Source organism: Pristiophorus japonicus, chromosome 2 (assembly GCF_044704955.1).
Source record: "Pristiophorus japonicus isolate sPriJap1 chromosome 2, sPriJap1.hap1, whole genome shotgun sequence".
Classification (NCBI taxonomy): domain Eukaryota; kingdom Metazoa; phylum Chordata; class Chondrichthyes; family Pristiophoridae; genus Pristiophorus; species Pristiophorus japonicus.
The window spans coordinates 216,927,040-216,999,128 of NC_091978.1; positions in this window are offsets into that span (position 1 = coordinate 216,927,040).

Genomic DNA, 72,089 nt, shown 5'->3' on the forward strand with positions numbered 1-72,089 from the left:
AACCACGAAAAAGTCCCGCAGCATTTCCCCCAACGCAGCTCCAAAATTGCAAGGTCCCGCGAGGCGTCTCAGGTCGGCGACATAATCCGCCACGTCCTAGCCCCCGGAGCGATGGTGCGTGTAAAACTGATACCTGGCCATGAGGATTCTCTCCTTTGGCTTGAGGTGGTCCCAAAGAAGTATGCACAACTCTGTATATTCCTTCTCCGTTGGTTTTGTCGGTGTGACCAGATTCTTGATGAGGCTGTATATTTTAGGCCCACAGACAGTGACGAGAACCGCCTGCACTTGACCACGTAAGTGTCTCCTTCCAGCTCACTGTCCACGAAGTACTGGTTGAGACGCTCAACGAAGATGTTAGATCTCTTAATTTCCAATGAAAACTACTCCGATTGTAGTTTTAATGTCACTTTATTTCTTGGCAGACAGCAACAAGCTCTTGGCTTTAAGCCAGGTCTTTGTCCTTCTGAGACCACATGGTCAAAATGGCTGTACTTATACCTGGATCAATTTACAGAAAAGAACTCGCCTTCTTTGACCTTATTGGCTCAATCAATCGTCTTTTAACCTTTTAATTGGCTCGCTACCCAAAGTCCTAAAATGTCAAGTTGATTGATGACTTAATGCAACATGCTGAACTGCACATAGCAGCCTTGAATTGGGGGGTCTGTGAATTTTTACAGTCTGTCTAAATGCAGCCTGTTTGAATTCTCTATCAATCCCCCCTTTGATTCTTTCACAAACTGAATCATAAAACATCAGGTATCACTGGTTAAACATTCTACAAAATAATTTCATACATGTTAATAGAGTTTCCTTCTAAAATTTGTTGATGTGTTTCGCCACATGTCTGGACTAGTAGATTCCACACAAATTTACACCAACCCGAGTTCCATCGTGGCCACAATGTAAGTCTGGTTTTAGTAGGTTAATTAACCTTATTCCAATTTAATCCAAATCAATATCTTAATTCAACCAGTAAACAACTTTCCCTTAAGCATAACATACCCCTGTGCCACGTACAGATGGTCTGCTGGGACCTGCAAGGTGTCTCACCTGCAGGACAGCAGCTACAGCCGCAACAACATTTAATTAACATAAAAAAACAATATAAAAGTAAAATAATTACAACAAATAGAATTAAACCTTCCACCAATGAAGTTCCTATTGAACCTAGCCATTCAGTGGCTCCACTCCACAAAGTGAATGATGGGGGTTGCTTAAGTTTTTCTACCTCCTTTTTGGATATGCTCCGCTAAGTGGGTAATTTCTTCAGAGCTTTCTGGGATATACGAGCAACACTCAGTTCCGAGTAGGGCGCAAGTACCTCCCTTTTCAGCCAGGATGTAATCAAGGGCCAGTCTATTCTGTCGGGCTACTGTGCGGATTGCTACCATTTCTGCATTGATTTTAACTAGGGCCTCTGAGGTATCATTGGCTACCCGTTCCACAACAGATGCCATGTTAATGGATTCCCTTACCAGTCTGGCGGTCCCATACCTGGGAATCAGAATGGCAAAGAACCTCTCTGTTCCTGTGATAGCTCTCTTAGGACGGTGTAAATGTTCCGACAGTGACTTTATATGATACATATAAGGCACAATGTAGGCTAACTAGCAGGATCCTGTCCAATTCTGGGGCAGCCAATGGTAGGCCTTGTGGCCACACACCCAATAGGTGCCATTATAGGCAATGAAGGTTAGTTGTTTCTTTGTCAGCAACACTCCGGGGCCTGTCCAGGCTTTTCATCTGTTTTATTCAGAATCCCCGTTACGTTAAAAATTCCCACATCGGCCCAGTTTGTACGGTTCCGTGGCTTGATTATATTATAATTCCGGGAGCAGTTACTATACCCCATATTTTGGCCTCCTTTGATGTTTCTAATCAGACAGACCGATTCCCCCGGTCTTCCTATTCCTGTTGTATTAGTGATAACAAAAAATGGGGGCCATTTGGAATTATTGTAGCACGGTTGGTATCCCCCTTCAAAGGTAGTCAGATTGTAACCTGCTGACTTACATTTACGTGCCCAGTTTTCCGTATCCTGAAACTCATTGCCTGCTTTGTTTTGATGAATTATCCACTCAGCCATTTCCGAGATATTCAAGGGAACTGGCCTCAAGGGAATCCCTCCCTTTGAGTGAATAGGAATATGCGCACACACCCAACACCTAGAAATGTTACCTTGTTTGGCATAAATGTATGACATATATAAAAAGGTATTTACATGTAATTCCCTTGCTACCTACTATTTCCCTTTGGTGCAGAGGGTCGGCTAGTAAGAAGTAGGCATATGACTAGAATAGCTACAATCAATAATACAGTAAATTTATACATTTTGGCAAAAAGTAATTGTCCTTATTAGATTTCAGCTTCAGTTACGAGTGCTTGTTTAATGTGTGAAGCGTGGATCCAGGCTTTCTTTCCTTGGACTTTAACAGCTGCCTTGGTGGTCAATAACACTAGGTAAGGCCCCTCCCACTTGGCACCCAAAGGTTCTTTATGCAACTTTTTCACATACACCCAGACTCCTGGGATGATGTCATGTCCTCCTTCGAGTGGATTACCCCAAGCTGCCGATACCTGTTGGGAAACAGAACTAATAGCATTGGTTAGGTTCTGACAGTATGATAACAAAGTGTCACTCATTAAGTGAACATCAGCTTTCCGTAAACCGATAGTTCCTGGCAGCGACATGGGTCTTCCTGTTACAATTTCAAATGGGCTTAGACCTGTAGTTCTGTTCGGGGTTGCCCTAATGCTACATAGCACTATTGGTAGTGCCTGGGGCCATGGTGTTCCTTCTTGGTGATATTTGGCAAGCCGTTGTTTCAGAGTTCGATTCATTCGTTCTACTTGTCCTAATGATTGTGGATGATAAGGACAGTGTAAATCCCACGTAATGTTCAGTAACCTTTGGGTGCCAAATGGGAGGGACCTTACCAAGTGTTATTGACCACCCAGGTAGCTGTTAAAGTCCAAGGAAAGAAATCCTGGATCCACGCTTCACACATTAAACGAGCACCCGTAACTGAAGCTGAAATCTAATAAGGACAATTACTTTTTGCCAAAATGTATAAATGTACTGTATTATTGACTTCTTGTTAGACAGCACCTGCATCGGGGAATGTAATCCTTACACAAGACCTTTGCAGTGTGATTGGCTGTGGCTCTTTTAGTTGGGACAGCTTCTACCCATCTAGAGAATCTGTCGACCATGACAAGAATGTTAGTGTATCCTTGGCATGAAGAAAGAGATAGAAAATCAACCTGCAGATGCTGGAATGGTCTGACAGGGGCAGGGGGCCTCAGTTGTGGCATTACCGTGATGGGTCCAGAATTATTTTTCTGGCAGACCACACAGCGGTCTGTTACCAGCTGGGCATGTTTTTTAAATCCCCGACCCCACCAGCTTTTCTGGAACCGTTCCATCATCTGTTGTGAGGCCAAGTGTCCCCACGAATGGATCTGTTGGGCTAAAAAAGGCATAAGCGCTTGTGGCGCGACTGGCTTGTCGGTAACTCTTTGTCTCCAGACACCATCTTCACATAGCTTAATTCCTGCCTCAATCCATGTCCATTTTTCCTCTCGGGAGCATTCGCCTTGCATTGTTTGAAGGTCTCGTGTCAGAGTCCTGAGTGCTTTCAATCTGCACATCTGTGTTGGTTCTTCTGGAGGAACGCCCTGTGAGGCGGCATCTTTAGCTGCCTGGTCGGCTAGGGCATTTCCCTGTGCTTCTGTGGTATTTTCCTTGGTATGGGCCTTACACTTCAGGATGGACACTTCCTGAGGTAATTGTATGGCCTCTAGTAAGTCTCGGACTTCTTTTCCATTTTGGATAGGTGTACCAGCAGCAGTGAGGAATCCTCTTTTCCGCCATAACAGACCAAAGTTGTGAACGACTCCAAAAGCATAACGCAAATCTGTGTAGACATTAGCTGTCTGTCCTTCTGCTATTCGACATGCTTCTGACAGGACCCGTAACTCAGCCCGTTGTGCTGACGTTCCTGAGGGTAAACATCCTTTTGCCACTACCTCATATAAGGTTGTAACTGCCCATCCTGCTTTTCTGGTACCATTGTCAACAAAGGAGGAACCATCTGTAAACAGGATGAGGTCTGGGTTGTGCAGAGGCTCCTCTGCTGCTAAGGCTGCTTCTTCTGTTTCTTTTAAATCTCCAAACAGTCATGCTCTTCACATTCTCCCCCCTCTTGCTCCCTCGATTCTGACATCGGGAGCATAGTTGCGGGATTAACCGGGCTGGCCCGGACGACATGGAGATTAGGAGCTTCCAAAACTGCTGTCCAGCGGGTCCATCTAGCTGCCGTCACCTGAGACATTCTATTCATAGACAGCAAAGCATGTACGGTGTGGGGACACTTGACAATCAGTTTTTGGTCGAGGATTAGACCCGCAGTGATCATTACCACTCGACATGTAGCTTCCATGGCCCTTCGGCAACTTCCCCATCCGAGGGCTACCGCATCCAGTTTTGCCGAATAATAGCCAATAGGTCTTTGCCAATCCCCATGTTCTTGTGTCAGTATAGCTGTCATATATACTTCTTTCTCATGGACAAACAGGGTAAATGGCTTCCCACTGTCGGGGATTCCCAGAGCCGGTGCCGAACACAAAGCCTTTTTCAAACTCAGGAAGGCCTCTTGCTGTTCCTTAGTGAGGGTGATGGCTTCTTTAGAGGCACGTTTTCCCTTTAAAATATCATTCAATGGCTGAGCAAGCTGTGTGAAGGAGTCAATCCAATTTCTGTTAAAGTTACACAATCCCAAAAAAGATCTTAGTTCCTGAATAGTGGTGGGGTTTTTAGCAGCCCGAATGGCTGCAGTTCTATCCTGGGTAAGTTCTCTCTTTCCTTGTGAAATCTTTTGTCCCAGGTATACAATCTCTTCTTGGGATATTTGTGCTTTGTCGATGCTGGCTTTATGTCCTTTCAACCAAAGGTGGTCCAGCAAAGCTCGTAAATCTTGTTCATGCTGTTCCTCCGTGTTTGAAGCTAGCAAGATATCGACTACATATTGGATGACTGTGGATGACAGGGGAGGTAATTCTTGCAAATGGCTTTGTAAAGCCATGTGGAATACCGTAGGGCTGTTGTGGAAACCCTGCAGTAACCGGGTCCAAGTATACTGTTGTCCTTGGACCGTGAAAGCAAACCACTGTCGAACCTCCGGTGCCAGAGGCACCGACCAAAATCTGTTGGCCATATCTATAACCGAGAAATATTTATGTTCTGGTTTGAGGGCATTAAAAATGGTGGAGGGATCTGCGACCAAAGGAGCTTTTTGATCAATACACTGGTTAGCTTTCCTATAATCGACAGTCAAACGCCAAGTCTCATTAGATTTCTGTACCAGCCACACGGGGCTATTGGAGGAGTTATGTGTTTTAATAAGCACTCCTTGTTTCTCCAATTGCTGAATAACCGGTAAGATTCCCGTGATGGCAGTTGGACTGATGGGATACTGTTTAGTGCATGGAGGCTTGGTCCCGGTAAATGACGCAGGCTCCATCTGGAGTAGGCCACAATCGTTCTTATCTTTAGTCCATATCGGGTGTTCCTTCAATTCTTCTTTCTTCAAAGTTCTAATTGACCATGTCACCCGACCATCCTTGAAATGCAACGATGAATCTATTTGGATTAGAACGTCCATTCCTAAAAGGGGTTGATCTACTGGACCTATCCAGACCGGCGTGGTTAGTTCATGTGGACCCAGCCCTATAACTACCGGTGTTGTCATTTTAATTTCCATTTTATGGCCCTCAACTCTATAGGCTGTACGTGCTCTACCATCCAATGGCAAAAAGTCTCCATATTGTAGGGGTAAGCATGTTAATTCCGCCTCTGTGTCTAAAAGACAGTCCACATCCTTATCGCCCACCCTCACAGTTATATATAACCTATCTCCCCTTTGTTGTATTAGTGGGAGGAGGGGGGCCAGGGGGGGCTCTAATCGTTTTTTGCTATCCCGAGTAACTCCTTCTGTTGTTGTATTGTCAGTCGCTTAAATGCTTCTATGAGGTCGTTATCTTGTGACAAGCCTGGTTTGTTGGCTGAATTGTATCCCTGGCTGCGTCCTCTTCCCCAGCCATGACCTTTCTGTTTTGCCCTGCACGTCTTGGCCCAGTGACCTTTTTTCCCACAATAATGACATTTTCCGGGTAATTTTCCTAATGACTGTTTATCGGAATTCTGGGATTTCCATCCCATAGCCTGTACAGCTTGGACTTTAGCTCCCATATCCCGATCTAGTTGGTTACATCGATCCACCAATGCTGCAAATGTAGTTCCTCTAACTTCCCAGTCCGGTAACACTACCTTAAGCATTTTGGACAGTTCTGGCTTTAGACCTGCCACGAAAGCTGCTTTCAGGGGTCCAAACACTTGTTCATCCATTTCCTCATCCGTATTATTCATACCCGAATGTTCTAGCCACGTGCATCTAAAGCGCTCGTCATACTCCAGGACCTCCTCTGTTTCTTTCTGTTGGCAGGCTGCAATTTTTCCCCAGTCTGTCTTAGCTGGACCGAAGGCTTGCAGCCAGTGTTTAATGGCCTCCCATCCTGCGTCTAATTCTTGCTCATCCTGCCCCAAAGCTTCTTCTACCTTGTCGTGCAATTTTCTTCCCTGTGTTTTTGGCACCATTATGGTCAAAATTTGCACCCCGTCCCAGGGATGAAGTTGATATATATTTCTTAAGCGGTCCAATTGGTCCCACGTTTTCACTCCCCCTTTCTTTGGATCGGGCAATTCCTTGGACCATTTATCAATTTTCTCTGGGTCTGCCGGATCATGAACTAAGTATTTTTCTACATCCTTTTCCTCGTTTTTTTGGTTCCGCCCTCATCCGCAGTCTCTTCTGATTTGACTACAACTCGTCTTTTTTTAAAGGGGCAAAGCGCACCCCTAATTCTTCATCCTCCGACCTTGTATCGTTGGAGGATTCAGAATCCGTATCTATTCCTCGGTTGTGTCTTCGGGTTTGCGCTTTTAATTTATCCAAACATGGGTACCCTGGGAATTGACCAATACATTTTCCTTTTCCTATTACTGTCTCTTGACCTAATGATTTTTTCCATTCTTTAATTTCACCTTTAAGATCTTTAACTTCCGCTTCCAGCTTTTCAAGTTCAAGTTTTTTCTGTCGCAGCTGTGCACAAACAGCTTGAAATTGATCCTTTGTACTGGTCAGTTCTCGATCATGTTGGGAACGCATTATAATTTCATTACGCTTTCGGATCTGTCCCATAACAGCTAGGGACCATCTAGTTTGCTCTTTATTTTTCATACGGGTCGTTTTTCCCCAGACCCTTTTAATCTCGTCCAAGGACCATTGTCCTTTGAAGGTTCCATACTTTTGTTCGATCTTTATACAGGTTTTAGATAAGTTGAATTGTTGCTCTATGTATTCTTTCAACTGTTGGAGGATTTCATCTATCGAAACCTCAGGTGGTGCCTGCCCACCTTTAACAGTTGTAGGCAATTCTTTGCTCTTATCTCCTGCTGCCATAATTTCTTTACTGGGGTCTCGAGTCGTAGGCTTTCCAGCTGATCAATAGGTCGGTGATTAATTAACTAACACACCGCTGAAGTTTAGACGTCTATGGGACCTCGAGCCGACTACCAACCGGAGGGTTCGCAAACCGGAGGCTTTCGGAATCGCGTAGAAGGAGAGGTGAATTTAGACTTTTGACTGAGGACTTTTAAAAAGAGGTGTCCTTACCTCAGTATGTAGATCCGATGTCCAAATTCAGTTTCTTTCCTCAGCGATCGTGTTTGTGACACCAAAATTGTTAGATCTCTTAATTTCCAATGAAATACGAACTCCGATTGTAGTTTTAATGTCACTTTATTTCTTGGCAGACAGCAACAAGCTCCACTCAAGAAGGCTCCAGCTTTCTTTGGCATGATTACACGATTACCCCACAGTAAACAGTCTGACTGAATGGGCAGCTCATCCTTGCGACGGTTGTAAGGTTTGGTCTCCTCACCCATCTTCATAGGTATGACAGACCAATCACCACTGAGTACACACCATTTCACAACTGATAAAATAGGATCATGGCTGATCCAGATCCTACTTGTTGAGCAGTGACAGGGGTTGCTTCACTCTCAAAAACATCCCTTACTAATAGTAGATCTGCAGGTTGAGGCGTCTCCATCTCAGTTGTGGGTAAAGGCAGATGACTCAGTGCATTGGCACAATTCTCAGTACCAGGTCTATGATGGATGACGTAATCATAGGCAGACAATGTCAGCGCCCACCTTTGAATGTGGGACGATGCGTATTAATATCTTTGTTTTTCGCAAACAATGAAATGACTGGTTTGTGATCCGTTTCTAGTTCAAAACGAAAATCAAACAGGTACTAGTGCATTTTTTTTACCCCATACACACAGGCCAAAGCTTCTTTCTCTACCATACTGTAAGCTCTTTCCGCTTTAGACAGACTTCTCGAAGCATACGCAACAGGTTGTAGCTTGCTCGATTCATTTGCTTGTTGGTGTAACATAGAAACATAGAAAATAGGTGCAGGAATAGGCCAATCGGCCATTCGAACCTGCACCACCATTCAATATGATATGAGTATGCAGCCAACCCCTTATGAGGAAGCATCACAGGCCAATACAAGACGCTTACATGGATCATAATGAACAAGCAACTTGTTTGAACATAGCAGATTCTTGGCTTTCTCTAAGGCTCTATCTTGAGACGCACCCCAGACCCAGTTGTCGCCTTTTCTTAGTAACACATGCAGTGGCTCAAGTAAAGTGCTCAATCTGGGTAAGAAATTACCAAAGTAGTTGAGTAGCCCAAGAAACGAATGCAGCTCCATCACATTCTGAGGCCTGGGTGTATATTTGATGGCTTCGGTTTTCGAATCAGTGAGCCTGATACCATCAGTAGCAATCTTCCTCCCGAGGAATTCGACCAGGTGCCATGAGCACACACTTCGAGCATTTCAGCCTGAGTCCAGATGCTGTAGGACTTCTTCAAGATTGTTCAGATGTTCAGCAGTGTTGCGACCTATAACCAGAATGTCATCTTGAAGCACAACAGTTCTAGGAATGGACTTCAGTAGACTCTCCATATTCCTCTGAAAAATGGCTGCAGCCGAACGAATCCCAAAAGGACACCTGTTGTAGACGAACAGTCCTTTATGGGTGTTGAGGCAGGTGAGTTGCTTCGAAGTGTCGACAAGCTCCTGGGTCATATAGGCCGACGTCAGATCCAGTTTCGTGAACAATTTTCCACCAGTTAGCATGGCGAACAGGTCATCAGCCATCGGTAACGGATATTGATCCTGTTTCAAAAATCAGTTAATCGTAATCTTGTAGTCTCCACAAATCCTGACAGTGCCATCACTCTTCAACACAGGAACAATGGGACTAGCCCACTCTTTAAACTCAGCCGGTGATATGATTCTTTCACGCTGGAGTCTGTCAAGCTCAATTTCAACCTTCTTCCTCACCATGTATGGAACAGACCGAGCTTTGGGATAGACAGGCCTTGCATTGGAGTCCAGGTGAATCTGCACCTTGGCTCCCGTAAAATTACCAATGCCCAGTTCAAACAAAGAAGGAAACTTTTTCAATACTTGAGCACACTAAGTATCATCCACCGAGGACAACATCCTGACATCATTCCAGTTCAGCTTGATTTTCTCAAGCCAATTCCTGCTGAACAGCATTGGACCATTACCTGGGACAATCCATAATGGTAGCTCATGAATCACACCGTCAAATGACACCTCTATTGCTGCACTGCCGAACACCGGTATGAGTTCCTTAGTGTAAGTACGCAACCCGGCATTGACTGGACTCAGCTTCGGTTTCGCAGCCTTAGTGACCCACAGCTTGTCCAATGTCCTTTGGCTCATTATCGACTGACTCACACCCGTGTCCAGCTCCATTGATACAGGCACGCCATTCAGCTTCACATTAGCGACTATCGGCTGGCTCTTGCTCAGGAACAAATACAGTCCATTCACTTCCTCCTCGGGTTGCGTATCGGGCCATCACTTAACTGGTCCTCATCAACCACATGGTGAGCCGCGCCATGTTTGCTCCATTGTGGACAAATCCTGTGAAGATGCCCCACTTTCGAACATCCATTGCCTAAGTATTGTCTAAACCGATACTGATAAGGCCGATGATTGCGCCCACAACGTCAGCAGGGTGAAATCTGGTTCGAACCAGTCAGCGGTTTCTGAGCAGCGGCAGGTTTCGCGTAAACAGCTCTGCCCGAAAACGACGCCATCTTGTTTACAGTACTTGCTGTGGAACTCTGACTCGTCGATGATATCTGCCTCAAGTTATCATCCGTCGTCATGCATGCCTGGGCAGTCACGATGGCCTTTTTCAAATCCAGCGTCTCTGCAGCCAACAGCTTCCTGAGGATTGCATCATGGCTGATGCCTATCATGAAGACACCATGCAGCATGTCTTCCAGCATGTTCCCGAACTTACACGGCTCAGCAAGACGTCGCAGGTTGGCGACAAATCCCGACACGACCGGGCCCTCAGCACGAACATGCGTGTAAAAACAGTAGTGTGATATGATAATCCCCTTTTTTGGCTTCAGATAGTTACCCACCAACGTACACAATTCCTCATAACCTTTTTCTGCCGGATGTACAGGCAAGAGAAGATTCTTCATGAGGCCATAAATTTTCGGACCACAAACAATGAGGAGAACTGCCCTGCGCTTAACTGCATAGGTCTCTGCCTCCATGCCATTGGCCACAAAATACTGATCTAAGCGGTCGACAAAATCCGCTAATCCTCGGCCTCCGCAAATCTCTCCAGGATTCCAACCGTGCCCATTGTGCATGTAAAGGTTCTTAAATTACCTCGTCGCCAATTGTAATGACTCAAGAGTCTGGTTACTGTAAACTCACTCAGGTGCAACCTGATCCATCTTTATTCCAGCCCGAGAGTGCCTGCGTGACAAAGACACCCAGCTTATATGTAAGTGACCAAGCACACATACCACATGCATACAGCCAATGACCGCCGACCGTGGCGCCCTCTGGTGTCTGGTGACCCCCAAGCATTAATACATAACAATAACATCCAATTTAAACATCATCATCAGCAAGAAAGTAATGCAACATTGACCTAACTTCTTTCCACTGATATGGTGCAGAATCCGACTGGCTGCAGTGATGTGATGGCCACCAGCACTTCCTCCCAGCCAATGTGCCAGAGCTTCCCCAATGCACTTCACCTCTCCCTCCCTCCCTCCCAGCCGATGCGTGATTGCTGCCCGCTCATACTGCTGCCTTGCCCCCTCTCGATTGACGCCGCTCACACTGCTCCTGCCCTCCCTCCTTCCTGCCCTCCCGATTCAAGCCGCTAATAGTGCTGCCTCCCACCCGATGTGCGATTGCTGGCCGACTGCCGCCCAGCTCAGACCTGCTTTTCCAGAGCGGTCCTTCTGGCGGGCGGCAGGTCAGCAGATGTGCAGCAAAAGTGCGCAAAATGGTGATTATCTGAATTCCGGCATGGGCGGGCGGGACACTGCGACGTGGACGGATCCCTTCCCCACCAATCTTCCGCCAGGTGGATCCTCGATGGGAGACAGACGGTTCCAGAGGAATCGCCCAGAAAACGGCCATTTCGGGCGGAACCTCGACGGCTGCAGGTGGGACATCGGTGAAAGTCAGGCCCACGGACTATGTACAGCAGACACCTCAAAGCACTGGACAAGTACCACCAATGCTGTCTCCACAAGATCCTGCAAATCCATTGGCAGGATAGGTGCACCATTGTCAGTGTTCTCGCTCAGGCCAACATTCCCAGCATCGAAGATTTGACCACACTCGGTTAGCTCTGATGAATGGGCCACATTGTTTGCATGCCCGATACAAGACTCCCAAAACAAGCACTCTACTCAGAGCTCCGACGTGGCAAGCAAGCCCCAGGTGGGCAGAGGAAATGCTTCAAGAACACCCTCAAAGCCTCCTTGAAAAAGTGCAACATTCCCACCGACACCTGGGAGACCCTGGCCCAAGAACCGCTCAAAGTGGAGGAGATGCATCCGGGAAGATGGTGAACACCTCGAGTCTCTTTGCCGGGAGCACACGCAAGCCAAGTGCAAATAGCGGAAAGAGCGCACGAAAACCAAGCATATGTGTGTGTGTGTGTGTGTGTGGTGTGTGCATTGTGTGTGTGGTTTGTGTGCGTGTGGTGTATGTTTGAGGTGTGTGTCTGGTTTGTGTGTGTGTGTGTGTGTATGTAAGATGTGTGTGAGGTATGTGTCTGTGTGTGTGTGATGTGTGTGTGGTTTGTGTGTGTGTACGTGGTGTGTGTTTAAGGTGTATGTCTGGTTTGTGTGTGTGTGTGTGTATGTATAGAAGATATGTGTGAGGTGTGCAGTGTATGTGTGTGTGTATGTAAGGTGAGTATGAGGTGTGTGTCTATGTGTGGGGGTGTGTTTGAGGTGTGTGTGTGTGTGTGTGAGGTATGTGAGGTAATAGTGTTCATGTGTGTGTGTATGAAATGTGTGTGTGAGTAAGTGTGCATTGTATGTGTATGTGTATATGTTAGATGTGTGACATGTGTGCGTGGTTTGTGTGTGTGTTTGAGGTGTGTGTGTGGTGTGTGTGTGGTGTGTATGTGTATTTGGTGTGTGTGTCTGGTGTGTGTGTGAGGTATGTGTGTGTGTGTGTGTGTGTGTGTGTGTGTGTGTGTGTGTAAGGTGTTTGTGTGTGAGGTGTTTGTGTGAATGTGTGTATATGATGTGGAGTATGACAAAGACACTCAACACAGGCCTGTTGTGGAGAAAATAATTATTTAATTGCTTGATCAAGGGAGACACAGTCTACACCAGTTCCTTAACTGGATACTTTCCCAACCATTCTCGTCTAATACTTCAGGAGCTGCTTCTTTTATACAGAATTCTTTGCAAGGTCATCATTTACATTATCATTGGTCAGTCTTTCTACCAAGTGACAATTGTTTTCGTTTTGTTACAGATTCTTCAATTTTAACTTTGCTAATTGTTTCACATCCTCCTTGGGTTTGAACATATGTGTCCTGTATCCTGCCTCCTGCCAATAACAGGAAGTTCTGAATAACAACAGGAAGCCACTTTGTAGGCCTACGACATTAGCTCTGAATAATAGGAATTGCACTATTGTCCTACAGTTGCACCTGCCAATTTTGCCTCAACAGCAAATTGTGTTTTTGCCTTCCTAATCTAAAACATGTTTAACTCTTTAATTCCCATTTCAATCCCCACTTTGGTCACATGGTTATTCTATTAACCCACCATGACCAATTCTTTTACCTTACTAGACTCGTGTGTCTCCCATCCTAATTTCGTTGATCAGGCGATAGGATTGGGACACTCACGACTCATATCAGGTATTCATGTTGGTTTGATTCATCTCCCCTGTTACTTACTTTCAGCAAAGGCTTTGTTTCGTATTTCTGAGCGGCTTTTACCAGCGCTTTCATCCTTCTCCTCCTACATCTAAAGCACCATTCAAACAGTAACATAAGTATAACCAACATCTGCACTATCACTAATACATGTGACATAATTCTTATCCAAGGGTGTACATGAATATTAAGTACAAAATCCCATAGTCGTGTATACCAGGGTTAATTGGCCAGCACTTTCTGTGTGTCCTTTTGCAGCTCAACAATCTCTTTCATCAGGATGATGTATTTTTGTCATTGCTCACGGACACTCTTCTCCAACGCTGTCTGTTCCTCACTTAGTTTGGGAATAGGTTTGCCCTGAGGCTCTTCGAAGTCCTCGTACCCTGCCTTTATAGTGTCTACCATCATTCCACTGATAGTTTCTTCTTTTAATTCTGGGTACATAATATATCCCTGAATATTAACCTTTTCTCTGGTCATAAAGCAAAAGTCGGTGGTAGTGATGGGGCAGTGGGCAGTGCGTTACTCCTCTCACAATCATGTTTGTGGCTGTGGTGCTGACACACCATTGCCCATTACTTCGTGCTGCTGCTGTTGTCTTGAAATCCAGCATCAGCACGGTTATGCTCAGGATGTATGCTTCTGTACGGCTGTATCCACAGTCATCTTGATCAAATTTGGGATGTTCTCGGCACAAAGCAACTTGATTATTCTTATAACAATCTTTAATGCACACACCCTTGGCATCATCTCCCTTGTTAATAACGTATTGGTGCAGTTTGTGGTGTCTGACCGTGTTTGATTTCTTATTTCTCCTATATTGTCAACTTTATACAGGAGGTTTCCCTTGGTCACATCATATTGTGGTATTGACAGTACAAATCCGATTATATTCTGATGACCAGTTACACATTTAGTTTTAGGAACCCATGCATGGCTGTTTCGTCTAATTTCACAGGCGTCTGTTTCCCTTTTTCTCAAGGTCCATTCCCTGAATACATCAATGGTTATCCAATCTGGGACCTCCCCATTTTGTAGCTGTTCTAAGTTATGTCCTACTGTACTTATCATCCATGCTCCATACCCGGCGCATACCGCGGCATTTCGTCCACTTTCACTATTTTACTTTTGGTTCGCGTTTATTAAGTTAATTGTCTTGGCATGATCCCTTAGTGTGTGGGCCACTTGTAACAATTCTCGTTCGGCCCCATCTCCCAATTGGGCCTGCATTTTCTCATTATCATTTCCTCTTTCCAGCAACCCTCTTAGGGTTTGGGTGTATGTGTTAACCTGCTCTTCTACCATCTGGAGATCTATAGTGTTTACCGTGGCTACGCCCGCCGCATATCCCGCGCCCATCATTTCTAATATCTCCCTTTTTCATCTAACCTTCCCTTTTAATGTGATAAACCTCAGGGTCTTGGACTCGGGTCCATCTAAGGCCCGCAGTGTCAGATTTTTATACATGCTTATTGTATATCGTTTTTCCCGGATTATGTTGGCCGCACGTAACACAGTGCTGACAATGTTCAGCAACGTCGCGCTCAATTCCCGGCCACCACCAATCCCGTGAGATATTGGATATCATGGTGTTACGTCCAGCATGTTTAATGCCATGTTGTAACTCCATGATCATTTACCGAATGCAGGAAGAGGCCAACACCTTTCCGTCCTTTCTCCACACGGAGCCTATACCAGGTGCTCCTCCCTTCATCTCCCATTCTGCTCTTTCTTCCTCGTTCATATCTGCATGCAGTTTAACTATGTTTATGTCCTCCTCTGTGGTAATGCTACAGACTGACTCTATCTTTATGTCTGCGGATGTGTCCACTTCTCGGGCGGCATTATCCGCAGCCTCATTTCCACGCTGTATTTCATCCACTACTCGTTGATGGGCCTTTACTTTTATCACTGCTGCTTTAACTGGTTTTGCTGGCTGCTTCTAATAGTAATTTTATATGTTCATCATGTTTGATGGCCTCGCCGCCAGAAATAACAAACTCTCTCCTTCCCCATGCTACCATGTACTACCCCAAAGGCTTACCTGCTATCTGGATATATATTCACTGTCTTTCCCTCTGCCAGTAATAAGGCTTCCATTAGTGCATTTAATTCTTGGGCCGAAAGGCCTCTGTCCAGCGCTCCCTGCATCACTACCTCAAGATGCTGGTTTAATACCGTCCATCCCATACACGGGTGGCCGTCGACGTACTGTCGGGATCCGTCCACATACAATGTGAGGTCTGGGTTTTCGAGAGCTACCTTACTTATATTCCCTGGGAAATCTTTCCATTCTAATACTTTACACTCGTGGGGTTCTCCCCGAATGAGGATTCCTGCTGCTGGGTTTTCCCGGGTGTCTCTGACTATCTTTACTGATTCATCGTGGGTCAACAACACAGCTTCCCACTTCGCTCGGCGGACATTGAAGACGGCCTGGAGCTTTCCAGTATTCAACATTTCTACCAGAGTGTGTTTGGTATGTAGGACAATTTCGCCTGTCATCACGACAGGTTCGCTGACCTTGATTGCCCATGTGGTGCAGTCTAGTGCAGCTACGCAGCTGGACAAGCCCACGGCTACTGGTAATTGTTGGGTTGAATAGTAAGCTATGGGTCTCATTCTGTCCCCATGCATTTGTGTTACCACATCTCCATAAAAGCCTTCTTGGTTCTCACAGTAAACGTGGAAAGGGAGGTCCATATTCGGGTGTCCTAATCCTCGGGCGGACATTAGGGCCTCCTTCAGATTTCCATATGCCATCTCTTGCTCGGGACCCCATTCTATGGTCTCTAGGGACGGTTTTCCCCCTTTTACAACCTCTGCACGGGTTCTGCAATTGCTGCGAAGTTGGGTATAAAATTCCTGCAGTAGTTAAAGAGTCCCAGTACCTTGAACACTCCTCGGACTGTTTTTGGACGGGGCATGATTCTAATGGCTTCTTTCCTATCCTTAGACATTGTCCAGATCTCATGTCCCATGTACCGTACTGTGGCTTGTCCAATCTGTGCCTTTTTGGAGTTTACCTTAAACCCCGCTTCTCGTAAGGCTTCTAGACCTCTATAAGTGCGCCTGTGTGCCCCCTTTCACCTTCTGAGGCTATCAACAGATCGTCTACATACTGCAGTATCAAACTTCTGCATGGTGTCAGGTCCACTTTTCCTATGGCCCGGCTCATGGTTCGATGAAATATTGCCGGACTACTGTGGAATCCTTGTGGGACCCACATCCAAGTATACTGGTGGCCACCCACTGTAAGGGAAAATTTATCCTGGGATTCCTTTGCCAGGGGTATGGACCAAAAGCCATTGGCTATGTCTAGTACCGTGAACACCTGGTGTTCGGGCTTCACCCATTAAATATGGTAGCGGGGCTTGCCACAATGGGGTGCTGTTTTGGGGTTACCTTATTCAAAGCTGTATAGTCAATGGTCAGCCTGTATGACCTGTCTTGCTTCTTTACTGGCCACACCAGGGAGTTGGTAGTTCCTTCCACTTCTCTAGGTATCCCATTATTTAATAATCCTTTAAGATTTGTTTTACGGCGGTCATTGCCTCTGGTTTAATGGGATATTGTTTATGTGAGGTATGTTCAGATCCTGGGATCACCACAGGATCCCCCCCCTACCAACCCGCAGTCTTGCTTGGATATTGTCCAAACTCCACTGAAGTGCCGGCAGACGTCCCCCCACTGACCTAGCACATCCCAATCCCTTGTTATGATCTGGGCACTTCCTACTTTAGCATGCCCATTGAACCTATCTTGCCTTCCTGACATACTCGTCTTCTGACCATTGGCCTTTACCCAAATGACCTTCTTTCCCCGGGAGTCCACCAGTGCCCCTAATTGATCTAATAAATCTATTCCTAGTAGCGTACCCTCATTGTTGGGCATTACGTAAAATTGGGCCGGTAGTAAGATCCCAGCTACTTCCAATAATACAACCTCGCTTAATTTGGCAGTCGAATTGGTCCCTTCCACCCCCCTTAACATCATGATTTTTCAGGTAGTTGGCAAGGGGATGTCTGTAATAGAGACTGATGCCTCCGTATCCACTAACATATCACACTGCCAGCCCCCTAACACTGCTGTCACGTGAATACGCGGGTCACCTTCACTCCTTGGGTGGCCGGTTCTGCCGCAGTTCCGGCATTTCTGTGGGGATGATCTACACTCGTTTTTTCGATGTCCCATCTTTCCACAATTATAACACTCCTGACTATTCCCCACTCTCTCGGCCGCCACCTCGGTCTTTATCTGTTTTGTTGTCTCGCTATCGACCTGACATGCCCATTGTACCAATCCATCGTACATATTGTCTGCTATTAATTCCATTTTGAGAATTTTCTGATGCTCTGCCAACAACCCATCTTTAAACATTTTACAGAAGGGGATATCGTTCCGGTCTGGGTTGGCCTGGCCTAACAACTCCTGATATGCTGTCCATAAATGCTCTCGATATTCATTACTTTTCTCATTTTTCTTTTGTTTTACCAACATTATAAGGCCCCAATTGGGCTGTGATGGTCCCAAGACAGTCTGCATGGCGGTCTTGAATCCGCCGTATGCAGCCTGCCTTGCGGCCCGGGTGGCGTTTACGTTGGGAACCCAGGTCCCGTCCCTAAAATTTTGTGACAGCGTATTCCATTTGTCACGTGGACACTTTGTCCTTACTAGTTGATGAACGTCCCGTTCATGCATATCATGAATGTCATACATTTCTTGCAGGGTCTTCCAAAACTCTATGTTTCTGTTGCGGGGTTTAAATCCTTAAGTATGCCCTGTTTTTCCAGGGAGCTGAAGGCCCTATATTTGTGTGCCCCTGCATTGGGACCTCCTACTGTCACTGTCACTGGTGTGACGGAGGTTTCGTCTTCATCGTCGCTGCTGTCCCCTTTCAGGGCAGTTGGGACTATTTTCTCATAGGACGGGGGCACGTCATTTGTCTTACTGTTTATCTCGTCATCCTGGTCATTGCGTAGGGATCCAAAGCGTCCCTCCGTCTGCTGTTTTAAACTACTTACTTCTACTCTTAACCTATGTAATTCTTCTAGCTGAGGCCTGGCCATGGCCTTATATTGCAAACATTGACTGACCACCATCAAACCTGCTTTGGCCGTCTTTTTATTTTTTTGTTTCTCCCACCATAATTTTTGTTTTGCGGGGTCTTCTTTGGGATCCCATCCGTCACTTAACATAGCAACCATCAATTTTCTATAGTTGTCAGCAAAATACCTGCTCAGCGAACCTCCCGGCCCCCAATCTACATATCTTTGCATGCCATCTATTTTTGGTACGTCTACCCCTCTATTGGTTCGTTGTCCCCTTTAACCTGGTTTCCTCAAACCTAGGGTCTGTAATTACAAACCTACGAAGCCGATCCTACTTTGATAATTACTGTTGTGACCTCTTAACTACCCTCAAGTCTTTTACACCATTACAGACCTTTCTCACAAGTTCGGACACCCCAGGCGACCGACATGTTTCGCGGCAGATTACATCGGATTTATGAGTGGTATTTAAAATATATACTCACTCGTGATGGTCTGCAAACGTCCGTCTGTCTCACGCCCAGGTGTGTCCTGCCAGGCTACGCCATTTGATGTGGAGTATGACAAAGACACTCAACACAAGCCAGTTGAGGAGAAAAGAATTCTTTAATTGCTTGATCAAGGGAGACACGGCCTACACCAGTTCCTTAACGGGATACCTTCCCAACTGTTCTCGTCTAATACTTCAGGAGCTGCTTCTTTTATACAGAATTCTTTGCAAAGTCATGATTTACATTATCATTGGTCAGTCTTTCTACCGAGTGACAATTTTTTTCATTTTGTTACAGATTCTTCAATTTTAACTTTGCTAATTGTTTCACATCCTCCTTGGGTATGAACATATGTATCCTGCATCCTGCCTCCTGCAAATAACAGGAATCTATTTCTTAGTTCTGAATAACAACAGGAAGCCACTTTGTAGGCCTACGACATTAGCTCTGAATGACAGGAATTGCACCATTGTCCTACAGTTGCACCTGCCAATTTCGCCTCAACAGCAAATTGTGTTTTTGCCTTCCTAATCTAAAACGTGTTCAACTCTTTAATTCCCACTTCAGTATATGTGTAAGGTGTGTATGTGTATGTGTGTATATGTGTAAGGTGTGCGCAAGGTGTAGGTGTGTGCGAGGTGTGAGTGTGTGTGTGATGTATGTGTGAGGTGTGAGTGTGTGTGTGTGAATTGTGTGAGGTGTAAGTGTGGGTGTGAGGTATGATTATGTATGTGTGTAAGGTGTCTGTGAGTGTGTGAGGTGTGTGTGTGTGTGTGTAAGGTGTCTGTGAGTGTGTGAGGTGCACGTGTGTGTGTGTGTGTGTGTGTGTGTGGGTAAGATGTGTGCGATGTCTGAGTGTGTGTGAGGTGTGTGTGTGTGTTTGTGTGTAAGGTGTCTGTGAGTGTGTGAGGTGCATGTGTGTGTGTGTGTGCGATGTCTGAGTGTGTGAGGTATGTGTGTGTGTGTGTGTGTGTGTTTGTGTGTAAGGTGTGTGTGAGTGTGTGCAGTGTGATTATCAAGATCCATGATGAGGCCTTGGACAACGTGGACCATTTAACAATACCTCGGGAGCCTACTGTTAACAAGGGCAGACATCGCTGACGATGTCCAACACCACCTTCAGTGTGCCAGCGTAGCCTTCGGTTGCCTGAGAAAGAGAATATTTGAAGAACAGGACCTCAAAACTGGCACCAAGCTCATGGTTTACAGAGCAGTAGTGATACTCATCCTCAAAAATGCTTCAGAGACATGGACTATGTACAGTAGCTACTCAAAGCACTGGAGATGTACCACCAATTCTGCCTCTACAAGATCCTGCAAATCCATTGGCAGGATAGGTGCACCAACATCAGTGATCTTGCTCAGGCCAACATCCCCAGCATTGAAGCATTGACCACGCTCGATTAGCTCTGATGAACGGGCCACATTGTCCACCTGCCCAATACAAGACTCTAAGCAAGTGCTCTACTCAGAGCTCTGATATGGCAAGCGAGCCCCAGGTGGACAGCGGAAATGCTTCAAGGACGCCCTCAAAGTTTCCTTGAAAAAGTGCAACATCCCCACCGACACGTGGGAATTCCTGACCCAAGAATCGCTCAAAGTGGAGGAGAAGCACCCAGGAAGGCGGCGAACACCTTGAGTCTCTTCGCCAGGAGCATGCGGAAGCCAAGCGCAAACAGCAGAAGGAGCACACAATCCAAGCACCCCACCCACCTGTATGTGTGAGGTGTGTGTGAGGTGGTGTGTGTGAGGTGTGTGTGTGTGTGATGTGTGTGTGGTGTGTGTGCGTGTGTGTGTGTGTGCATGTAAGATATGTGTGAGGTTTGAGTGTGTGTATTTAAGGTGTGTGTGAGATATGTCTGTGTGTGTGGTGAGTGTGTGTGTATGTGTGTGTGAGGTGTGTCTGTGTATGTGGTGTGTGTGTGATGAGTGTGTGGTTTGTGTGTGTGTCTGGTGTGTGTGTGAGGTGTGTGTGTTGTGTATGATGTGTGTGTGTGAGATGTGCGTATGTGAGGTGAGTGTGTGTGTATGTGTGTGTGAGGTGTGTGTTTGTGATGTGTGTGTGGGATGTGTGTGTGTGTGTGAGCTGTGCGTGAGGTTTATGTGAGTTGTGTCTTTGTGTGACGTTTGTGTGCGTGTGAGGTGTGTCTGTTTAAGTGTGTGTGTAAACTGTGTGTGCGGTGTGAGGTGTGTGTTTATGATGTGTGTGGTATGTGTGTGGTTCATGAGGTGTGTGTGAGGTGTTTGTGTGATGTATGTGTGTGTGTTTGTGACGTGTGATCGTGGAGTGTGTGTGTGTGGTGTGAATGTGCTGTGTGTGTGTGTGTGTGTGTGTGTGTCTGTGTAGGAGTGGAGCTAGTCTACAGAACAAAGGGGAAATTGTTCAACCTCCGTCGCCTCCAGTCCAAATACAAGGTTGTCCCAAACTTTGTCGTTGAATTACAGTATGCAGACGATGCTTGTGTTTCCGCACACTCGGAGGTCAAACTCTAAACCATGGTCAACAACTTCACCGAAGCTTCACAGACTACAAGATGGCTCCAGTGCATTCTGTGACTTTTATTGTATTTACATCAGCAGTAGTCCATTAGGTAGAGCTATATATTGCACTTCTCCCTCCTTAATGAAGAAGTAATTATAACAAAATAATCATTATACGTAACTTGCATGGTTATACACAACAAAGATATGGGCTAGACTTTGCACTTTTTTTGCATCGATACCGCCCACTTAACATCCACTTTAACGTTGAGATGAGGTATAATGCCCAGATATCGCCCATTTGGCAACAAAATAGAAACTAACGCCCATGTATTGCTCACTTATCGCCCAGCGTTATTTTCGGCACGTACTTAACGCTGAGAAATAATAATACCGCCCGTTCACTTATCTTTGGCGTAAAGATCAGAATGGGCAAAACTAACGGCCATAATATCGCCAAGCATTACTTTCAGCATGTAGTTAATGCCAAAAAATAATAATACTGCCCACCCACTTTTCATTGGCGTAAAGATCAGAATGGGCGGAAATAACGCCCAGAATATCGGCTAGCGTTACTTTCGGCACGTTGCCCACATATCGCCGAAAATATCGCTCGCCGAAAAACCCGCTGAGAAAAAATTGCTCTCACCTGAACTACTCACAGCGGTATGGATGCCATTTTGTAAATCAGAGGTCAGCTCATATAAAAGGCTGCTTCAACTTCTGGGGAATTTTGATGTACTCTCGAGGTCTTTTAAGATGATTTGAACATCTGAACACACATGACTATCACTTCCAGGGCCTCCTCCATCTGCAGCACGTACTCACTCATGGTGGTGGACATGCTGGCCAGCTGGTGGGATATGCCCCCATTGTCTGTAGGATCTGCTGATCTATGTCAACACTCCACCTGGACGATTTGAATTTGTTTTAGGTGTTTTAGTAGGCAAATTTATTGTTCCTTTCAGGCCTCAGCTGAAGTTTAAGTTGATTCAAGTGACGTTGAATTATCTCCTTTCATGTTAAGGAATCACCAGTGTGTAATAATGCAGCTATCTGAGACAATGTGTAACAAAGTTATGTGAAATAAAAACATTTCATGAGAACATTTGTATTAAATCATAATTATAACTGTAAAAAACACCCCACCCCACAAAAAATTTATAACATTTATATAATTCATTAAATGTTTAACATTTCCAACAACACTTCATAAACATAGAACACAAATGCAAAACAACAAGGTCGCCCCCACCCCGCTTCTCACAAACCTCTCAACAATATACCAACAACAACATAAAAATACTGTGACCAAGTCAACACCTGCGGCCATGCACGTCACTTTCCTTTTCCCTACCCCCCGCTTCTCCTCCCCACCTCTACCCCTTCCTCTTCCCCTCCTGACTCCAAACTGCCTGGCCGAGGAGCACCTCGGGTGCTGCTTCATTGGGGAGGATGACGGCAGAACCGCTGGTTGGATGGATAAGGGAGAGGACGGTCCCAAGGTGGGAATGTGCTCCGAGCCAGAAGCAAGATCTTCCTCCTGGCTCTCATGTGTTGTTGGCAATGGGAGTGCAGCACTTTGGGGTGCAGTTATGTGCTCCAGGATCACTGGGATGCCTCTGCCACCAGTGTTCCTGACTATCACTTCCAGGGCCTCCTCCATCTGCAGCACGTACTCACTCATGGTGGTGGACATGCTGGCCAGCTGGTGGGATATGCCCCCATTGTCTGTAGGATCTGCTGACCTATGTCAACACTCCACCTGGACAAGCGTAACATGTCCCCACTTAGATCTGCCACTCGTGGAGCAGACCTGCCGCGTCTACCCGACCTCTGCGTGGTCAGCACCATCCTGGAGACACCTCGGGTGTCCTGTGGCAAGCTGCTTGGGCCCGGTACCTCCAGAGTGGAGGAGATAATGGCTGCAGGAGCACTAGATATCATGGGTGTCGACTGCATTATGGAGCTTGGCGATGCAGGCTCCTCGAAGTCCACATTTCATCCTTGGAGAAGGCACCTTGCAGTTCCACAGGCAAGAATCGGTGCTCCTCAGCACCAGATGTAGGATCGTCCGGCCAGTCCAGCCAGGCACCCCCACCTTCTGGATTTGGTGGTATTGCATGGGGCCGCGCTGCTGGCTGAGCTACAAAACATAAATGAAGTTATTAGAGGAGAAGGGGGTGCTAGAGTCACAAGGTGATTCCAACGCTACACACAGCATATGCACGACAAATGCACCACCGCGAACAAAATCATCACAGGCATCACATTTCATGACCATCACCAAATTCTGCATTGCAATGATTCTCATGAGGCCATCATTATTTAGAGAATACTTTTATCAATCATCTATCATGTATTATTGGTCAGATATGAGTGGGTGTGGCAACTATTGACTTTACATCACGCAATGGTGTATACTTTACTCACGTGACATCACATCACGTTCTGCAGCTGCATGCGTGGACGACCGGGGGTGGCTCCCCACTCGTGCCAGCATCCACTCCTCGATATCGGTGAGCTCGATGATGACTGGTGACCCGCCACCCGTTCGCCTCTGCTTGACCCTATTCCTCGAAAGCTTCTTCTGTAAAAGGTAACATCAGCATGACATGGCATGAGACCATTGTGTGAGATCATTGCTAGGTACTGTCACAGAGACTGATATAACTCGTAACCGACAGATGTAATCATGATTATTATGATAATTATCATTCTTTACCTAAAGACATACACAGTAAACATAGGCTTTGAGTAAAACATTCTCGGTATAAGTGCAAGACATCACATCTGATTTTAATCAATCATTACACTTACAATTCAAATTATATAAATATATAAGTACATGTAAATAAATGTAATACTTACTCTGGCGGATCTGACAAGGTCATTCCAGTGCTTGTGGCACTGGTTGCCCTCATGCACCTCGTTGGTCGCCGACGAGACCACCTTGGCTATGTTGACCCATATCTTCTGGTAGACCTTTGGGGTGGGCTTCTCACGCCCGCCCTTGGTCAATTGACCGCAGCATGACTCCACCTCCTGCAGGAGGGAGGCATTTGCTTCATCAGAGAATCTCCACGCTCATTTGCGTCCCCCCAATTGTTCTCTCCCACTTCACTGCTTTCGCCAGCATCCTCAGTCTCCACAATGTGCTATGTCGCCTCCTCCATCCTTTCCATTTTAAATATTTTTTTTCACCAAAAACTCTGTGGGAACAGCGTTCTTTGTGCTCACAAGTCTTTTTGCTGCTGGTAAAGCTCCCACCTACCTCCCACAACAGTCAAATAACCACACAACACACCCACACATGCTTTCAGTTCCTCTCTGCTCCCTCTCTCTCTCTCTCTCCTCTTCTGCGCATGTATTGATGACCCCTGACTTCCTGAAATGCGGGAAACAACCATTGCCATAGCATTGCGGCAGAAGGTCAAAACATTTAATGCTAACGTCCATTTCAGATTGCTCGCGGTAGCGCCCATTTTATAAAATGGAAAGTTGGGGTTTTAAAAATGGGTGATAATCCGATAATCTCAAAATCCATATTTACCGCCAACGCTGGAAATAACGCCCATTTGTGGGCGATCTGCACAAAAGTGGAAAGTCTAGTTCATGGACTTATTTTGCCATATTTACAAATCAAACTTAGCCATCGGTTTTCTGTTTCAAAGAGGATACCATCACTCTTGAACAGAACATTCCAAATATGGTGTCCAACTTAGATTCATTCTAGGCTGAACCCGAGGAGAATTGTTCTCCAAGGTTAACCCTTGATGTACCTTTGGACTCTCTACAACTTCAGACTCTCTTTCTGCCTCACTCGGACTCTGACTTAAATTCTGACTTTCTCTTGGACTTGTTTTTAGTACATCTGATGAAAGATTTGCTACTGGTACTCTAATTGTAACAAGACTAGCTGACCCATCAGAAATAATCAAATCATTCCAACTTGCAACTCCTTCCACGTCTGTAGGTAAAATATAATCAATGTGAACAAACCTAACCTTTCCATGATCAAACATCTTGACCAAATATGTGCAAGGGCCACATATCTTCACCACTCTCCCTGGTAACCACTTTAACTATTTATGATGATGGGCCTGCACTCTAACCTTCTGATTCAATTTCACACTTCTCTCTCTTACTCTACATCTATCATGATTCTCTTTCTGTCTTGATTGTTTCTCTTCTATTGACCTTGCCAAGTTTGGCTTTGGCAATGAGAACCTGGTCTATGGCTGTCGTTTGAGAAACAACTCTGCTGATGTTCTACCAGTAGTTGCATAAGTATTATGATAAGTAATTAGAAAATTTGCCAATTTGTGGTCCATGACAATTGCCGTTTCTTTGGATTTGGATCCAACACTTGCTTGATGAGGGCACGTTTTACAACTTGTACTGTACGCTCTGCTGCACCATTGGAAGCAGGGTGGCATGGTGGAAATTTGGTATGTTTCACACCATTTCTGCTCATGAACTGTGCAAATTCTTCTGAACAATATTGCGGCCCATTATCAAACACAATTTCTTCTGGGAGGCCATATGAAGAAAACAATCTTCGCAAATTGTCTACTGTTTTACTTGTTGTTATTTTCCGCATCAGAAACACCTCTATCCATTTCGAATGGTTATCAATCATAATGAACAACTCTTGTCCTTCTAGCTCAGCAAATGCACTGTTTCATTGGACAGTTGCTGTGGCCTTGGGGCCCAACTGCTTTTTATTTTTAACCTGCAGGCGATTCACCTCGGTTGTCTGACGACTGGAAATGGCACGAAATTCTGAGGGGTATTGGTCGCCCATATCCATTGACATAGCAGTCTGACAAGCTAAATCAAAAGTCAAGTTAGGGGTTGTCAATAACTTTCTTCTGATTGCTTCATTTTTCTTCCCACAAACAAAGCGGTCACACAATGCTTGGTCCTGAAAATTTCCGAAATGACAGTGATGGATAGCTTTTTTAAAGCTACAATGTACTCACTGATAGTTTCATCATTTAACTGATCGCATTTTCCAAAATGATACCTTTCAGCGATTTCTAGAGGCTCAAGATGCAGTGCTGTTCTAACCTGGTTATAATCTCTGTCAATGTTGTGTCCTTTGTCTTGACGGGCTCATGCACATTTTTCAGCGTTTCATACACTTTTTGGCCTGCTTCAGTCAAGAAAATAGCCCATTTTCTTTCTAACATCACTCATTATCGGGGACTTCGATGATAGTATTCACGGTGAAAAACATTTCTAGCCGCTCCACATGTGGTGCGCGTGTGTGTGGTATGTGTGTGTGTGTGAGGTTTGTGTGAGGTGTGTGTGTGTGTGTGAGGTGTGTGAGATGTGTATATGTATGTGTGAGGTGTGTGTGAAGTCTGTGTGTGAGTGTATGTGTATGTAGTGGAGTTAATCAACAGAACAAACGGGAAATTGTTCAAACTGCATCGCCTCCAGTCCAGATCCAAGGTTGTCTCAAACTCTGTTGTTGAATTACAGTGTGCATATGATGCTTGTGTTTGCGCACTCTCGGAGGTCAAACTCCAAACCATCGTCTACACCTTCACCGAAGCTTCACAGACTACAAGATGGCTCCAGTACATCATGTGACTTTTATTGTATTTACAGCAGCAGTTGCATTACCACAGTAGTCCACTAGTTGGAGCAGAAGCCGATTCCCGCGATTCAGGAGGTCAAGGGTCATCATGACATGCGCAGAAGAGGAGACAGAGAGAGAAGTAACAGAGAGGGAGTGAAGGCGTGTGTGGGTGTGGTGTGGCTGCTTTGGGAGGAAGGAGGGAGAGTTATGAGCTTTAAGCAAATTGGAAAAAAAAATTAGCTGTTAGCAGCCAGATATTTGCCCAAATTTGGTGCCTATAATGGAGGGAGAAGAGGAGGCGACACAGCACGCTGGCAAGAGCAATGTGCTGGGAGAGGAGCACATTGGAGGACTTAAAAGAACGGGGAGGCTCACGGACGAGGCAAATGCCTCCCTCCTGCAGGAGGTCAAGTTGCGCTGGGGTGAATTGACACAGGGAGGGTGTGGGAAGCCCACCCCTAAGACCTACCAGAAGGCATGGGCTGAGATAGCAGAGGTGGTCTCGTTGGCGACCAACGAGGTGCGTGAGGGCAACCAATGCCGCAAACGATGGAACGACCTTGTCGGATCTGCAAGAGTAAGTATTACATTTATTTACAAGTACTTATGTATTTATATAATTTGATTTGTAAGAGTCATGAGTGACTATCATCAGATGTGAGGTCTTTCACTTTTACCAGGAGTGTTGTACTCAAAGCCTGCGGTCACGGTGCACGTCTTTACGTAAAGAATGATAATTATCATAATAATCATGATTACATCTGTCGGTTATTTGTTGTATCAGTCTCTGTGACAGTACCTAGCAATGATCTCATGCCATGTTGTCCAGTTACTTTTACAGAAGAAGCTATCGACGATGAGGTCCGTGCAGAGGCGAACGGGTGGGGGACTACCAGTCCCCAGTGGCATCACTGAAATGGAGGAGCCGGTGCTCACACTCGTGGGGAAGCATCCCTGGACGGCCACGCAAGCATTTGCAGACCCTGAAGTGATGCGACGTGAGTAAAATTTACACCATTGTGTGATGTTAAGTCAATAGATGCCACACCCACTCATATCCAACAATCATATATAATAGATGATTTCTAAAATTGTTCTATAAATAATGCTGGCCTAATGAAAATCATTGCAATGCAGAATGTGTCGATGATCATGAAATCTGATGTCTGTGATGATTTTGTTAGCAGTGGTGCTTTTGTCGTGCATGTGCTGTGTGTCATCATCATCATAGGCAGTCCCTCGGAATCGAGGAAGACTTGCTTCCACACTTAACATGAGTTCTTAGCTGGCTGTACAGTCCAATACGAGAACCACAGTCTCTGTCATAGGTGGGGCAGATAGTCATTGAGGGAAGGGGTGGATGGGACTGGTTTGCAGCACACTCTTTCCGCTGCCTGCGCTTGATTTCTGCACGCTCTCGGCGACGAGACTCAAGGTGCTCAGCGCCCTCCCAGATGTGCTTCCACCACTCAGGGCGGTCTTTGGCCAGGGATTCCCAAGTGTCAGTGGGGATGTCGCACTTTATCAGGGAGGCTTTGAGGCTGTTCTTGTAACGTTTCCGTTGCCCACCTTTGGCTCGTTTGCCATGAAGGAGTTCCGAGTAGAGCGCTTGCTTTGGGAGTCTCGTGTCTGGCATGCAAACTATGTGGCCTGCCCAGCGGAGCTGATCAAATGTAGTCAGTGCTTCGATGCTGGGGAAGTTAGCCTGGTCGAGGACGCTAATGTTGGTGCCTCTGTCCTCCCAGGGGATTTGTAAGATCTTGTGGAGACATCGTTGGTGGTATTTCTCCAGCAACTTGAGGTGTCTACTGTAAATGGTCTATGTTTCTGAGCCATACAGGAGGGCGGGAATTGCTACAGCTCTGTAGATTATGAGCATGGTGGCAGTTTTGAAGGCCTGGTCTTCAAACACTTTTCCTCAGGCGGCTGGAATCACCTAGCACCCCCTTCTCCTCTAATATCCTCATTTGTATTTTGCAGCTCAGCCAGCAGCACGGCCCCAGGCAAGACCACAGAGGCCAGAAGGTGGGGGCGCGGGGCCACACTCGCCGGACAATTCTACATCTGATGCTGAGGAGCTCTGATTCTCACCGGTCAATCCGCTGGGTCTGTTCCCTACGGAGGAGAGCATGGACTTCGAGGAACCTGCATCACCACACTCCAGAAGCCATTCCACCTCAAGGCCATCTAGTGCTCCTCCGGGCATTCCCGCCTCCTCTCTGGAGGTACCGGCCCAAGCACCTTGCCACAGGGCACCCCATTTGTCCGCAGGACGGCGCCGACCCTGCGGAGGTTTCATGAATGCGGCAGGTCTGGTCCACGAGCGCCACATGAGAGCGGAGCGATGGTACAGTTGTCCAGGAGGACTGTAGACATTGGTGACCAGATCCTCGATGCATTGGGGGGCATATCCCGATACCTGGCCACCATGACTGAGTACGTTCCACGGATAGCGGAGGCCCTGGAGGCGATAGCCAGGAACACTGCTGGTGCAGACCTCCCAGTGGTCCCGGAGTGTGACATCGCACCCCTAGGTTCTGCACCACCACTGCCAACGTCAGATGAGAGGCAGGATCAAGATCCTGCTTCTGGATCTGAGAATGTTCCCACCTCGGCACCCCCTGCTCCCGTACCCATGCAACCACTGCCTCTGCCTTCTTCCCCGTCAATGGGGCACCGCCTGAGGAGCTCTTCGGCCAGGCGGCATGGAGCGAGGAGAGGATGGGGTAGAGGTGGAGAGAAGAAGGGGAAGGGTGTAAGAAAGTGAGGTGCATGTCCGCAGGTGATGGCTGTGGTATATCTCCATCTGGGTGTCTGCAATTTGTTGTAATGTATGGAGGGGGGGAACCACCCTCCTGCTTTGCAGTTGTATTCTGTGTTGCTGGACATTTTGACCATTTGATTGATGTCAATGGTCAAAAAAGTGGGGTGGGGTGGGGTGCTTTTGCCCGTGATACTTATGATTTTAGACAAATGGTCGTCTTAAATGTTTTTTATTCAACATACCTTGTTGCGCATTGTCTCAGATTGGTGGACCATTACACACTGGTGATTCCTTAACATGAAAGGGTTAAGTAAAACTTAACTTGAATCAACTTAAACTTTAACTGGCACCAAGGTGATGCCCATTATTGCTGTCTGAGCTGCACACACACAGCAGTGTGTCAGCATTGTCAATTACAGCAACGTTCTTTCATGCAAATTGTTCAGTTATGAGCTCCTGACGTAAGAGTCTTGCAGCGATGTAGCCACCACGGGCCCTTTCCTGCGGTCTAGAGGGTGGCGTGGGCATGGCTGCATAGTCAGCCTGACTAGCATCCAGCCCCTCATTCTCCTCTTCCTGAGGTGGACCATCAGTTCCTTCTGGCAATTCTTGTCCCCTCCTGATAGCCAGGTTGTGCAGCATGGAGCACACGACCCCAAATTTAGCTACTTGCTCAGGGTTGTATTGTAGCTCCCCTCATGAGTGCTCCAGACATCTAAAGCACTGCTTAAGCACAGTTATTATTTTCTGGACCACACTGCGTGTGTCTCTGTGGCTCTGGTTGCATCGCTTCTCGGCCTAGGTGTGGGTGTCACGCAGGGGGGTCATCAGCCAGGTGGCTAGGCCATATCGTTTGTCACCAAGCAACCAGCATTGTCCTTGTGGCTGAATCTTAAAGATGTCAGAGACAGCGCTCTCACGCAGGATGTGAGCCTGATTGAAGCTGCCCAGACATTTGACATTCACTGCTGAAGGGGGAATTAAAGAGTTAAACGCATTTTAGATTAGTAAGGCAAAAGCACAATTTGCTGATGTGGCAAAATTAGCAGGTGCAACTGTAGAACAATGATGTAAGTTCCTGTTATTCAGAACTAGGGTCTTAGGCCTAAGAAATAAGTTCCTGTGTTGGCAGGATGCAGGATGCATCTGCTCATACTGGAACTATTAACAAAGTTAAAATTAAACAATTTGTAATAAAGCGAAAAAATTGTAGAAAGACTGACAAATGATAATGTAAATGATGACTTTGCAAAGAATTCTGTATAAAGGAAGCAGCTCCTAAAGTGTTCGACGAGAACGATTGGTAATACACCCAGTTGAGGAACTGATGTAGTCGTGTTTCCCTTGAACAATCAATTAAACAATTATTTTCTCCACAATAAGCCTGTGTTGAGTGTCTTTGTCATACTCCACATCAAATGGCGTAGTCGGCAGGATGCACCTGGGCGAAAGACAGACAGACATTTGCAGACCATTATGAGTGAGTATATTTTAAATACCACTCATACATCCGATATAATCTGCTGCAAAACATGTCGTTTGCCTGGGGTATCCGAACTTGTGAGAAAGGTCTGTAATGGTGTAAAAAACTTGAGAGTAGTTAAGAGGTCACAATAGTAATTATCAAAGTAGGATCGGCTTTTTTGGCTTGTAATTGCTGACTCTAGGTTCGAGGAAACCAGGTTAAAGGGGACAACGAACCAATAGAGGGGTAGACATAACAAAAATAGATGGTGTGAAAAGATATGCTAGATTAGGGGTTGGGAGGTTCGCTGAGTAGATATTTTGCCGATGGCCATAAAAAATTGATAGTTACTATGTTAAGTGATGGATGGGATCCCAAAGAAGACCCTGCAAAACAAAAATTATGGTGGGAGAAAGGCAAATAAAAAGACGGCCAAAGCAGGTTTGATGGTGGTCAGTCAATGTTTGCAATATAAGGGCATGGCCAGGTCTCAATTAGAGGAATTGCGTAAATTAAGAGTAGGAGATAGAGTGGGTAGATCTAAGAAGAATATAACACCGACACAGAAGCTTCAGCTTTTGTGCCGAGGAAGAGAAAGATAAGCTTTGTTGAATGAAAGTGGTTGCGTGGAAGTCTTCTTGACTGTAGAATATTTGAGGTGGGAGTGAATGAATTTTCCAGTTGTCTGAAAGCCGGTCTTTTAAAAGATAAATAGTGCATCTGTATCTTTGTTTTAGCTCCACCCACCTTTTCCGGGCAGTGAGCTGAAAGTTTTTAACCTTTGTAGTGTTGTCCTAGATGTGGGAAGTTTAAGAAATGTGAAGAAGTTGAATTGTTTTTCTAGAATTGAATAACACTTTAAGTTAGAAACACAGATGTGGATTTATTTTGATGATAAGTTAAGGAGCTAGGAAATGCACAAAGGATGGGTTTGTTTAACAAAAGATAAAACTTCAATTAAAAATGTATGGTCTCATTTTAAATCAATTAGAATCGCAAACAAAGTGTTGTCTTTTCAATTTGGTTATTGCAGGCCGAGACACCCAATTACTTGTTTAAAAAAAACACGTAATCATTGATTACATTGGGTTGAAAGATAATAAATTTAGTCTATGAGTGAGATAAAGAAAGGGGAAGGGAGAGTGTAATGTCTATTTTTTTTAAAAGCCTGCGTGGGTTTTTCAGGCTGCAGGCTGGGGGAAGCTCCACCCTCGTTTCCTTTGTGTAGAATCTTATTTTAAAGGTCGTGAAAGCTTTTAGTTCATTAAAAGAGATTTAATTAAAAAGATTTGCAGTACAGTGTTGGAATTGGGATTTTGAGATATTCTCCTTGATAAACATTTTGGTTGTATTGGAAAATCTTGGGTTTGGAAATTTTTTAAAAAGAAATAATATTAAACAGTTAGGAAAAAAAATACTAAAAAGTTTGGAAACAATCGAAAAATGCCATTTTCTCTGATGAGAGACAGAAATGCACAGGGACAGAATGAGACCCATAGCTTACTATTCAACCCAACAATCACCAGTAGCCGTGGGCTTGTCCAGATGCGTGGCTGCATTAGACTATGTCACATGGGCAATCAAGGTCAGCGAACCTGTTGTGATGACAGACAAAATTGTCCTACACACCAAACACACTCTGGTAGAGATGTTGAATACTGAAAAGCTCTGGGCCATCTTCAATGTCTGCCGAGCGAATTGGGAAGCCGTTTTACTGCCCCACGATGAATCAGTATAGTCAGAGACACTGGGGAAAACCCGGCAAAAGGAATCCTCACTAGGGGGGAGCCCCACGAGTGTAACGCATTAGAATGGGAAGCTTCCCCAGAGAATGTAAGTGAGGTAGCTCTCGAAAACCCAGACCTCACATTGTATGTGGACGGATCCCGACTGTATGTCAACGGCCACCCATGTATGGGATGGGCGGTATTAAACCAACATCTCGAGGTAGTGATGCAGGGAGCGCTGGACGGAGGCCTTTCGGCCCAAGTAGCAGAATCAACCGCACTGATAGAAGCCTTATTACTGGCAGAGGGAAAGACAGTGAATATATATACAGATAGCAGGTAAGCCTTTGGGGTAGTACATGACTACATGGTAGCATGGGGAAGGAGAGGGTGTGTTACTTCTGGCGGCGAGGCCATCAAACATGATGAACATATAAAATTACTATTAGAAGCAGCCAGCAAACCAGCTAAAGCAGCAGTGATAAAGGTAAAGGCCCATCAACGAGTAGTGGATGAAATACAGCGTGGAAATGAGGCTGCACACAATGCTGCTCGAGAAGCGGCCACATCCGCAAAAATAAAAATAGAGTCAGTATGTAGCATTACTACAGAGGAGGACATAAACATAGTTAAACTGCACACAGATACGAACAAGGAAGCAAGAGCAGAATGGGAGAGAAAGGGAGGATCACCTGGTATAGACTCCATGTGGAGAAAGGACGGAAAGTTGTTGGCCCCTTCCTGCATTCGGCAAATGATCATGGAGTTACACCACGGCATTAACCATGCCAGACGTAACGCCATGATATCCAATATCTCATGGGATTGGTGATGGCCGGGAATTGGGCGTGACGTTGCTACACATTGTCAGCACTGTGTTACGTGCGACCATAATAATCCGGGAAAAGTGATCAAAATAAGGATGGTGCACCAACCCCGCCCACGGGCTCATGGGTAAATATACAGATTGATTTTACTGAGCCTCTAATAAACTCCAGGGGAAGGAAGTACTGCTTGGTGATTATTGACCAGTTTACAAGGTGGGTGGAAGCATTCGCTACCCGCAATTGCACCGCAACCACGGTAGCCCGTATACTAGTAGAAGAGGTAATTCCTAGATGGGGAATTCCAATTCAGATAGATTTGGATCAAGGGACTCATTTCACAGGAAAGGTAATGATGGAAGCTTGTAAAATACTGAACATTAAGCAGAAATTTCACATCCTCTATCATCCCCAGAGTTCGGGAATGGTAGAAAGAATAAATAGAACCCTCAAAACCTCCCTGAGTAAAGCAATCCAGGGAACCGGTCAGGCAGGGTCGGAACTCCTGCCCACCATATTGATGAGACTGCGTGCTACACCGAACCGCACAACAGGACTCACCCCTTACGAACTAATGACTGGATGAACAATGAAACTCCCTGAGGGAATAGTTACAGGAGGAGTAGAGTTAGGAGCATTACGTGATAGAATTAAGAAGTATGTGATGGAATTGGGTAGGCAGTTGAAAGGTATGTGACAGGAAGTGCGAGATAAGCAGGAAGAGGAAGACGTAGATAAAGGAACAAAACCCCCGGCAGTAGTACCTGAGGTGGGGGCAAGGGTAATGGTTAGGTTGTTATCAGAGAAACCTGGATTCTCCCCTCAACAGGGCGGACCCTATGAGGTACTGATTAGCGGAGACACATGGGCATGTGTAAATATGAAAGGTGGGGGCTGATGGAAACATTGGTCCCAGCTGAAAGAATAAGGAGTGGAAAGATGCATTGATAGATGGACTTTTCGGGGGACTAGGATTAATATTTGCAATACTAGGGGTACTTGCCATAATAAAATGGATCTGGGAAAGGTCACATGCCGGAGAAACGGTGCAAACAATCCGGTAGAAGTAGAAATGGTAAGAATCTAACTAAAAGCCTGGAATATCCAGGATGTGTTTTATCAACAGAATGCATATAAACATGATCATCACCGCCCCTATAATTCTAGTAGCCCATCACTCGCCCCAGAGGGAAGTACAAGTTGTGACAATTATACAGGAGGGGGAACCATGTTCCTGTGTAAGAGGAGAACTCCAAGGTGCCCTCACATAATAAAGGGGGCCAAAGGGGGCTCAGTAATGAAATACACGAAGGAAAAAAATACACTTTGGAATAGGACAGAAGATAATCACGATATTTCTAAATCTGACCATTTCCTGCGGGTCAAAAACAATAAGCATGTATAAAAATCTGACACTGCGGGCCTTAGATGGACCTGAGTCTAAGACCCTGAGGTTTATCACGTTATATTCAAAAAGGAGTTAGATGTAGTCCTTACTACTAGGGGGATCAAGGGGTATGGCGAGAAAGCAGGAATGGCGTACTGAAGTTGCATGTTCAGCCATGAACTCATTGAATGGTGGTGCAAGCTCGAAGGGCCGAATGGCCAACTCCTGCACCTATTTTCTATGTTTTTAAAAAGGAAGGTTAGACAAAAAAGGGGATATTAGAAATGATAGGCGCGGGATATGCGGCGGGCGTAGCCACGGTAAACACTATAGTTCTCCAGATGGTAGAAGAGCAGGTTGACACACTCACCCAAAGCCTAAGAGGGTTGCTGGAGAGGTGAGATGATAATGAGAAGATGCAGGCCCAATTGGGAGATAAGGCTGAACAAGAATTGTTACAAGTGGCCCACACACTAAGTGATCATGTCAAGACAATTAACTTAATAAACGCGAACCAAAGTAAAATAGCGAAAGCAGACAAAATGTCATGGTATGCGCCGGGAATGAAGCATGGATGATAAGTACAGTAGGACATAACTTAGAACAGCTAAAAAATGGGGAGGTTCCAGATTGGATAACCATTGATGCATTCAGGGAATGGACCTTGAGAAAAAGGGAAACAGACGCCTGTGAAATCAGACGAAACAGCCATGCATGGGTTCCTAAAACTAAATGTGTAACTGGTCATCAGAATATAATCGGATTTGTACTGTCAATACCACAATATGATGTGACCAAGGGAAACCTCCCGTATAAAGTTGATAATATAGGAGAAATAAGAAACCAAATACAGGTCAGATACCACAAACTGCACCAATACGTTATTAAGAAGGGAAATGAAACCAAGGGTGTGTGCATTAAAGATTGTTTTAAGAATAACCAGGTTTTTTGTGCTAAGAGCATCCAAAATTTGATCAAAGTGATTGTGGATACAGCCGCACAGAAGGATGCGTCCTGAACATAACCGTGCTGATGCTGGATTTTGAGACAACAGCAGCAGCACGAAGTAATGGGCAATGGTGTGTCAGCACCACAGCCATTAATATGACTGTGGGAGGAGTAACGCACTGCCCCATCACTACCACCGACTTTTGCTTCATGACCAGAGAAGAGGTTAATATTCAGAGAAACATTACATACCCAGAATTAAAAGAAGATACTACCAATGGAACGGTGGTAGACACTATAAAAGTGGGGTACGAGGGCTTCGAAGAGCCTCAGGGAAAACCCATTCCCAAACTAAGTGAGGAACAGATAGCGTTGGAGAAGAGTGTCCGTGATAGCACAAAGAAAGTGTTGGCCAATGGAATTTTGTACTTAATGTTCATGTACACCCTTGGATAAGAATTATGTCACATGTATTAGTGATAGTGCAGATGTTGGTTATACTTATGTTACTGTTTGAATGGTGCTTTAGATGTAGGAGGAGAAGGATGAAAGCGCTGGTAAAAGCCACTCAGAAATACGAAAGGAAGCCTTTGCTGAAAGTAAGTAATAGGGGAGATGAACCAAACAAACATGAATACCTGATATGAGTTGTGAGTGTCCCAATCCTATCGCCTGGTTAATTAAATTGGTGCGGGAGACACACGAGTCTAGTAAGGTAAAAAGATTGGTCATGGTGGGTTAATAGAATAACCGTATGACCAGAGGGTGGGATGGTGGGGGGGGGGGGAAATTGAAGGGGGAATTAAAGAGTTAAACACATTTTAGATTAGGAAGGTAAAAACACAATTTGCTGATGTGGCAAAATTAGCAGGTGCAACTGTAGAATAATGGTGTAAGTTCCTGTTATTCAGAACTAAGGTCTTAGGCCTAAGAAATAAGTTGTTGGCAGGATGCAGGATGCATCTGTTCATACTGGAACAATTAACAAAGTTAAAACTAAACAATCTGTAACAAAGCGAAAAAATTGTCACACGGTAGAAAGACTGACCAATGATAATGTAAATGATGACTTTGCAAATAATTCTGTATAAAAGAAGGAGCTCCTAAAGTGTTCGACAAGAACGGTTGGTAACATACCCAGTTGAGGAACTGGTGTAGCCGTGTCTCCTTTGATCAAGCAATGAAACAATTCTTTTCTCCACAACACGCCTGTGTTGAGTGTCTTTGTCATACTTCACATCAACTGTCATTATGATCTGGTTGTGGTCGACAACTAGTTGGACTTTCAGGGAGTGAAATCCTTTTCTGTTACGAAAAAGCTCTGGGTCCTGAGAAGGTGCCCGCATGGCAATGTGAGTGCACTGTATTGCTCCCTGCACCCTGGGGAACTTAGCAATGTGGTAGAATGCTCCAGCCCTGTCAGTCTGAGCCTCCGTGGTCATGGGGAAGCTGATAAAGTCCATCCTACCCGCGTCCACAGCCTCCGTGACCTGTCTAATGCAGCGATGTGTGAGACAGAGGGGAAATCTCGACCGCGGAGGCCTGAAAGGAACCGGACGCGTAGAAAGACAGTGCCGCGGTGACCTTGACCTCGACCAACACTGATGTCCTGATAGCAGGCTGCATATGTGGCCTGATGAGCTCACATATTTCATTGATCACCACCTTGTGGAAGCGCAGTCTCCGAAGGCAGGTGTGCTCGGACACATCGAGGTAAGACCTCTTCTCTCTGTAAGTGCTGGGTGTGTACCTCCTCCTCATTCTGGCACGTCTTAAATTGGGCACATAATGATGTGCATTAGACGTTGAGCCATTTGCACTCTGCAGCATTTGCATATTAATTGATGCAGGCTGAGAAATGGCTGGCCCCATTCCAATGAAAGTATAATCGTGATTGATCAGAAGCAATGATTTCCACATTAAAATACACCTACAGTAAACCCCAATCATCCAGAGTCTGAAAAGATGACTGTTTAGATGGTCACTTCAACTGAGAAGAACTCTAGAGTCAATCCAAACTCCCCCGAAGTTGAAGCAGCCTTTTGAATGAAGTGACCTGCGATTTGAAAAATGGCGCCCACACCGCTGTGATTCGTTCAGAACAGTTCCACTTTTTCTGAGCGGTGGTTTGGGCGAGCGAAATTGTGGGCGAGATGTGAATGCTGAGCGATCTCCTGGGCGTTAGTTTTGGCAAATGTGATCTTTACGACAAAATAAAGTGGGCGGTCGGTCGGTATTATTGAATCTCGGCGTTAATTACGTGCAGAAAGTAAAGCTGGGAGATATTATGGGCATTGGTTTCTCCCATTCTGATGATTCCGCCAAATAAAAGTGGGCGGATGGTATTAGTTTTTCCCGGCATTATGCACATGGGGAAAGTAACGCTCGGTGATAATTGTGCGTAAGTTTCCATTTTGTGGCTAAATGGGCGATATCTGGGCATTATACATTTCAGCTGTAAAATAAACGTTAAGTGGGCATTGTGCATGCAAATAAAGTGTAAAATCTAGCACATAGACTTATTTTGCCATATTTACAAATCAAATTTAACCACTGGTTTTCTGTTTTGAAGAGGATACCTTCACTCTTGAACAGTACCTTCTAAACATGGTGTTGAACTTAGGTTCATTCTAGGCCGAACCTGAGGAGAATATTTCTCCAAGGTTAACCCTTGATGTATCTTTGGACTCTCTAGAACTTCGGACAGGTTAGTCTGCCTGACTTGGACTCAGACTTAAATTGTGACTTTCTCTTGGACTTGTTTCTAGTACATTTGATGTAGGATTTGCTACAGGTGCTCTACTCGTAATAAGACTATCTGATTCACCAGAAATAATCAAATCATTCCAACTTGCAACTCCTTTCACATCTGTAGGTAAAATATGATCAATGTGAACAAATCTAACCTGTCCATGATCAAACATCTTGACCAAATACGTGTGAGGACCATATATCTTCACTACTCTTCCTGGTAACCACTTTAACCATCTATGGTGATGAATTTTCACTCTAACCTTCTGATTTCATTTCACACTTCTCTCTCTTACTCTACTTCTATCATGATTCTCTTTTCTGTCTTGATTGCTTCTCTTCTGCTAACTTTGCCAAGTTTGGCTTTAACAACGAGAACCTGGTCTGTAGCTGTCGTTTGAGAAATAACTCTGCTGATGTTCTACCAGTAGTTGTATGAGGAGTATTACGAAAAGTAATAAAAACATTTGCCAATTTGTGGTCCACAATTACTTCTGTTTCTTTGCATTTGGATCCAACATTTGCTTGATGAGGGCATGATTTACAATTTTCACTGTGTACTCTGCTGCACCATTTGAAGCAGGGTGGTACAGTGGAAATTTGGTATGTTTCACACAATTTCTGCTCTTGAACTGTGCAAATTCTTCTGAACAATATTGCGGCCCATTATCAAACAATTTCCTCTGGGAGGCCAAATGAAGAAAACAATCTTCGCAAATTGTCTAGTGTTTTACTTGTTATTTTCCGCATCAGAAACACCTTTACCCATTTCGAATGGCTATCAATCACGATGAACAATTCTTGTCCTTCTAGCTCAGCAAATGCGCTTTCATTGGCCAGTTGCTGTGGCCTTGGGGCCCAATTGCCTTTTACTTTTTACCTGCAGGCGATTCACCTCGGTTGTCTGATGACTGGAAATGGCACGAAATTCTGAGGAGTATTGGTCGGCCATATCCATCGACATAGCTGTGTGTGTGTGTGAGGTGTGTGTGTGTATGTGTGATGTGTGTGTGTGAGATGTGTATGGTGTGTATGTGGTGTGTGTGTATATGTGGTGTCTGTGTATGTATGTGAGCTGTGGGTGTGTCATGTGTGTATGAGGTGCGTATGTGTGTGTGAGGTGTGTGTGTGTGTGGGTGTGTGTGTATGTGTGTGTGTGTGTGTGTGGTATGTGTGTGGTATGCGTGTGGTGTGTGTGTGTGAAATGTGTGTGGTGTGGTATGTGTGAGGTATGTGCGTGTTTGGTGTGCGTGTAGGTAAGGTGTATGTGCCTGTGTGTGTGAGGTGTGTGTGTGTGTGTGTGAGGAGTGTGTGGTGTGTGTGAGGTGTGTGTTTGTGTGAGGTGTGTGTATATGTGTGTGTGTGAGGTGTGTGGATGAGGAGTGTGTGGTGTGTGTGTGTGTGTGTGTGTGCGCAATGTGTGTGTGTGTGAGGTGTGTGGGTATGTGTGTGAGGAGTGTGTGGGTGTGTGAGGTGCGTGTGGTGTGTGTGAGGTGCATGTGTGTGAGATGTGTGCGTGTGTGTGTGAGGTGTGTGTGTGTGTGTGAGGTGAGTTTGTGCGAGGTGTGTGTGTGTGTGTGAGGTGAGTTTGTGCGAGGTGTGTGTGTGTGTGTGTGAGGTGTGTATGTGATGTGTGTGAGGTATGTGGTCTGTTTGAAGTGTATGTGTGTGTTACAGTTTTGTTAAAGATCACGGACGAACGCCACCTACCCAAAATTCTTTTGCGAAAATACCTGGTGGTCCCGGAGACATCTTCGATTGTGGTCGGAGCCCTTCATTCCATGCATAGCGTACGAGGACCTCCCCGCACATGTGAAAAAGCCGGAGTCACATGGGCCTGGACCACCAATCACGGTGCGGTATTCTCACTGATAATAATGGGAACTCCGTCTTTACGCTTTTGCGAGGCCTCGCCGGGTGCGTCCGCACTTTGTACGGACCCCGTGAGGCTGGAATTTTAGGCCCCACCATTTCACTGTCAATTGGGTGCACACTTATGCACTTTCAGGAATCATGGAAAAACTGAAGATGAAATAGATATTGGGCTGGATTTTGGGGTTTTAGGATTTCGCGGCGCAATTCACGGCGGTGCGCAAAAGTTTACGCCGGGAAAACGTTAGCGACCTTGCGAGGAACTTTCACCAACAGAGAGCTCCGGAGGCTCGTTGGCCTTAAGTCCAGTGTTGCACGACAGACGCTGTGCGCGAGAGCCGAAACTTCCGGCATTGAAGGAAGCAGCCATTTTGCACATGCACTTTGAATTTTTTTCCCCCACCTCCTGGTTGCTTTTCCAGTCGCAGATGCTAATGCAGGGCGCGGCAACTTCCTGCGAACATACGCATTTAAACCTGCCCACTTCAGCCACTTCTGCTGAGGTGGAGGAGCAGGAGGGAAGACAGCGTGCCAGGCGCTTCACCCATGAAGCCAGTGAAGCGTTGGTGGGTACGGTGGAGAGGGATCCAGACCACTGCCTCCAGTGTTCAAGCGGATTTGGAAGGAAATAGCACGAGAGGTGTCTGCTAAAGAAACTGTGCCCAGGACTGGCACACATTGCCGAAAAAAGTTTAACGACCTCACGAGAGTCAACTGGGTGAGTTATATTTTCAGCTATACAAGCCTCCATGACTTCAAAAATAAATCTGACACACTATTTGATTGTTCTCATGCTTTTTGTGTCTCTCAAGACTCTGTGGGGTACCTCTCCCAGTGAATAACAGAAAGGAATGATCTATGCACATAATTAACATCATCTAACGCATTGCACAGCAACTGCTCCTATTGCTTTCTGAAAGATCTCTTACAGACCTCATGTTAGATGTCTGTCGACTTCAATAACATACTGATGAAGCACATGCAAGATCTGAGCACATTAAATGAAGGCCCCTAGAACATTCACACAGTACGGCCTAAACTAGTTTGGTGGCCATCTGTGCCACAACAGCAGATGGACTCTTTTTTAACCATTCACATTTTTATATTTTCAGTCGAAGCACTGCCACAGCCGGAGGGAGCAACTGCGGACAGGCTGGTCCGCTTCAAACACTTCCTCTGACTGATGTGGAGGAGTGAGTCTTGGCCCTTATTAGAGTCACAGATCGCTGCTGGTGGGGCTGCTGAGCCTCCCTCGAATACTGAGAGTAAGTAAATGGATCGTACGACTCAAAACCCTACATTGAGAGATATAATGGAGTAGCGGCGGTCCTTCAAATGAGCCCATGCTATGCGATCTTCCTCATTTCACCCTGCTCCTCCCCTGCTGCTAACCACTCGTCTGTTGCTTTCTACTTCCAGATGACCAGCCAGAGGCGCCACATCCCTCGAGGGAGTCCTCCACGTCAGGTCATGGTGCAGAGGATGAGAAAATGGATAACACAGCTCTGATGGAGCAGCCCAGCCCACCAGATGTCCCATCGGGATTGAGTTCATCTGGAGACGAGGCTGACTTCCCGGGATTTGACGACTCGGAGGATTCTGGCCCCATTGGGGTGCAGTGACATAGTGCTAGGGTGGAATCCCACAGACCAGCTCACCAGAGGGTGAGTCGGCAAAGTCGGGCTGCTAACAGACAGGCAGACCAGAACTGGACCTGGTGGAAATGTCCAGGGAAACCACAGAGATGCACCATAGGGCCATTGATGCATTGGGACGGATCCCTGCGAGCATCGCCAAGCTCACTGTGACAGTTACGGAGGTAGGGTCACAGAATGTCGCTGCGAGCCGTGAGTCCAGCGAGACCATCATTGCCAACACACAGAGGCTGGTGGTCTCCAGCAGTGACAGTGGGGTCCCAGAGAGTGTGGCGCATGCCCTGGATCACGTAGCCCACTCAGGCACATCACAGGCACAAGCTCTGCTTCAGCTTTGGCAAGTGATGCAGTTCATGTCTGCCTCCATACTCTCTGCATTCCCCATTGTCCCACGGGGAAGCGACGATGCCAAAGCAGGCCAGCAAGGTGATGCTTTACATCGTGTTTCGGTTGCTAAGGCCCAGCCACGTTGGCGATGGAGTGGCTCCAGGGAAATGGGAGGTGCTGGCATTCCTTAGGATGACAGCATTCCGTCTCCCACCACTCACTCGCCAACCAAGCACCAACCACGGTTTCATCTGAACCACTGGTAGCGCCGAGAAAGAGGTGAACCAGTCAGAAGCTGGGCCTTCCAGGCCAGGAGCTGGTCCAGTGCATCCTCAGATGCCGTCTCGATTGTATGAACCCCCAACACATCAGCCCTCTCGCAGCCTTGCTGCACATCCTGATGCGACATTGAGGAGGAGCAGCAGGCATGGGAAGGGGTTGAAGGGAAGAGGGTTAAAAGCATGACCGATAAACATTAGGGCGTCGCAAAAATGTAGTGCACTGCAGAATGCATTGTTAAGGAATGCTGCATATTGTCTAGTGGAGGATGCAGTTTTTCTTTTTGTATTCATGGAAGCCAAAATTCATCAACTTCCTGCCTACTGCCGTAGACTGCCGCCCACTGCTGCCGACATTACTCTTGCAGATCGGCCCAGTGCCACTTTGGAAGTGTCCAGGAGTGGGAGGCGGGGAAAGCCACCGGGAACTGCGGAGTGGCGCAACTGACCTTGCACCCTCCAAGCTCCCATATTGATGCGGGTGGGAGTCGGCGGGACTCGGCGGCAGAACCGGGTGGGCTGCTGCAAGGAGGCTGGTCTGTCCCTGACGGTAAATATGAAGATCGTTGAAAAAAGGTTGGTGAACATTTTTTAAATGGTTTTTCCACAGCGACTTATCTTGATGGGGTCCCTGAAGGTCTTCTGATAGTTTTTTTATTTTTTGTTATTGATTTTTATTTTTAGTTCTTCGACCCTCCGTGGGCCTGACTCCATCCTCGGCGGCACTTGGGCGGCAAGCGCCTCTGCCACTGAGAATGGGAGCTGCCGCCGGTTCCCGCACAGATTGGCGGGGTAAGTCCCTCATTTGCCACCCACCGACCTTCGAGGGACCTTCTTCATGAATATCCCGCTGAAAGTACCGTCAGGTACCTTGGCGGCCATCAGCGGCACTTTGCGTGGCACTTGGGTGGGCGGAGGCCTTGACCAAATTCGGGCCCATGGTGTTCACTGCAGGATACAGTTTATCTTTTTATATTCATGTTGTTCATTGCAGGATGAAGATTTGTGTCCATAAATGTGCATCCGTTGAATTATGGTGGGCTTTGTCGGGGGGGATGATACTGTTATATTTTTCATAAAATATTTCCTTGACCTTAAACATTGCGGTGTCTCATTTGCAGAGTAAGTGGGGGAATAACCAGCATGTTGGCATAGAGTCGCGAGGCTTTGCTCAAACCTTCCCTTCCCCGTTCAAGCAAAGTGGCCAGTGTGGTGTATGTAGCACTCAAATCACTGACTCCACACGGTCTGGTGTTGTAATAACTGCCGTGACCTTGTTCCTTTATTGTGTAACTCCAGAGTGTCTCTCATGTGTGGTGGGCAGCCTTTTATACTCTGTCTCGCAGGTACTTTCAGGTCTCCCACCACAGCACCCTCTGTGGCGCACCATTGTATTTATACATTTAATGTACCTGGACAATACATAACAGTCAGAGCCTATTGTCATCTCAGTCTGGCAGTCCCTGCTCATTGGGAACTTTAAATTCCATTCCCCGTGCTGTCACATGAAAGTCTACTGTGGATTCACGCAGCGTTCAGCGCTAAACCATAGCAGTGTGTGACAACTCTGATATGACATGGTCCGACTTCCGTTCAAAGATGCCACCATGGGAACACTGGCTTTTTCTTGTCGGTTTTTCAGACAGACGCTAAATCAGGCGTTAGGCCCGAAAGTTCCGCCCGAGACGCGAGAGCATCCTTGCACGCCGATTTCCGTCATCATGACGGTCCAAACGGGGGTCAGGGTGTTAACTTTTAACGCTGCCGCAAAACCAAAATCGAATGTTCCGTCCGGGCGCAACATCCCCGTTTGACACCCAGAAATACCATTTGCCGACCCGCCGTGTCGCAAAACGAGCCGCAAAGTAGCTGAAAATCCAGCCCATTGGCCTAGAAATTGGATAAGGCCTGAAAATGGACACATGGTTTTTGATGCTCTCTCAATCTTTGTGCTGCTTGCCAACTTACATGTTTGTAGCATTAAACCCAGCATTGAACCCTCGGCTGGGTGGCTGAATACTCAGCAGGATGGCCAAGTTTGTATGGGCTAACTTCAATTCAAGCTAACCACCATTTCTTAAAGGCAATCTGTACCTCATAAATAGGAGGTGCCTTCTGCCTACAACAGGTAATTGAAGTGGCTGGGAAGACAGTGAAAAATTTGTAATGATGGCACAACATGGGAGAGGGCGTGTAATAAAAGGAGCGGAGGTGAGCGGCCTGGGAGGCTCCGACCTGTGTGAGAACACCAGCGGCAGGTCGTGGCCATAAAAGGAGCGGAGGTGAGTGGCCTGAAAGCAGCCTGGAGGCGTACTACTCCACAGAGCAGCGCGAGCTGCAACGGCAGTCAAGAGTGACATCATCAAGGTCCAGGTCAGTGATTGGAGCATGGGCAGATACAGCAGGAGTGGTGAGAGACTGTGGAGGGATGTGATCGGGGCCCAGGAGAGGCATGAGTTTGGAGCCAGAGTCTCAGGGGCAGCATGGGCCAGCCCACACTGTGATATGTGCGCGCACTAGATCCGTGCAGCAGAGCTGGTCTCCAGTCGTCTTGGGTAATCTTTTCCACTGGACCAAGACCTAGCTCTGTCAAGCCCGTGTGATGGCTGGTGTGCAATGGCCACCACTCGTTAAAAAAATCCACGCATAGACATCTTCCACCCTTGAGGATGTAGTTTGGGTCCTTCATTCGAAACACCTGTGATCTCATCCTTTTTTGGCGTGGACGCAAGTCATCCTTGTTTCGAGAGACTGCCTATGATGATGATGAAGTTCTCCAATGCAGCACTGGAGGTCTTGGAACAGGAGCTCAATTCCAGGAGAGACATCCATTTGCACAGGGGGCCAGGAGGCCCTCCAGGCCACAGACCAGAGTGTAGTGGGAACAGATAGCCACTGTGGTAAATGCTAGCAGTGTAGTCCTGAAGACCTGGGACTAGAATTTCCACTTTTGTGCAGATCGTCCAAAAATGGGCATTATTTCTGGCGTAGGCGGTAAATATGGGTTTTCAGATTGGTGGATTCTCGCCCATTTTCAAACCCCCTAGTTTCCATTTTATAAAATGGGCATTACCACGAGCGATCTGAAATGGGCGCTAGCATTAAATCCCTCTGACCTTCTGCTGTAAAGGGTCGCCGTCCTTAACAATGGCATGGCAATGCTCATTTCCCGTGATTCAGGAGGTCGGGGTCATCATTACATGCTCATAAGAGGAGACAGAGAGAGAGGGAGCAGAGAAGGAATGAAGGTATGTGTGTGTGTGGTGTGGCTGCTTGTTTGGCTGCTTTGGGAGGTAGGAGGGAGAGTTTGGAGCTTGATACAAAATTGCGAGAAAAAAGTTAGCTGTTACCAGCCAGACATTTTGTCTAATTTGGTGCCTGTAATGGAGGGAGTGGAGGAGGCAACACAGCACGCTATGGGGAATGATGCTGCGAGAGCAGTGAGCTGGGAGAGGAACAAACGCGAGGACGAAAGAGAGTGAGGAGGTTCTCGGATAAGGCAAATGCCTCCCTTATGCAGGAGGTCGAGTCACACTGGGGTCAGTTGATCCAGGGAGGGTGTGGGAAGCCCACCCCAAAGGCCTACCAGAAGATATAGGCCAACATAGCCAAGGTGGTCTCGTCGGCGACCAACGAGGTGCGTGAGGACAATCAATGCCGCAAGCGATGGAACGACCTTGTTGGATCTGCCAGAGTAAGTATAACATTTATTTACATGTACTTAAATATTTATATAATTTGCTTTGTAAGTGTCATGAGTGATTAAAATCAAATGTGAGGTCTTTCACTTTTACGGGGAATGTTGTACTGCGGTCACGCTGTACGTCTTTAGGAAAAGAATGATAATTTTCATTATAATCATGATTGCATCTGAAGGTTATGTGTTGTATCAGTCTCTGTGACAGTACCTAGCAATGATATCACACAATGATCTCATGCCATGTCGTCCTGTTATTACCTTTTACAGAAGAAGCTTTCGAGGAATAGAGCCGAGCAGAGGCCATCAGTCATCATCGACCTCACCGATATAGAGGAGCGGGTGCTCGCACTCGTGGGGACCCACCCGCGGTCGGCCACGCAGGCAGCTGAAGAACCTGAAATGATGCCACGTGAATAAAGTATACACTACTGCGTGATGTAAAGTAAGTAGATGCCACACCCACTCATATCCAAACAAAAATATTTGATAGATGATTGCTAAAAGTGTCCTCTAATAATGCTGGCCTAATGAAAATCATTGCAATGTAGAATGTGTTGATGGTCATGAAACGTGAAGTCTGTGATGATCTTTATAGTGGTGTTACTTTTGTAGTGCAGATGCTGTGTGTAGCGCTGTAATCACCTTGCGGATAAAGGGGAACCAGTGGATGTGGTGTATTAGGACTTCCAGAAGGCATTTGACAAGGTGCCACATAAAAGGTTACTGCACAAGATAAAGGTTCACAGGGTTGGGGGTAATATATTAGCGTGGATAGAGGATTGGCTAACTAACAGAAAACAGAGAGTCGGGATAAATGGTTCCTTCTCTTGTTGGCAACCAGTAACTAGTGGGGTGCCACAGGGATCAGTGCTGGGACCCCAAATATTTACAATCTATATAAACGACTTGGAAGAAGGGACTGAGTGTAACGTAGCCAAGTTTGCTGATGAAACAAAGATGGGAGAAAAAGCAATGTGTGAGGAGGACACAAAAAATCTGCAAAAGGACATAGACAGGCTAAGTGAATGGGCAAAAATTTGGCAGAGGAGTATAATGTTGGAAAGTGTGAGGTCATGCACTTTGGCAGAAAAAAATCAAAGAGCAAATTATTATTTAAATGGAGAAAGATTGCAAAGTGCCGCAGTACAGCGGGACCTGGGGGGTACTTGTGCATGAAACACAAAAGGATAGTATGCAGCTACAGCATGTGATCAGGAAGGCCAATGGTATCTTGACCTTTATTGCAAAGGGGATGGAGTATAAAAGCAGTGAAGTCTTGCTCCAGCTATATAAGGTATTGGTGAGGCCACACCTGGAATACTGCGTGCAGTTTTGGTTTCCATATTTACGAAAGGATATACTTGCTTTGGAGGCAGTTCAGAGAAGGTTCACTAGGTTGATTCTGGGGATGAAGGGGTTGACTTATGAGGAAAGGTTGAGTAGGTTGAGCCCCTACTCATTGGAATTCAGAAGAATGAGAGGTGGTCTTATCGAAACGTATAAGATTATGAGGGCCCTTGACAAGGTGGATGCAGAGAGGATGTTTCCACTGATGGGGGAGATTAGAACTAGAGGGCATGATCTTAGAATAAGGGGCCACCCAGTTAAAACAGAGATGATGAGAAATGTCTTCTCTCAGAGGGATGTAAATCTGTGGAATTCGCTGCCTCAGAGAGCTGTGGAAGCTGGGACATTGAATAAATTTAAGACAGAAATAGAAAGTTTCTTAAATGAAAAGGGGATAAGGATTTATGGGGAGTGGGCGGGGAAGTGGAGCTGAGTCCATGATCAGATCAGCCATGATCTTATTAAATGGCGGAGCAGGCTCGAGGGACCGTATGGCCTATTCCTACTCCTATTTTTATGTTCTTATGTGGCCCTAGCACCACCTCCTCCAATAATAACCTCATTTGTGTTTTTCAGCTCAGCCAGCAGCATGTCCCCAGACAAGACCACCGAGCCCAGAAGTTGGGGGCGCGGGGCCGGACTCGCTGGATGAGCCTACATCTGGTGCTGAGGAGCAACAATTCTCGCCCGTCAATCTGCTGGGTCCGTTCTCTACGGATGGCAGCGCGGACTTTGAGGAGCCTGCATCGTCATCTAGTGCTCCTGTGGCCATTCCCACCTCCACTCTGAAGGTACCGGGCCCAAGCACCTCGCCGCAGGGCACCCCAGTTGACCCCGCGGAGGTTTCTTAGACGTGGCAGGTCTGCTCGCCGAGTGCCAGATGAGAGCGGCGACACGGTAGAGTTGTCCAGGAGGACTGTTGACATAGGTCAGCAGATCCTCCAGGCATTGGGGGGCATATCCCAACAGCTGGCCAGCATCTCCGGCACCATGATGGAGTACGTTCCATAGAAGGCAGAGGTCGTGGAGGCGATAACCAGGAACACTTGGTGGCACAGGCCTGTCAGTGGTTCCGGAGCGCGGCACTGCACCCCTAGGTACCTCACCCCCAGTGCCAACGACACAATCGAGGCAGGAGCAAGATCTTGCTTCTGATTCTGAGAATGTTCCCACCTCGGTACCCCCGGCTCCCGTATCATTGCAACCACCGGCTCTGCCTTCATCCCCCGCAATGATGCACCGCCTGAGGAGCTCCTCAGCCAGGCGGCATGAAGTGAGGAGGGGAAGGGGTAGATATGGGGAGAAGAAGGGGAGGGGGGAAGGAAAGTGAGGTGCATGTCCGCAGGTGATGGCTTTGTTATATCTCCATCTCGGTGTATGCAATTTGTTGTAAGGTATGGGGGGAGCTGGCCACTCTGTTGGTTTGCATTTGTGTTCTGTGTTGCTGGAAATGTTGACCATTTGATTGATGTCAATGTTCTAAAATGTGTTGTGGGGTGGGGTGGGGGTGGGGTGTTTTGACCGTTATACTTATGATTTCAGACAAATGGTTGGATTAAATGTTTTTTATTTAACATAACCTTGTTGCGCATTGTCTCAGATAGCTGGACCGTTACACACTGGTGATTCCTTAACATGAAAGGGGAAAATTAAACTTAACTTGAATTAACTTAAACTTTAACTGGCACCAAGGTGATGCCCACCATTGATGTCTAAGCTGCACATACAGCAGTGTGTCAGCGTTGTCAATCACAGCAACGTTCTTTCAGGCAAAGCGCTCATTAATGAGCTCCTGACGTAAGAATCTTGCAGCTATGTAGCCACCACGGGCCCTTTCCTGTGGTCTGGAGGGGGTGGCGTGGGCATGGTTGCATAGTCAGCCTGATTGTCTGGCCCTAGGTCAGCATCCATCTCCACTTCTCCTCTTCCTCTCTCTCCTGAGATGGACCGTCAGTCTCTTCTGGCAATTCTTGCCCCCTCCTAATAGCCAAATTGTGCAGCGTGGAGCACACGATCACAAAATGAGCTACCTGATCAGGGTTGTTTTGTAGCTCCCCTCCTGAGTGCTCCAGGCATCTGAAGCGCTGCTTAAGCACAACAATAGTTTTCTGGACTACATTGCGTGTGGCTCTGTGGCTCTCATTCTATCACTTCTCAATTTCGGTGTGGGTGTCACGCAGAGGGGTCATCAGCCAGGTGGCGAGGCCATATCATTTGTCACCAAGCATCCAGCATTGACCTTGTGGCTGACTGGTAAACATGTCAGATACAGTGCTCTCACACAGGACGTGAGCCTCATCGAAGCTGCTCGGATATTTGGCATTCACCGCCATAATTATCTGGTTGTGGTCGACAATGAGTTGGACCTTCAGGGAGTGAAATCCTTTTCAGTTGCGAAAAACCTCTGCGTCCTGAGAAAGTGCCCGCATGGCAATGTGCGTACAGTCTATTGCTCCCTGCACCTTAGGGAAGTTAGCAATTCAGTAGAATCCTAGAGCCCTGTCAGTCTGAGCCTCTGTGGTCATAAGGAAGCTGATAAAGTCCATCCTACGTGTGTACAGGTCTCCAGTGACCTGTCCAATGCAGCAATGTGTAGCATGCTGAAAAATAGCGCAAATGTCGACCGTGGAGGCCTGAAAGAAACCGGACGCGTAGAACGACAGTGCCGCAGTGACCTTGACCTCGACGAACAGTGAGGTCCTGATGGTGCTGGCAGGCTGCAGATCTGTCCTGATGAGCTGGCATATCTCACTGATAACCACTTTGTGGAAGTGCAGTCTCCGAAGGCAGGTGTTCTCGGATAAGTTGAGGTAAGACCGCTTCTCCCTGTAAGTGCGGAGGGTGTATAGTCTGGCCCTCCTCATCAGTCTGGCATGTCTTACATTGAGCACATAATGCTGTGGATTAGACATTGTGCCATTTGTACTCTGCAGCATCTGCGTTGTCATCAAGGCAGGCTTAGAAATGGCTGGCCCTATTCCAATAACTATAAGTATAATGCCGATTGTTGGCATGCAATAAATTTCCACACTAAGACACCTAAAGTAAAATCCAATCATCCACAATATGATAAGATGTTTGTTCAGATGGTCACATCACCTTAAAAGAACTCTAGAGTACATTCAAACTCCCCCAAAGTTGAAGCAGCCTTTTCAATGAAGCAACCTGCAATTTACAAAATGGTGTCCACACCGCTGTGATTAGTTCAGATCAGTTCCACTTTTTCACAGTGTTTTTTTCGGCGAGCGAGATTGTGGGCGATATGCGTGCGAGGTGCTGAAAGTCACGCTGAGCAATATACTGGGCGTTAGTTTCAGCAAATGTGATCTTTACGACAAAAAAAAGTGGGCCGTCGGTATTATTGAATCTCGGTGTTAATTCCCTGCCGAACGTAATGCTGGCCGATATTATGGGCGTTGGCTTCACGCATTCTGATGATTCTGACCCCAAAAAGTTGGCGGGTGGTATTATTTTTTATCGGCGTTATGTACATGCTGAAAGTAACGTTCAGCGATAAGTGACCGAGAAATGGGCGTCAGTTTCCATTTTGTGGCTAAATGGGCGATATATGGGCGTTACACCTCATTTCAGCGTTAAAATGGACGTTAAGTGAGCGGTATGCATGCAAAAATAATGGAAAATCTAGCCCCTGGACTCAAAGCAGGAAAAAGTTTAACTACACGAGTGGTCAAGGTCAGTGAATTCATCTTCAAATGCCCCATCCCACCATCTGCACCACTAGCCTCACACACTGTTCAATGCACCACTCACCCATCACTCACCCACCAACAATCTCACATTCATAGCTTCACCTCACTTGCACACACTTACCTCAAGTTTCACATCCACATCCCACAGCTTGAACACACTGTCAGCTATTCAACTATGGCAGCCACATCACCCAAACACATTACACCACACTCACTGACACACTTCCATTTCTCTTGCATGAAAAGGTGGTGTATAACAGGCACCAGCAGAACCAAACTAGTGAGGGTTAAGCTTGTCTTCATGACCTCACCCCCACTGAGGAGATGGTGCTGGCCATTGTTGGCAGGAGCATAACTTGCCGTTGCCAGTGGCGGGGTTGAAAGAATACAAGATGTCGGTATCCTCTTACGTTACCCTCCTTTTCACATCCCACTTCCCACTCATCCCTCAATCTCTTCTGATTTACAAGCTGCACAGGGTTTAAGCGTGCTTACACACCTCCCCCTCTCCCCCTCTCCTCACCACAACTGTACCCTTGTGCCTTTCTCATCTTAGACACCCAAGAAATACAGCCCACGCAGCCAGAAGAAGAAAATTACCGTCACTTCATTTCACACTCCCAGCCACCAGCTCAGATACTTATACTCCGTGTACTTTAGAGGGTGGCTTAGACACGGGATCTGCATGTGGTGAGACCCCGGGCATGCGTGGGCTGCAGCAAGGTCAGGGGTGGGCAAAGGTAGCGCAGGTGTCAACTCCCACAGGGCGAGGTACACATGCGTTTTGCTGCACAGCACTCAGATGAAGATTTTGATGGGGCAACCTACAGAAGAATGCTTGGTGAATTGGAAGGCCTGCCAGAAAGCCTGAATGCAATGTCAAAGAGCATGGAGGATTCCCGCTCCAGCTTTGCACAGGGCTTTGGGCAGACCTCAGAGCCCTTGCTTTCCAGTGTGGATGAGGTGGCTAGAACTATTAACTGAATTGCGGACCCAACCATCATGCCCGGTCTGATGGCTGAAGTGCTGCAGTGAAAGCTCAGACTTCTATCATGTAAGCTCAGCTTTCTGCCATTATGGCTGGGTTTAGCAGTGTTGACAGGGAATTTTCAGGGTGTCACAGCAGTCCAGCAGTCTATACTGCAGCAGATTAGTGGGATTGCTGAGGCGCTGCCCCTGGGGAGTGGCAATGGATCCGTGGAGGCTGACCTTGCTGTCCTCTCTCACAATGGCAGCACTCATCCTCCCATCACTGCCACTCCACAAGTGTCATTGCTGTTGCCTGTAGCAGGCCAGCCCAGACTGCTGCTGCCCATGCAGAGGTGGTGCAGTTAGGCCCAGAGCTCCTCAAGGTTGTCCTGCAAGACCATCTGCAGTCTTCCCCACTTAAAGTCAGCAGCCTTCCACCGGCCATGCTGCAACCACAGGATAGCACTGCATAGGAGCACTAGGATAGGCAAAGGCACATGAAAGACATAAGAAATAAGAGAAGGAGTCGGCCATTTGGCCCCTCGAGCCTGCTCCTCCTTTCAATAAGATCATGGCTGATCTGATCTTGGCCTCAACTCCAATTCCCTGCTTGCTCCCCATAAATCCTTGACTCCCTTATCAATCAAAAATCTGTCTATCTCCACCTTAACTATATGAAATGACTGAACCTCCACAGCTCTCTGGGGTAGAGAATTCCAAAGATTCATGACCCTCTGAGAGAAGAAATTTCTCCTCATTTCTGTTTTAAATGGGCGACCACTTATTCATAAACTATGCCTTCTAGTTCTAGATTCCCCCACGAGGGGAAACATCCTCTCAGCATCTACCCTGTCAAGCCCCCTCAGAATCTTATATGTTTCAATAAGATCACCTCTCATTCTTCTAAACTCCAATGAGTATAGGCCCAACCTGCTCAACCTTTCTTCATAAGACAAAACCTTCTTCTCAGGAATCAACCTCGTAAACCTGCTCCGACCTGTCTTCAATGCAAGTCTATCCTTTCTTAAATAAGAAGACCAAAACTGTACACAGTACTCCATGTGTGGTCTCACCAACACTCTGTACAGTTGTAGCAGGACTTCCCTATTTTTATACTCCATCCCCCTTGCAATAAAGGACAACATTCCATTTGCCTTCCTAATTACTTGCTGTACCTGCATGCTAACATTTTGTGTTTCATGTAGGACCCCCAGATCCCTCTGTACCTCAGCATTTTGTAATCTCTCCCTATTTAAATAATAATTTGTTTTTTTATTTTTCCTACCAAAGTGGATAACCTCAAATTTTCCCACATTATGCTCCATTTGCCAATTTTTTGCCCACTCACTGAGCCTATCTATATCCCTTTGCAGATTATTTGCGTCCTCCTCACAACTTGCTTTCCTATCTATTTTTATATCATGGTTACATTACACTTGGTCCATTCATCCAATTCATTAATATAGATTGTAAATAGTTGAGTCCCCAGCACTGATTCCTGTGGTACCCCACTAGTTACAGGTTGCCAACCTGAAAATGACCCATTTATCCCGACTCTCTGTTTTCTGTTAGTTAGCTAATCCTCTATCCATGCTAATATATTACCCCCAATCCCATCAGCTCTTATCTTGTGCAGTAATTTTTTATGTGGCACCTAATCGAATGCCTTCTGGAAATCCAAATACATGACATCTACTGGTTCACCTTTATCCACTCTGCTCATTACATCCTCAAAGAATTCCAGCAAATTTGTCAAACATGATTTCCCTTTCATAAAATCATGCTGACTCTGCTTGACTATATTATCATTTTCTAAATGTCCTGCTACTACTTCCTTCTGAATGGACTCCAGCCTTTTCCCAATGCTAGATGTTAGGCTAACTGGTCTATAGTTTCCTGCTTTCTGCCTCCCTCCTTTCTTAAATAGGGGCATTGCATTTGCAGTTTTCCAATCCATAGGGACCTCTTCAGAATCCAAGGAATTTTGGTAGATTGCAGTCAATGCATCCACTATCTCTGCAGCCAGTACCCCAATGGTCTACTCTATGATGTGGCAGCATAATGTCATTGTATGCATGCTGCCCATGTGTGGTTGGGTTGCGGAGTGGAGTCATGAGAAAAAGAATAGTCCTTGCTGCCCAGTAGTACTTTGGCAGAAAAAAATTAAAGAGTAAGTTGTTGTATCCTTAGATGCTCTAACAATGACTCCACAAGGCAGTGTGTTGTACTTGAACTGTACTGACCTTAGTCCTTTCTAAGTTAACTCCGGATTAAGGATCACACCTGGTGGCCTGCCTTTTATACTAGGCCAGGCACACCTGTACAGTAAACCTACGAGTCTCCCACTGCTGTGCCCTTTGGTAGCACACCTTGAGATAGTACGAACAGTAGCCATGTAGAATACATGACATCACTCCCCCCTGAACCCTCAGTGCAAATCGCCTCTGCATTGACTGTGCTCTGGGCTTAGCTCTATGTGGGTTTTGTCCGGTTGACGCCTGGTGGGCCAGCTCAACCTTGGGTGGATAGTTAATGCAGTAGCGTGCTGGTGGTTGCTGTTTGTGTGTGTGTGTTCCTGACCACTCCATTCTCCCCCCCTCCCACACTGATATGGCGGGGGCTCCTGACATGCATGTACATTCAAGTTCAGGTAAATGGGTTTTGCATTTCTTTTTGTGGTTCCGTGGTGCGACAAATACGTTCGATGCCTTGTCGATGCGGTGACCGGTGCGTGAGGACAAGCTAGTTCCGGAGCAGCTGGATTGTGACCCTGCAGTCTGGTGGTGGCTCAGTGCCCGGTGCTGGCAGTGGGAACCCAGTTGGCTCACATAGCCTGTTCTCGGGGCTGTTGCTGTGGTCCCTAGCGTCGGACGGGTGCACAGATGTCTGTGACCTCCCTGTCCTTTCTTTGCTCCTGGGTCACAGCTGCTCCCTGAGGAGCTGTTGTCGAGCAGTGCCCGGGGAACTGCTGATTCGCTGGCCTGAGTGTCATTTGGTTTGGAATCTTGGCTGGTGTTTGTTTCCTCTGGGGGAACAGTGGCGGGTGACCCTACATCTCGGGGTATGGCCTTGGTGCAGTCTGCTCCTTCAGACTCGTTGCAGTTGGTGCCATCGGTTGCCTGAGAGATGGAGCCGACGCAGGGCATGGTATCACTACCGTTGCTTTGCCCTGCTGAGGTCACTTGCTTCGCATCTCGTGTGTGTTGGCTGCTTGTTGCTGCACTTCATGATGCTTGACTCTGGTCCCCAGGATGCAGGCTACAGCATTGGGTAGCTCGCTGGACCTGTGTGCACCCGATGGGTGTCTGCCTGCTGCATTGGCTGCATGCAGTGGGAATCCTGCATCGCACAGCTTTTCCTTACTTATGATGGACACTCTAGGGGTCTGATCATGATCGCGTGACTTTTCCTCGCTGGTTGCATATGCATAGTTCAGATCATCAATCGCACATTGTACATAATCGCGCGATTTTTTCTGGTTGCATGTATACAATTCCGATTATCAGTTACACATTTTACATGATCAATTACACACTTTGCATAATCCGTTACACCTTTTGTCTCTAACTTACAATTACTGTTACATTGCTTAAATGTGTGGAACTGTCCCTTTAATTGTAGTGGGTTGCAGGCCTCCTTCAAGAGAGTCTTGCTTGCTTTACCCCAATCCGCTTCTCCGTTTGGTGCCATGTGTTGCTCCATCAGCGCTGCACCTCATGGTCTGGCTGCGGCCATCCTTATCTTCAGCGCATCACCTCATGGTTCGGGAGCCATCTTTCCTTTGTCCACGATGTCGACTGTGGTGATCCTCTTCTCCCCGGGTTCTGCCTCGCAGCTGGGAAGTCGCTTCTGGATCCAATTTTCTTCCTCCGGAGTCCTGCCACTGGAGCCTGGAAGGTGCGTTTGGGTCGTCTCAGCTGGATCATCTCCACGCAGTCATGCTGAGCAGTCTGTGTCTCGAGTACTGTTCTGGTCTGCTCTCCGGTGACAGATCCACTCTCAGGTGAGAGCTTGCTTTGCCTCTGAGCGCAAAGGGCTTTGATCGATGGAGGGGTGAAGTCTTCCCACTTCCAATGGATCTTCTCCCTCCATCTTCTGCCGAGCAGCGTTGGTCCATCACCTGCAGCAATCCACAGAGGTAACTTGTGCACCGCGTCATCATGGAGTACCTTTACATTTGTGCTACCGACGACTGGAATGATTTCATTGGTGTAGATGCGCAGCTTTGCCTGAACCGGGGCCAACTTGGGTCGTTCAACCGGATTGTCCCATAGCCTCTCAAACATAGAAACATAGAAAATAGGTGCAGGAGTAGGCCATTCGGCCCTTCTAGCCTGCACCGCCATTCAATGAGTTCATGGCTGAACATGCAACTTCAGTACCCCATTCCTGCTTTCTCACCATACCCCTTGATTCCCCTAGTAGTAAGGACTTCATCTAACTCCTTTTTGAATATATTTAGTGAATTGTCTAACTCCTTTTTGAATATATTTAGTGAAGACTCCTTGATTCATCACTGACTGGCTCGCCCCCGTGTCCACTTCTATGAAGACTGGACTTCCCTCTATCTCGACTTCCACCTTCAGCGGGGAGCACTCGTTGGTGCAGGTAAACATGCTATGTACCTCCCTGTGGGACTGGGCTGCCTCTCTGTCTATCAATTCATAATCCACGCTGGATTCCTGGCCATCTGCGGACTCCTCATTGACACAGTGGGTCCGATTTCTCTTACACATTTGCTGGAGGTGGCCCTTTGTGCTGCAGCCTTTGCAGACATAGTTTTTAAAACGGCACTGGTGAGCTCTGTGATTCCCTCCGCAACGCCAGCATGGTGCTACTCGATTAGCCCCCCTCGGCGGACTCTGAGTTAAGGGACTCAGGGGTCTGTCTCTCTTCCCTGAGCGGATTCGCACTCAAAAGTCCAGCCCCTGAATGGTGCCACTCTGTGCACAGTACCTGCCGGGTTTGAGTCCTGAGGGTGAGACATCTGTCTAGAGCCGCAGGTTGAGGTCATGAATGACTGGCTCACAGAGATGGCCTTCTAAAGTGTGACTTTGGTATCCGCCGAAAGTAGCTTATGAAGAAGGCCCTCATGGCCAATTCCAATGACAAAAATGTCCCGCAGTGCTTCGTTGAGGTGGGTGCTGAACTCGCACGGTGCCACCAGCCTCCTGAGGTCTGCGGTGTCCTTCACGACTTCCTGGCCTTCGGGCCGTCGGTGGGTATAGAACTGGTGTCTGGCTGTGAGGATGCTCTCCTTGGGCTTGAGTTGCTCCTGGATCAGTGTTACGAGCTCTTTGTATGACTTGGTTGTTGTCTTTGCTGGTGCCAGCAAGTCCCTGACGAGGCCATAGACGTTGGGCCCACAAATGGTTAGCAAGATAGTTATGCGCTTATCAGCCAGTGCGGCCGGGTTGTCTCCTGCCAGGTCGTTTGCTGTGAAGAAGTTTTCTAGCCTCCCCACAAAGGCGCCCCAATCATCACCATCGACGAACTGCTGCAGCGTACCAAGGGTAGCCATTTCTGCATGAAAGTTCGTAATCTCGTCGCCAATTGTTATATCCTTAGATTCTCTAACAGTGACTTCACGAGGCAGTGTGTTGTACTTGAACTGTAGTGACCTTAGTCCTTTATTAGTTAATTCCAGAGTGAGGATCACACCTGGTGGCCTGCCTTTTATACTAGGCCTGGCACACCTGTACAGGTAACCTATGAGTTTCCCACTGCTGTGCCCTCTGGTGGCACACCTTGAGATAGTACCAACAGTAGCCATGTAGAATACATGACACAAGTTATTATTTAAATGGAGAAAAATTGCAAAGTGCTGCAGTACAGTGGGACCTGAGGGTCCTGGTTAATGAAACACAAAAGGTTAGTATGCAGGTACAGCAAGTGATCAGGAAGGCCAATGGAATCTTGGCCTTTATTGCAAAGGGGATGGAGTATAAAAGCATGGAAGTCTTGCTACAGATATACAGGGTATTAGTGAGGCCACACCTGGAATACTGTGTACAGTTTTAGTTTCCATATTTACAAAAGGATATATTTGCTTTGGAGGCCGTTCAGAAATGGTTCACTAGATTGATTCCGGGGTTGAGGGGGTTGACTTATGAGAAAATGTTGAGTAGTTGGGCCTCTACTCATTGGAATTCAGAAGAATGAGAGGTGATCTTATCGAATCGTATAAGATTATGAGGGGCCTTGACAAGGTGGATACAGAGAGGATGTTTTCACTAATAGGGGAAACTAGAACTAGGGGGCATAATCTTAGAATAAGTGGCCGCCCATTTAAAACTGAGATGAGGAGGAATTTCTTCTCTCAGTGGGTTGTAAATCTGTGGACTTTTCTGCCTCAGAGAGCTGTGGAAGCTGGGTCATTGAATAAATTTAAGACAGATATTAGACAGTTTCTTAACTGATAAGGGAATAAGGGGTTATGGGGAGCTGGCAGGGAAGTAGACCTGAGTCCATGATCGGATCAGCCATGATCGTACTAAATGGTGGAGCAGGCTCAAGGGGCCGTATGGCCTACTCCTGCTCCTATTTCTTATGTTATGTAGCCACCCTCTGGTTTGTCTTGGTGGCCCGAAGACTGAGGGAACAGCAAACTAGCACAGAATAAAAGCATCATGGTTGCTCCTAAGATATCGGGAATTCACCATCATGATGTGCTGAGCATGGTCACACACTAATTGTCCATTCAGCAAGTGGAAATTTTTGTGGCTGCAGTACATCTCAGCATTTAGAAGCGGTACCCTCAAAGCCACATGCATGTAGTCAATGGTTCCCAGCACCATGGGGAAGTCCACAATCCTGGCAAAACTACGTGCATGCCCGTCCTCTCTGGTCAAAGAGAAAACTGTGAAGTCCCCTCTCCTGACATAAAGAGCGTCCATCACCTATCTTATGCAGCAGTGGACGGCGAACTGTGAAATGTTACAGATGTCAGCTGCTCCAGCCTGGAAGCATCCCACTGTGAATAAATTCAGGGCCAAAGTCACTTTCAGAGCTACTGGCAGCACTGTCCTTACCCTGGAGTGAGGCTGCACGTCTGGTTGCAAGAGGTGGCAGAGTTCTGTAAGCACCTCCATCGTAAATCGCAGCCACCTCACACACTGCTCCTGGCTCTAGCTGAGGTAAGAGAATTGCCATCAGAAGATCCTTGGTGGGTAAGGCCTCCTGCTGAGAGCCCGTGGGCTAGACTTTCCACTAGGTGGCTAAGGCCCAAAAAAATGGGCCTTGTTCCAGCGATGTGGAACGTTTCGGCCATGCTGATCGCCGCAACAAGGCCCATTTTGTTTTTTGCGGTTTTCCACTCGTCCTTACCCCGGCGATGTCAAATTGGCGATCTGATTTTTCAGCGATCTCACGATCGCCCAAAGAAAACAGAAGTGAATTAAAAAAAAGCTTCCCTAGCAATGCTATACTGTGCATGTGTAGTTTGATTTTTTTTTTAGGTTGATTTTCTTTGCTGCGTTTTGAGAGGTCAGGGGTCATCACACATGCTCAGAAGTTCTGTGAGAGTCGGGGATAGAGAGAGAGGAAAAAGGAGAAAAGAGAAAGGAGAAAGGAGTTTCTGGAGTGTTTGAATTTATCTGATAATATTACACATATTTCGAATTATTTTCGCATTGTAACAAATTTTAAATACTGTTAAGTGCAGTGATAATACTACTTTGAATTTAATAAAAAAATTTATCATCAGCATTTTATACTTTGAAAATGGAGGGATCAATGGAAAGGCAAAGGGCCAAGCCCTTTAGCGAGGAGGCCAATGAGGCCCTCGTAAATATAGTCAGCATGAGGTGGGAGGATCTGACACGGGGTGGGCATAGGAAACCTCCACCCCGTGCATATTGGAGGATTTGGGCAGAGATTGCCGACGTGGTCACGTCGTCATCAAATGAAGTGCGGACATCGGACCAGTGCCGCAAAAGGTGGAACAGCCGACTGGCGGCTGCCAGAGTAAGTTAAAATTTATATTTGAAATCATCCATATGTATTATTTAATGATGTATGGAAATTGTAACTAGAATCTGCAATGTTATTTCGTAATTTTTAAACATAACTAAATTATGAATAAATTTATGTACCCCAACATAAAGTTGAATATTATAGTATGAAATATTTAATTCCTATGCAATGTAATGGAAATTTGTAATTGAACATATAAGTCTGTCAGTCTTAAATGTTTATTGCCAAATCCATTTGCTTATGCCATGCAATGTTATCTTATCATTTACAGAAGAAGATATCTATCAACCACAGCGAGCAACGCAGGACGGGTGGGGACTCTGCCATGCTGCAGTCTTTAAGTGCTTACAAGGAGCTTGCGGTGGCCTTGGTGGGGCCAGAAAGCCATTCGGTCACAACCCGTGGTGTGGCCGAACCCACCCTTGAGTCACGTGAGTAAAGAGAACTGTGTATTATGCAATGTGTGAATCAATAGTAAATACTACATATATCTTAGTTATGCATGTAATGTTATGATCTTCGAATGAGGTCATGTAAGGCCTGATGATCGCTTGTTCATATGGGGTAATGGAAAGCATTGTAATGTTTTGAGTTCTTGAAAAATTGAGATGTATTGATTTGAATTGTTAAACATTGTTTATAAATTTCATTTGTCTTTCAAAGATCAACAAGTGTCCGTGGAGTGTCCACTGACCCTTCTGGATCTTCACAGGAGGAAGAGCCAGAGGAGGAGCTACTGCAGACTCCTGCTGCTGTGCATGAACAGGAGGAGGAGGAGAAGGAGGAGGAGGAGCAGGAGGAAGAGGAAGAGATTTTTTTTGTGGGGAGGGGAACAACCTGCGGCCATCTCTTTTGAGATGGATGAGGCACCGGGACCAAGCGGTGTGCAGGTGGTGACGCCAAGGCGCCTGACATTGCACACACCGACCCCACGGAGGTGCGGTCAACGTGCTATGCAAGCCCTTACCACGGAGGACCAGACAGAGAGCTTACTATCCCTGTGCAAGGAGATGGTCGCGATCGGTCGTGACCTTATCCAGGGGTTCGCGGATTTCTCATCAAATTGGAGCCAGTTCTCCACAACCTGGAGCAAGTTCTGCACGCGCTTCTCCAGCTGGTCTTCCGAGCAGTCACAGACTGCTCGGGAGACGTTGGAGGCGATTAGGGAGCAGACAGCCGCAACAAATGCCCTACGGCACGCGTTGCTGGCTGGACACGGCGCTGCACCCCAAGGTGTCGTGTCCACTCGCAGCGAGACCCCTAGCACACAAGCGAAGTGGAGTCTGAGGCTTCTGCTTCCACTTCGTCACCTCCACCACGGCAGGGAGTCTTGCCATCACAAACTGCACAACGCGTTCATGTCGGTCTATGTGGACCAAAACGGGCGGGTGGGGTGCGAACACAGGGTGGGACAGGATCTGGAGGGAAACGTGGCCGCAGGTAGGGAGGGGGAGAGTGTTTTTCAATAGTTCCATAAATGTTATTGTTACTTAAATGTTCACTTGTTATTATTACTTAAAAGTTCACTTGTTATTATTATTTTTAAATGTTCAATTTCATCATGTTATAACGTTTTGGGGATTTGAGGGAAGGGTGGGTTGGTGCGGGGTCAGGGGGTTGGAGGGACGGTGTTATTCATTAGTTAATTAAAAAAATTCTATCTTTGTTAATAAAAAAAAAATTATTCAACAACTTTTGTGCCTTCTCTCTTAGTTACATTAGTTTTCAAACGTACAATTTTTCATGCATGTTTGTTTGTTTATTCTGTTATTATACTAGTACTTTTACTTTGCCAGTACTTTAAACTTTTCAGTAACCAGTGTGTGAGCAGTTGCAATTAAAGGCAGGGAAAGCTTGGGCCCCATCACTATCGATAATTACTTGCACTAATTTTAATAATCTCTCTACTCTATACTCTCTAATCACTGCACTCTGCACTCTCTGTACTCTCTACGCTGTATACCAGTCAGTTTGATAGGCCCCAACAATATAGTAAATAACTTTACTAAGTAAAAGCTATTTACAAAATAATTTCAATATATAAAAACTTTTTACCAAAATTAACTTGATAATACCTATTTATATTCCCTGTTCCAATATTCTCAGCACAATTATCTTCAATTTAACTCTCTAAATAACTCACAACTAATTCTCCACCCTTCCTCCGAAGTTCAAAATGGCATCCATAGTGCCCATTTCCTTCTATTAGGCCCTGAAAAAGCAACTATTTCTCAGCACTCTTTTGGGCCTTGCATCGGCCCAGCGAAGTGCATGCTAGGTGCCGAAACTTGGGATGGGCCTTGTGTGGGCGATCATTTGGGCGATCATCTCGGCGATCAAAGTGGAAACTTAGGCACCTGTTTTTCCAGCGATATTTTGGGCCTAGTTTCCACTTTTTGCTCAAAATGGGTGATAGAGGTCCATTATGGGTGATAGATGGGTCATAGATGGGAGATGTGGTGGAAAATCTAGCCCCTTATTTCCCTCCTCCTTTTCCCATTGTGAGCAGCTTGTCCTCTTCTTTGCTGCCTCTGCTTCATCTCCCTGTCATGCTGCAGGCCAAGGGGAATGACAACTAGAGCACCCATGACTGGGAGCAAGTGGTCTGACCAGAACACTTGAAATCAGAATCAAGGCCTTCTCCTCTTGCAGCAACATTCATTGTCACCTCACCAATTTTAAACAACTCAAAAAGCTGCAAACACTTCCACAAACTTTCGCAAAGCCAGTAGAAATTAAAAAGCAAGTTATCTGAAAGTTATTGATGATACCTTTAAATAGCATTGGATGAGGGATCCTTCCTGCTGCCAAACGCATGTTCAGCTATGTGAAGTTAAGAGAGGGTGTTAGATCCAGCAATGATGAAGAAAATGGCATCAAATCAGCGTTGCACATCACGATCTGCCTACTGACCATAAGTCCAGCACACACTCCTAACGGCCATCCTACTGTCCTCATCAAGATGGCATCCGGCGTGGCCCACACCACAAGTGAGTGCACTGCTCATACGCCACTTTTGTCCCAATTCGGCACCCATAACAGATAGAAATTCAGGCCTGGTGCACCTACCATTTTTAAAGTATTTTTTCTGCCGCGCTGGATGAGGTGGCCTCTTCAGCGAAATTTAGCTCTGTCATTCATCATGTCATGATGTGTGTGCGTCACCACGGCTCGCCCCTTCACTTAAAGGGGAGAGCCTTCGCCATTTTAAACTTTGATCCACTGGGCCACCAGGGAGGGTTTTGGCCAGAGGGGATGCCAGGCTGTCTGATGGCGTCCCAGCCAAACCCGGGGGCATAAGTGTCGGCCCAACTTGGCAGTCGGCCGACAAAAAAAATATGGTGGCTGCAGCAGTGTGCCCTCCCCTTGAATAACCATCACGCTGCCATGTTGCACTTCCAACAAGGTGGATTGACAGAAAAAGCTGTCGGGGACACCGCGTGGCGGATCAAAGATTTTTCACAGTGAATTTGGCTGGAGATAGAAACATAGAAACATAGAAAATAGGTGCAGGAGTAGGCCATTCGGCCCTTCGAGCCTGCACCGCCATTCAATGAGTTCATGGCTGAACATGTAACTTCAGTACCCCATTCCTGCTTTCTCACCATACCCCTTGATCCCCCTAGTAGTAAGGATTACATCTAACTCCTTTTTGAATATATTTAGTGAATTGGCCTCAACAACTTTTTGTGGTCGAGAATTCCACAGGTTCACCACTCTCTGGGTGAAGAAGTTTCTCCTCACCTCGGTCCTAAATGGCTTACCCCTTATCCTTAGACTGTGACCCCTGGTTCTGGACTATCCCAACATTGGGAACATTCTTCCTGCATCTAACCTGTCTAAACCCGTCAGAATTTTAAACATTTCTATGAGATCCCCTCTCATTCTTCTGAACTCCAGTGAATACAAGCCCAGTTGATCCAGTCTTTCTTGATATGTCAGTCCCGCCATCCCGGGAATCAGTCTGGTGAACCTTCGCTGCACTCCCTCAATAGCAAGAATGTCCTTCCTCAAGTTAGGAGACCAAAACTGCACACAATACTCCAGGTGTGGCCTGACCAAGGCCCTGTACAACTGTAATAACACCTCCCTGCCCCTGTACTCAAATCCTCTCACTATGAAGGCCAACATGCCATTTTCTTTCTTAACCGCCTGCTGTACCTGCATGCCAACCTTCAATGACTGATGTACCATGACACCCAGGTCTCGTTGCACCTGCCCTTTTCCTAATCTGTCACCATTCAGATAATAGTCTGTCTCTCTGTTTTTACGGTGAGATCAGCAGTGCGTGCTTTGATTATGCACTTAGGACAGGTTGGCAGTAGATGGGCAGAAGTGGGGACCGTCGGAAAAACCCCCGAGGTGAATTTCTCTGGCGGCGGCCATTTGATCCCAATTTGGCAGCCATTTGACTCCGTCGCGTGGCTGCAGCTTTCAAATGGTGAGAGGCCTTTTTGGGAGGCTGAATTCCAGCCCCATAGTGTCCAAACTTTGGTTGCTACAGAACCGAATTTTTAGCCCAAAATTTGTTTTCATAAAACTGACACTTCAATCTAATGAGTGTTTTTGCCTTATTGAAGTGGTTCAGCTCTGAGTCGCAGATGAGAACCTTTTTCTTTTTTTAGTATGGAAAGTCTGTTCAAGTCTATTCATTTAATTATTATAATTAATATTCCCAATTTTAATATGTCTTAAGTTATCTTGTATCATTTTTCAGAATTCATACAAATACAACAACTTTGTATTGGAGTGATAGAAAATGTCATGTATCCAGATATGTTTGCTGCTTGTACTATTACATATGATGTGCCACCAGAGGGCACTACTATGGGAAACTTGTATACCAGCTGTATGGTCACTAAGATGTGCCACCAGAGGGCACTACAGTTGGAGACTTGTAGGTTACCTGTACAGGTGTGCCAGGCCTAGTATAAAAGGAGTGATCCTCACTCTGGAGTTATATTAAATGGACTAAGGTCATTACAGTTCAAGTGCAATACATTGCCTTGTGGAGTAATTATCAGAGCATCTAAAGACATAACAATTGGCGATGAGATTACCGACTTTCACGCGAAAATGGCTAACGTTGGTACGTTGCAGCAGTTCGCCAATGGTGATGATTGGGACACCTTTGTGGAGAGGCTCGACCATTTCTTCACAGCAAATGACCTGGCAGGCGATAATCCGGCCACACTGGCTGATAAGCGCAGAGCTGTTCTGCTAACCAGTTGTGGGCCCACCGTTTATGGCCTCGTCAGGGACAAGCGAAGACAACAACCAAGACATACGAGGAACTTGTAACGCTGATCCAAGAACAATTCAAGCCCAAAGAGAGCATCCTCACAGCCAGACACCGATTTTATACACACTGACGGCCCGAAGACCAGGAAATCGCGAAATATGCTGCAGACCTCAGGAGGCTGGCAGCATCGTGTGACTTTGGTGACCACCTCACCGAAGCGCTGTGGGATATCTTTGTCATCGGAATCGGCCACGAGGGCCTTCTTCATAGGCTACTACCTGCGGACACCACAGTCACACTGCAGAAGACCATCACCATGAGCCAGGCATTCATGACCTCGACCTGCAGCTCTAGGCAGCTGACTCATCCTCAGGAATCAAACCCGGCAAGTACTGTATACAGACTGGTGCCTTTTAGAGGCTGGACTGTAGAACGTGAATCTCCTCAGGGGAGAGAGAACAGGCCACCGAGTCCCTTAACTCTGAGTCCACCGAGGGGGGCCAATTGGTTAGCACCATGCTGGCGTTGCAGAGGAAATCACCTGGCTCACCAGTGCTGTTTTAAGGACTATGTGTGTAAAGGCTGCAGCACAAAGGGCCACCTCCAGCGAATGTGTAAAAGAAATATGGCTCACTGTGTTGATGAAGAGTCTGCAGAGAGCCATGAATCCAGTGCAGATTATGAAGAGGTGGTCAGAAAGGCAGTTCAGCCCCACGATGAGGTGTACGGAATGTTTACCTGCACCACAGAATGTTCCCCGTTGAGGATGGAAGTCGAGATAAACGGCGTTCCAGTCTTCATGGAGGTGGACACGGGGGCAAGCCAGTCAGTAATGAATGAAGAAACCTTTGAGAGGCTATGGGACAATTAAGCTGAACGACCCAAGTTGGTTCCGGTTCAGGCAAAGCTGCGCACCGACACCAATGAACTTAGCCCAGTCGTTGGTAGTGTGGATGTAAAGGTACTACATGATGGCGCAGTGCACAAGTTACCATGTGGATTGTTGCAGGTGATGGACCAACGCTAATCGGAAGAAGGTGGATGGAGAAGATCCATTGGAGCTGGGAAGATTTCATCCCTCCAGCGATCGATGTCCCCCACGCTCAGAGGCAAAGCAAGCCCCCACCTGAGATTGGATCCAGCACCAGAGAGCAGACCAGCACAGCACCCGAGGCACAGACCGCTCAGCACGACTGCGCGGAAATGATCCAGCTGAGACGACCCGAACGCAACTTCCAACCTCCAGTGGCAGGACTCCGGAGGAAGAAAATCGGATCCAAAGGCGACTTCCCAGCTTCGGAAGCAGAACCCGGGGAGAAGAGGATCACAGCAGTCGACATCGTGGATGGAAGAAAGATGGCGCCCAAACCACGAGGTGAAGCGCTGAAGAAAAAGATGGCGGCGGCCAGACCACGAAGTGCAGCACTGATGGAGCAACACGTGGTACCAAGCGAAGAAGATGGTTGGGGTAAAGACAGCAAGGCTCTCTTAAAGGAGGCCAGCAACCCACCACACTTAAAGGGACAGTCCCACATTCTCAATCAACGTAATAGCAACTGTGAGTTAAATTTAAAGCTTGTAATTGATAATCAGAATTTTAAACATGTAATAAGCAAAGGTAAGTCGTGTAATTGCAATTGGAGCTACAGTTTATTTACAATGAGTAATGAAACGTTGTGCGATGTAGGATTTCAACTATATTCAGATAATGTAGCGGGCAAACACCCATCGGGAGCACACAGGTCCAGCGGGCTACCCAATGTTGTAGCTTGCGTCCCTGGGACCAGAGTGATGCATCATGAAGTGTGGCCACAAGCAGCTAATATAGACAAGCTACAGAGCAAGCAATCTCAGGAGAGCAATGGCACTGGTATCGATACCCTGCCCCTGATCGGCTCCACCTTTCGGGCACCCGATGGCACCAACCGCCATGAGACTGAAAGAGCAAACTGCGCTATGGCGCAGCCCCCAGACCCTATCGCCACCAAGGCTACACCCGGGAATGAAGGGTCACTTGGAACGGTTCTCCCAAATGGGACCAAGCCAGGGTCTCAAACCAAATAACACCCAGGCAAGCGAGTCAGCAGTTCCCTGTGCACTGCTAGACGACTACTCCTCAGGGAACAGCAGCGACCCAGGGAGTAAGGAAAGGACAGGGAGGTCACAGACATCTGTGAACCTGCCCGACGCTAGGAGCAATGGCAAAGGCCCCGAGAGCAGGCAACTTGAGACAACCAGGTTCCCACTGCCAACACTGAGCACCGTGCCACCACCAGACTACCTGGACACCATCCAGCAGTTCTGGAACTAGTTTGTCCTTATGCACCGGTGCTGACACCAATACTGATTCTAAGTATGTATCAAGAATGTACTTCACCAGTCAAATGTACTTGCCTCACAACTGTACCATAAATGTAATGATGTAAATGCAATTTTTTTTCTGGACTTGAATGTATATGAATGTAATGAGCCACCGGCATAACCTATATGTGGGGGGGAGAGAATGGAGTGGTCATGGACTCGCAAACAGAAACCACCAGCAACTCTACTGCCAACGAAACACCACCTACTCACCCAAGATGGAAACTACCCGCCAAGGGTCAACCAGATCGAGCTAAGCCCAGAGCACAGTCAATGTATGAAGGTGATTTGCACTAAGGACTTGAGGAAAAGTGATGTCATGTATCCAGACATGCTTATTGCTTGTGCTATCACATGTGATGTGCCACCAGAGGGCACAACTATGGGAAATTTGTACACCAGCTGTATGGTCACTAAGGTGTGCCACCAGAGGGCACTGCAGTGGGAGACTTGTAGGTTACCTGTACAGGTGTGCCAGGCTTAGTATAAAAGGCAGGCCACCATGTGTGATCTTCACTCTGGAGTTATATTAAATGGACTAAGGTCACTACAGTTCAAGTGCAATACATTGCCTCATGGAGTCATTATCAGAGCATCTGAAGACATAACAGAAAACATGAAATGTATCGAAATTTTTGTGATTAAAAAGTCCATGAGCAATACACATAGGTAGTGCAGTACCAACAAGATATGACTTCAGTACGTACACAAATACAATATAAGTTCTGTAATTTTATGAAACTAAATAATTATTGAAATCTGGTTTGGTTAATATAAATAAAATAAGTCATTTCTTTGTTTCCATTCCACTAACTCCAGTTTTCTATCCTGCTCTGGCAGACTTTACATACCTGCTCATGTCGTCATTGTTCATGTGTACACCAGGAAACTGAGCATCAACATGCAATCTATCCCAAGGGGCATCGCAACCAAGTTTGAACCTGACCTCACCTGGCATCCAAATATGCACTTTCTAGTAGAAATCATTGTATGGAGGGCAGGAATGAGAACCTTTTATTTCTTTTAACCCTAATTACCCAGAGGTGTTAAGACCAGTGGTAGCATTAACTGCCCTCGCTGGGCTCAACTAATTCAGCACAGACAGGGTTTGGGTGGGGAACAAGCTCAGGTACTTCTTAATCTTTATGGCTGGTTTCCAGATGTGAGATGTTTATTAATCAAGATCATAAGGTTTTTCTCGGAAAATTTGCTGATTCATTTGGGAAGGAACTAACTCAGTTACTTTTAAAGCTTTGTAAAATGTTTAATAAATAAAGGATACTGTGCTTAACCAAATGTTCACTTCGCTTCTAAATGAGACATGCTTCTAAAATCAGTGAGGCCTGCTTCTCCTAGATTCACTTTGCTACACATGTTAACAATTACACAAAAGAAACTTGGCTGTATAGTTACAAAGCAAAGAATCTGTCCATTCAGACTTATTTTGAAAGTTTTTCTTTTGCTAACAATAAACAGAAAAACAAATAGTTTTGAATGACTATTCAGTATTCACTAGTACTTTATTTTTTTGTGCACTCATCTCACTCTTATCTGTACAGCTTCACACAGACTCACACAGGTGTGCAGAATATACAATGGAATAAATGCTTTTGTTGTTAATGCAAAAAATAGCAAAGAGCAGTTGGTGATGAAATGCCTTTAAAGTGAGCAAGTGCTGAAACATACAATGTATCCTCATTGCTGCAGTATTGCAATCTAAAGTCCAGTTCTATGCAATGACTTGCAAAATCAAGCATTTTCTTACTCTGCTCATCCTGATGATGAGTTTTCCTTGTTAAAACTGAATATTTTTTACTTTGACCATTCAAAACCCCATTAATTTAAATTTAAGGCTCAAGATAAACCGTGGAGCCAGATATTGCCTTATTATTAATTTTTACTTCCCACAATATAACCACCGCTGCTGCCTGACAAATAGACCCTTCCGGGAAAGGAATTAAGCTGCCAAATATCAAAGGCAAATTATACGCCTGAACTCTTCACTTGAAATCCAAGTGAAATTTGTAGAAAATTCAGAGTACTTAGTTTCAACAAAGATCATTGTGAAACGTTAACCCTGTGTGAAGGAAAGGAATGAATGTTATCGGCTTTGGAGGACGATTTTTGTTCCGTAGGGGTTTAAACATTCGAAGGAAGTATTCCCTGTCATTGATGCATGCAGATTCCTGGCACAATGCTATGTGGTCATATTTATCTAGGCCTAGGCTTGTAATATTTTTGTAAGCTATTAGCACTATGCACTTCAGTAATACAGCTCAGGATTTCATGCTCGACCTTCGGAGGAGCAGTATGTGACTGATCTTCACAATGTACCTCAGTTTTACCATTGGAATACCTCGTTGTCAGACCATACAACATTTAGTGTTTAGGTGAAAAATTGTAGGCTACAAAAAAGAAACTAAACAATTTTGAATAAACTGAAAACTTAATAGAAGATAAAAAGCATTCAAGATTTTTATGCTCCTAAAGCAAAGTTCTAAAAATTGTTGGTATGTAGAGGAAAACATTTTCAAATCAATAATGCTAGTGTCAAAATGGGTAAAAATGAAAGCTGGAAATATGTTATTAATTTTATAAACATATACATTTTGAGTTTGGGAGTTTTATGAATGAATCCTCTTGTCAATATAAAAATTCTCTTTCTCCCAAAGGATGAAAGGCAATAAAAATGTCCTCTGCTGATTAATAAAAATCCTGTTTATTCATATACAGACACTGTTTAAAATTAGTGGCAGCCAGTGTGTCTGCAAATGAATTTACATTGGACTGTTTAGATTGGCTTCAGGACTGTAATAATTTATAACAGTTGAAACATAAATGTACGCTGACACAAATGGAACCTTTTTTTTAGGTCGCAGAGGTTTTCTATTCTGGATCGCAGAACGAAAGCTGATGTTTTGTTATTTTGGATATGAACTCAATAAGGCGGTTTCTGTAAAGGGTACCTTGTTAATCCAAGCTTTCAAACTACAGCAGCCTGGGTAGCTCACCATATACAGCATTATTTATATTAATCTGACCAGTTCCTTGCGCAATAGAACACGCTCAGGGAATTTAAAAAAAAACGTAAATAAGGATTTTATTTATTTTCTCAAGCATCGTTGCATTTGGCTGTAATTACTTTAATTTTTAATGTACATTTGATAATAAAATCCAATTGCCAAAAGCTATAAATGCTTATCTTTTATGATACGTGAAAGGTTTAAACCAGCGGGGATATTCCCAGTAGAATATTTTGCACCTGAAAATGCTTGTTGTGCTGTTGTATGATGCAAAGTCACTTCAGGTCATGAACACTGCCTCCATTTTAAATAAAACTTTTTTTAATATTCCCTCCCCATTCCAGACTAAATGTGTGGTATAAATGAGAAATACAATTTGCTAGAGGTACATAATATCAAAAAAATTGACCAATGGGTTGTATACTCCCTAATGATCTTCAGTAGATTAATTTAGAGGCACCTCTGTTAATTATGCCATATTTTTTTAAAGCTGTCAAGTAAATTATTCTCTTAAAATACTACACTAAGCTTTAAAAGATGATTCTTTTCTCAGCTCGCCAAGATTTTGATCCCAATGATGACTATTTTTCAAATAATTATTATAATTTAGTCATTGATAATGATAATTTTCCTAATGATGTATGCTGAGTAGCCGTGTTTGTTACCTATTTCAGGCCCTAATCTAAAAGGGTTGTTTTGTACAATCGTTGGGTGTTTTGATCATTGGTAATGAATATCAATTAAG